The sequence below is a fragment of the Triplophysa rosa genome, linkage group LG8, assembly GCF_024868665.1.
Source record: "Triplophysa rosa linkage group LG8, Trosa_1v2, whole genome shotgun sequence".
NCBI classification, from domain to species: Eukaryota; Metazoa; Chordata; class Actinopteri; order Cypriniformes; family Nemacheilidae; genus Triplophysa; species Triplophysa rosa.
In genome coordinates, this window is record NC_079897.1 from 15499139 (window position 1) to 15569703 (window position 70565).

At 38.0% G+C, this 70565-nt stretch overlaps 8 protein-coding genes across 14 annotated transcripts in view; 7 read left to right on the forward strand and 1 right to left on the reverse strand.

The window, feature by feature from the left end:
- The first annotated feature begins 276 nt into the window (after positions 1–276).
- zyx (zyxin) lies at positions 277–24486 on the forward strand. Of its 5 annotated transcripts, XM_057340067.1 has the most exons (11): positions 766–1047; positions 5442–5545; positions 10865–11090; positions 12056–12300; positions 16288–16383; positions 17265–17888; positions 18352–18484; positions 21117–21286; positions 21452–21630; positions 22366–22486; positions 22589–24486. In XM_057340067.1, the coding sequence occupies exons 3-11, from the start codon at positions 10871–10873 to the stop codon at positions 22700–22702; spliced, it is 1902 nt and encodes a 633-aa protein (XP_057196050.1). In that variant the 5' UTR covers positions 766–1047; positions 5442–5545; positions 10865–10870; the 3' UTR covers positions 22703–24486. The 5 variants fall into 5 exon arrangements, with proteins under 5 accessions (XP_057196051.1, XP_057196050.1, XP_057196049.1 ...); XM_057340068.1 differs by lacking the exons at positions 766–1047; positions 5442–5545 and adding an exon at positions 277–417; XM_057340066.1 differs by lacking the exon at positions 5442–5545 and having other exon boundaries at positions 766–1086.
- A 1391-nt stretch (positions 24487–25877) lies between these two features.
- On the forward strand, positions 25878–37376 carry kel (Kell metallo-endopeptidase (Kell blood group)). The gene is made up of 18 exons (XM_057341114.1): positions 25878–26050; positions 27968–28151; positions 28231–28539; positions 28786–28910; positions 29029–29190; positions 30263–30334; positions 30637–30825; positions 31111–31271; positions 31381–31498; positions 31605–31700; positions 31819–31917; positions 31997–32074; positions 32207–32310; positions 33329–33418; positions 36126–36193; positions 36293–36453; positions 36550–36639; positions 36739–37376. The coding sequence occupies exons 1-18, from the start codon at positions 26015–26017 to the stop codon at positions 36901–36903; spliced, it is 2307 nt and encodes a 768-aa protein (XP_057197097.1). The 5' UTR covers positions 25878–26014; the 3' UTR covers positions 36904–37376.
- A 313-nt stretch (positions 37377–37689) lies between these two features.
- On the forward strand, positions 37690–41144 carry emg1 (EMG1 N1-specific pseudouridine methyltransferase). The gene is made up of 5 exons (XM_057340391.1): positions 37690–37849; positions 37974–38075; positions 40000–40141; positions 40462–40670; positions 40759–41144. The coding sequence occupies exons 1-5, from the start codon at positions 37700–37702 to the stop codon at positions 40870–40872; spliced, it is 717 nt and encodes a 238-aa protein (XP_057196374.1). The 5' UTR covers positions 37690–37699; the 3' UTR covers positions 40873–41144.
- Positions 41145–41664: 520 nt separating this feature from the next.
- gtf3c6 (general transcription factor IIIC, polypeptide 6, alpha) lies at positions 41665–43640 on the reverse strand. The gene has a single exon (XM_057340095.1). It carries the CDS (start codon positions 43541–43543, stop codon positions 42971–42973), a length of 573 nt encoding a protein of 190 aa, XP_057196078.1. The 5' UTR covers positions 43544–43640; the 3' UTR covers positions 41665–42970.
- Positions 43641–43704: 64 nt separating this feature from the next.
- nop2 (NOP2 nucleolar protein homolog (yeast)) lies at positions 43705–51368 on the forward strand. Of its 2 annotated transcripts, none has more exons than XM_057340093.1 (16): positions 43705–43827; positions 44316–44443; positions 44524–44563; positions 44646–44719; positions 44807–45036; positions 45732–45954; positions 46039–46238; positions 47672–47761; positions 48108–48195; positions 48284–48424; positions 48561–48700; positions 49266–49355; positions 49497–49619; positions 50169–50266; positions 50378–50514; positions 50589–51368. In XM_057340093.1, exons 2-16 carry the CDS (start codon positions 44338–44340, stop codon positions 51044–51046), a joined length of 2238 nt encoding a protein of 745 aa, XP_057196076.1. In that variant the 5' UTR covers positions 43705–43827; positions 44316–44337; the 3' UTR covers positions 51047–51368. The 2 variants fall into 2 exon arrangements, with proteins under 2 accessions (XP_057196076.1, XP_057196077.1); XM_057340094.1 differs by having other exon boundaries at positions 43706–43827; positions 44329–44443.
- A 6191-nt stretch (positions 51369–57559) lies between these two features.
- On the forward strand, positions 57560–60123 carry nppcl (natriuretic peptide C-like). Its single transcript, XM_057340096.1, has 3 exons — positions 57560–57919; positions 59134–59335; positions 59417–60123. The coding sequence occupies exons 2-3, from the start codon at positions 59237–59239 to the stop codon at positions 59714–59716; spliced, it is 399 nt and encodes a 132-aa protein (XP_057196079.1). The 5' UTR covers positions 57560–57919; positions 59134–59236; the 3' UTR covers positions 59717–60123.
- A 4232-nt stretch (positions 60124–64355) lies between these two features.
- Positions 64356–68908, forward strand: gapdh (glyceraldehyde-3-phosphate dehydrogenase). 2 transcript variants are annotated; one of them, XM_057340308.1, is made up of 12 exons: positions 64356–64436; positions 64725–64770; positions 66471–66570; positions 66690–66796; positions 66869–66959; positions 67041–67156; positions 67415–67496; positions 67656–67807; positions 68053–68131; positions 68259–68342; positions 68432–68529; positions 68606–68908. In XM_057340308.1, exons 2-12 carry the CDS (start codon positions 64748–64750, stop codon positions 68673–68675), a joined length of 1002 nt encoding a protein of 333 aa, XP_057196291.1. In that variant the 5' UTR covers positions 64356–64436; positions 64725–64747; the 3' UTR covers positions 68676–68908. The 2 variants fall into 2 exon arrangements, with proteins under 2 accessions (XP_057196291.1, XP_057196293.1); XM_057340310.1 differs by having other exon boundaries at positions 64365–64436; positions 64722–64770.
- Positions 68909–69814: 906 nt separating this feature from the next.
- Positions 69815–70565, forward strand: part of opn9 (opsin 9) — a 5220-nt gene continuing 4469 nt past the window's right edge. Inside the window, 1 exon segment of the mRNA XM_057340570.1 lies at positions 69815–70113. The gene's annotated coding sequence lies outside the window, so the exon portion shown is untranslated.

A 70565-nucleotide genomic window follows, 5' to 3' on the forward strand; every position in this document is an offset into this window, starting at 1 on the left:
CTCTTTTCTTCTGTGTACTGCCAACAATTCCTGTGTCTGTATCTAATCAACCCTAACCTTCTGTATCGCTCCTCATTTGTCTCCCTCTTGCTGGCTCCCTTACTCACCCACTCTGCCCTTACAAGGAAAGGCAGGCAGGGCTGATGTCATAGAATGAAGAATGTTTGAAGACTCCAAAGGGGGTGAGAGAGAGAGAGTTTGGTTTGTAATACACATGACCTGTGCAAAAGTCAAACGAGAGAGAACTTGTTTGGAGCGAGGGATGGTGTCATTCCTTTAAGAGACATGTAGGGGGAGGGCCCAACAGCTGTGCATCTGAGACAGGAGAGAGTTATCATCTAGAAAAAAATCGAACATTTGTATGGCCTGCAGAGAGCGTTAAGGGAAAGAGAGAGAGAGACACACACAACCTGAGAGGTAAATCTGTTTTTAATAAAACTACACACTGTAACTAAACCTTTTGTTTGAACGCTGTCCAATGGCAGTCATGCATAAATGTGTAATATATACTTAAGGTTGTGTGTCTATAAAAATGGGCTATTAATTTTGAAAACAAACTTACAGCGAGAAATATTCACTCGAGTAAAACGTGTGACGTCCAGTCACACATATTTTAAATAAATGTGTCTCTCGGGAATCGCTTCAGGTCTCCTGGCATAATTTTGAGTTGGCAGCACGCAGATTGTTATCAGCAGTGTAGTCATCATTGGCCGCAGGTTTGTCCCGCCTCCAGCGGTCAGAAGAATGCGGAAGCTGAAACCGGAAGTGTGTCTAGTGTCGGTACATTAGAAAAAGTTCATGCGGACAGCAGATCAGATTCACTGATGAGCTGCCTTGTGAAAGCAGTCTTCCTTTATCAGAATGGTGCGTAACGCCAAGACAACGACATAAAGCGATATAAAGAAACAACGAAAAAGCGACAGAAAGAAAGAAAAAGCGATAAAGAGGGATAATTATCCGTAAGGTTGCAGGCATTAAAAACAAACGTGTCTGCTGCATTTGAGAATCTGGTCTGGCATAACTGCACCTCTTCTGGAGTAACGACCAGTAAGTGCCTTTATTTCGGTTTGTCACACAGAAATAGAGGTAGGCTATCATATTTTTTTGATCAAACCCTAACGTTAACGTTACATGCATTTACATTTGTAGCAGTCGACAATATGGTTGTGTATTGTGATATATTGGCTGTGGCTTAATGCTTTTGGTTGTGGAAATGTCTCATGGTAGCTTTATACATTATTCTTAGTAAAGGTATTTTAACATACACATAACTGTGTATACACCTAACTGTATGTTAATGAAGGTACATTGAAAGGGGTGGGGCATGTGTTTACCGCAGGAACATGTCTAATGTAAACTAAATTAAAGTCTCAAATATGAAATCATATTTAGGTTCATGGGAGAGTTTGTGAAAATAATAAGATATGATTTTCTTTCTAACTTTTATTACGCTTGCTTGTCGGGAGATTTAGCCCTCGTGTCACTGGGTTTCCAGTCATATATCCATATATGGTGAAAGCAACATGTTTTAGCCTGCACTGGAACACCAGGAACAACTTGACAAATATAAAAACCTTTCAGTGGCAATTCAGTGTGTAAAAAGAGAGCGTTCTGAATGAACCGAGGATTTTTCTGGGTGGAGTCCCTAAAGATGACAATGGGGGTTCGCTGGCCTTTAGTCGACGCCAGTGGGCTCTGGGATTTTCCTGTTCAATAAGAGTATTATCTGACGGACGTTCAGTCGTCTTCCTGGAGTAAAACCTACAATCATCAGCATACGATTTGTCTTACTTAAGAATGCCTATATTCAGTGTAACGTTCTTGTTTGTAAGAAGATATTCGGCCATTATTCTGATCGGATGGGTTGCTAGAAGCGTTTGAAAAATGCAGCCTTGTGCCGAACGTTCTTTAAACGTTAATGATGTTAATGTTAAACTGCTACGTTGCTTAGCAACCACAAATGCGTGTTGATACAAATAGCTTTAAACAACAAAGCTTATTTCCATTAATGCTATATCCATTTCCTCGAATTACGTTAAATCATTGTAACGCACGTGCGTCTTCTTTTTTCGTCATTAATTTAAGAATAAGGTGAAAATATGCTTTGTAATGTGTTTGAATGGCCGAAGGCACGTAATTTACGCACTCTATGGCCCACATTATATGACCACGCGCACCCCATGACGCAATTATGGAAATGAGCTGTATTCACTCCATAGGTAACACTGACAAAGCGTGTGTGTGTGTGTCATACGTTTTTCAGTATGATAATGTTGACAAGAAGCCATTTGTAGCAAATACCAACAGAGCGGCTTTGTACTTTTTTGTTAAGTTGGAAAAGGAAATGACTGGCATATTAGTCATTGTAACGGTAATGTGATTGTAGATATTGTTCAACATCAGTGATGTCATGGGTGACAAAATCTTTTGGAACAGACCGCTATGGTTTGCTCATCGAACAGTCGATGACAGCTCACCTTTTATCATTGTCTCTGTACTAGGTGAACATTTTCTATTGCTTTTAAACCATTTTATTGACCTAAAACTACAACTGTTAAAAAGATCAACACTTTACACACACACAGAGCAGTCATCATGAATTCTTTTCTACATGCTTTGTTACTTGCTGTAACCCTGAGACACGTTGGAGCTGAGATGAGATCATCTGTAGAGGAAGCCAGAAAACTGCAACTTAAAAAAATATTTGCCGACTACAGCCATAGGAACCCACAGCGGAACGATGACCCATTTCTCTTGGTTTATGGCTGTGTGTGTTTGACTTGTGATAAAGAGCTGTCTGCCCATCGGCAATCTTCAGTGTCAACACAGTAGAAATTTTTCACTGCATTTTCAACATATCCCGTTATTTATTTCCTCCTTTTGCGTGCTTGTGAACAACAGAATGTCAGTGAGTTTGCATGTCTCATGCACTGACGCTCACCTAGTTACCAAGTTTGCCATTGACTGTAGCATTTAGAGGCCACAAGATCCATCAAGGCTGCACAAGGAGGCTCCATTGAGTCAGGATCTGATTTAGATCAGTCTTCAGTCCATCCATTGAGCTATTTCTTCTATCCACATGAAAAAATCAGTCAGACTCCTTATATCTTATAGTCATTGTGATCAAGTGATGAAATGCAGACGTATGACTAAGACCATTGGAATTTTTATATTGCAGCTGTTTCTCCTTCCACAACACACACACACACACACACACACACACACTCACACACACACGCACACACACACGCTTTGGTTGACTATCCCCGTGGGGACAGTCCATAGGCGTAATGTTTTTATACTGTACAAACTGTATATTCTATCCCCTAACCCTATCCCTAAACCTAAAGATCATAGAACACTTTTTACATTTTTAGATTTGTAAAAAATATTGTTCTGTACAATTTATTAGCTTTTTTGCCCCTGGGGACCTCAATTTTGGTCCCCACGGTGACACGAGTCCCCATGTGTTGGTGTGTATTCAGGTTTAGGTCCCCACCGGGATATACAAACATGAACACACACACACAGTCTGACAGTGTTAGTTTGATCAGACCAAATCCGTTGCTGGTGCTATTCTCCATAGAAGTTAATAGACGTCACATAGTGTTTCCATTGGATATGTTTTTGGACTGGATTGAGTAGTGTTACAGGTGTTTTTTGTATTGTCTATCTTCACGTTATCAGAAATGTACCCACATCATTTTATGTACCCAAACATGATTGCTGTCTGTGAAGACCAAACACACAAACTGGCAGATGGTGGCCTCCTTGAAGAGGGAAAACTGTGAATTGCTCTGTTATAACTAAAGAAAGTGACTGTATTCATCTTACTCGTAACACAACAAATCAATGGTCAAAGAAGGAAGAGTAGGTGTTTGTACGAAAACCAAAACTAATAGACGATGATGCTAAGCTCTTGTTCTCGATTTTGCTTCAAGTATACCAGGGCCTTGGGTACTCTTAAGCTTTTTTGGTATTGATTTGGAGATGAGGGATGCAAAACAAAAACTATTGGGCTTGTGGCTGTCTTATGTAAATATTTCATCAAGACATGTACCTCTGCATTATTAAACTCTACATCTGAACCAGAAGAGAGGTGAAGAGTTTGCACTTCACATGTGCCTCTCTCAGCACACGCAAAACCGGGCCTAGAAATAGTCTTTAACCCTCTCCGATGCTGTGTCCCAATTCGCCTACTTATACACTATGCCCTTAAAGTATGTACTGTTTTTGTCATGCAAAAGTACATACATTTTAGTGCGTAGCAAAACTGTATGCACGCACTGGGACATACTAACGCGAAACGGAAGTGGCCGTTGTTGCCTATAGATGACACAGTGACCCTTAACTGTCACGAACATCAAAATACAGCTCTTCCTTACATTTAAGTATTTATTAATTTATTATTTTGTATGTAATGTTTACTGTATACTTACAGTTATTAATTTAGTGATTAGCATCTTTTATTTAATTTTATTAATGCAGTGTAGCGTCACTAAACTCCGCCCTCTCGCGGTGAGTTGTGTTAAGTGTCGATGGATTCACACTTTGAATTTTAACCGGAAACTGTAGAGTAGACCTTCCGGGTACTTTGAGAATACTCATTTCAGCATAGGGCTGTCACGGTTATTAAATAATCGTCTCATCGCGATGATTTCGGATCATCGCAATTATCGCACATCTCTATAGAAGACACTAGGGGGAGCTGTAGTGCATCTGCATATTGCATATTTTAGTGTATATATTGTTACTAAAGCATGGTAATACTTGTAAAATGTACCACCACAACACAATCACTTAAAAAAAAAAAAAACATATACAAATTACCTGCAGTACAATTTAATATTATTTAAGCAAATCTCAGTGTGAAAACCAGTCTACCAAAATTTCATTAACACACAAGTAAAATTTTACTGTAGTCTTGCAAGTGAGAAAAAAAGAGACTAGAAGCTTTTCTATGACTGATAGTATTTTAATGGTGGCTTCAATTCACACCTGATCAATTTACTTCATTTACAAGTATTTGGTGGTTGTATTATTGACAGGTAAAAGCCTAAACCTTAAATATATGATGACCCAATTTTTTCCGATGTATTTCCAAGAAAAAAAACATAGTCTTGTATTCAGAACAATATGGTCATTTCAATCGCTGAATCAAAAATGAATGAGAATTAAATGTCAAAGCTCAAAAACAGACAATTAATCGTCATAATCGCCAAAGCCCTACAACAGACAATTAATCGCCACAATAGCAATGATTTATTAGACAATTAATCGTCAATCAAATTTCATAATCGTGACAGCCCTATTTCAGCATACTATGATTTGGGACATACTAATTCTATTTTCGGTTACTATTTAGGGCGGATAGTAGGCGAATTGGGATGCAGCACTAGTCTCTTTTAGGCCTAAAATTTTGTGCTTCCACTTCTCTTCAGATATGAAGATGGTTTGGTAGACCACATCAAAGCATCTGTAAACGCTAGAGAAGCATCCTAAATCAGCCATGAAAGGATCTGTGCCTCCTGTCACGTGATTTAAGGTATTTTAGCGATATTTGTGAGATCCAGACCTCTTTCGTTCTTGCCTCAACTTGCTCAGGCTTGTGGTTGTGGTTTTATGTGAGACTTAACTGCTAAACATCCCCTCAATAAAAATCATTCTGAACTTCCTGATGAATAAGGGTGGGTGAGAACATATACAGTCAGTGTGACCTGCGTTGTTTCTACGGAGAATAGTTCAATTTTTAGGTTTTTTTTTAATATGGTATATAGAATGTGATCTATGTATGTATGTGTACACTCACCTAAAGGATTATTAGGAACACCATACTAATACGGTGTTTGACCCCCTTTCGCCTTCAGAACTGCCTTAATTCTACGTGGCATTGATTCAACAAGGTGCTGAAAGCATTCTTTAGAAATGTTGGCCCATATTGATAGGATAGCATCTTGCAGTTGATGGAGATTTGTGGGATGCACATCCAGGGCACGAAGCTCCCGTTCCACCACATCCCAAAGATGTTCTATCGGGTTGAGATCTGGTGACTGTGGGGGCCATTCTAGTACAGTGAACTCATTGTCATGTTCAAGAAACCAATTTGAAATGATTCGAGCTTTGTGACATGGTGCATTATCCTGCTGGAAGTAGCCATTAGAGGATGGGTACATGGTGGTCATAAAGGGATGGACATGGTCAGAAACAATGCTCAGGTAGGCCGTGGCATTTAAACGATGCCCAATTGGCACTAAGGGGCCTAAAGTGTGCCAAGAAAACATCCCCCACACCATTACACCACCACCACCAGCCTGCACAGTGGTAACAAGGCATGATGGATCCATGTTCTCATTCTGTTTACGCCAAATTCTGACTCTACCATTTGAATGTCTCAACAGAAATCGAGACTCATCAGACCAGGCAACATTTTTCCAGTCTTCAACTGTCCAATTTTGGTGAGCTCGTGCAAATTGTAGCCTCTTTTTCCTATTTGTAGTGGAGATGAGTGGTACCCGGTGGGGTCTTCTGCTGTTGTAGCCCATCTGCCTCAAGGTTGTGCGTGTTGTGGCTTCACAAATGCTTTGCTGCATACCTCGGTTGTAACGAGTGGTTATTTCAGTCAAAGTTGCTCTTCTATCAGCTTGAATCAGTCGGCCCATTCTCCTCTGACCTCTAGCATCAACAAGGCATTTTCGCCCACAGGACTGCCGCATACTGGATGTTTTTCCCTTTTCACACCATTCTTTGTAAACCCTAGAAATGGTTGTGCGTGAAAATCCCAGTAACTGAGCAGATTGTGAAATACTCAGACCGGCCCGTCTGGCACCAACAACCATGCCACGCTCAAAATTGCTTAAATCACCTTTCTTTCCCATTCTGACATTCAGTTTGGAGTTCAGGAGATTGTCTTGACCAGGACCACACCCCTAAATGCATTGAAGCAACTGCCATGTGATTGGTTGATTAGATAATTGCATTAATGAGAAATTGAACAGGTGTTCCTAATAATCCTTTAGGTGAGTGTATATTGCACACCGTCATCTGTATAAGTCTGCAAGTATGTAAATAGTACTGTCTATATGTAAACTGTTTCTGCACTTTCTGGAACACACTCAAGAATTTCACTCACCAAGGCACTTGTGCTGTGGTCATGTGACGATAAAAGTGATTTGATTTGATGTATGTTCCCGTTCTGAGATGTATATTTAATTATTTTTACAATAGTTTATCCAGTCCCAGTTGTCTATTTTGTCATTTTAGTTGACATGTCTTGAGTTTTTGTGTTACTTGTAATGTCAGATGTATCACATGTATTATCCATTTATAACCTATTTTATTTAGCATTTTATAAAGCATTTTTAATAAAAAAAATTCAGCAGCAAGTTACCATTACCATGAAATAAAATTACTCATGGGTGATTCACAGAATCTTGGTTTCAAAAACGTAAACAAGATTATACAAAATCTTGCATCAACATGTTTCCTTTTTAGGCATTAAAAACAAGGTCTGACATGTTGTAAAGTTAAAAGGACTTTTACTGACAGTTAACCACATTTTTGAGCTATTTTCTCAAAGACCTAATGTTATTACCGTGACCTTCTGAAAATGTCAATACCACAGCTAAATACTACAATACTATAGCTAAGTTTAGCTAAAAAAAAAAAAAGTAGCTATGATGCCAAAGCAAGTTTGTATTCATCATAGGGCTGGGACAATATATATATCGAGATTCACACTAATCATACTTGTCTAGGGCGATTCTGAAATTGCAAAGGCTTCTATTCTGTGTTTTATGCACAGCTCTTCCGTGAATTACGGCTTTTTGATCAGTAGGAAGTACTGCTCGATCTAAAATCACTATAAGATTGAGTCGTTTATAACGTGCGTTTGAAAAAGCAACACTCGTCAAACATCATCGTCATTCTAAATATACACATAAAGGGAACACCAAGTCAGTTAACCTTCAGGAATATCAATCAACCCGGTAAGGAAGCATAAGTGATTGTGAACCATTTTCACTTGTTTTGGTGCAAATAAAACCGACAACAGGTACACTGGAGAGGCAACAGCAAGGGTGGTCTGGGGAGGACCATTCTCAGAGGGTCTTACAGACCTCCACGTGCTATGAAGTATCGGGATGAAATCCTCAGATCTATTGTCAGATCTTATGCTGGTGCAGTGCAGAGCCCTCCTGGTGCATGATAAATGCCCGACCTCAGTTTCTGGATGATAAAGGCATTGATGACATTGACTGGCCCTCACGTTCCCCAGACCTAAATCCAGTTGAGAACCTCTGGGATCTCATGTATCCGAAGCCGTCAGTAGCACCATAGACTGTCCAGAACCTTTTATGTGACCCTGGACAACAACACCAGTTTTATGGGTCAATTTTTCGAAATTGAGATTTTTACATAATCTGAAAAAGCAGTGATTTTACTGTAATTCCTGCTCTGAATGAGTTTATGACTTTGGCTTCCATTGACCATTGTCACATTATTTTGTTTTCACTACATAATGCAAAGTATATTAGTGAAGAGTTTTAACCTGGATATTTCATTCATTGAGATCTAATACAGTATGATTTAGGTGTTCCCTTAATTTTTTTGAGCAGTGTACTTTATTATCATGAAAATACCTGAAAAGGTTTGAAGAACAGTGATAGAATATGACCATTGGCATTTCCTGGAACTACAGCTGTGTCCCAATTCGGGGGTTGCGTGCTTCGAAGGCTACATTTCAAGACCGATTGTGTCACAGCAGCACGACTGAAGGCTGTCCCATATCAAAGGCTGCTTCAAAGGCAACCTCAAAACGCGACCTTGTTTCCGCGGGCTGACAACGAATGAATCATTAACAGCCTCGGCTATCCCAAGATTCATTGCGTGCCTGTAACGGCTGCATATTGTTAAATATAAATTTGAGTATATGATCTGCAGGAAACGGTCCCCTGTGTTTTTATATTATACATGATGTTGTTTGTTCATATTATTAATGCATTATTGTGTTTTACATATCTAAGGTTGGTTAGTTTTATATACTATTGGGCTGTTTTAATCTACAGTACATAAACGTGTCATATTCTCTAAAATAAAAGAAACATTTTTAGGTTCCGTGTCTGTTTGAAAAAAGTCAGAAATGTCTGTGTCCCGCTGCTGTCACCACGTGACAGGAGCAGCAGGTGACGTAACTTGGAAATCCTGCATAAGGCTAGACCGTCTCATTTCGGTTCGCTTCGGGGGCTGTGTGCTCAGCAGACCGAGACCTCGTTTTGATGTCCGCGACCTTAAAAATAATTCCAATGTTAAAACTATTTTTTGTGCAAAGCAGAGAACACTATTATCTGTATTATGATCATTTGTTTGTGTTGCTATATTCAATTTTATATTTAAAATCATTACTGCCATGATGTTTCAATGGCTTCTTGAGAACGAATAATATAATTATAGAAGAGGACTGTCGTGCAAAGCACGTGTTTTTTTTTTTATGTTACCTTTTGTTCTCCATTAGTTGTTGACATTAACAGACTTTGACATGATTTGACAGGTAATTAGGCTAGAGTAAAAAAAACATGTGCTCATTTGATGAAGACATTGTGTACAACATCTCCTTCAAAATGCAAGATTTGAAGGAGTGAGCTAATTGGCTGTGACAGAACATGCTGAGTATATGATATCTTGAAAGTGTTTGCCATAATCTGTAATTCATACTTTTGAAAGTATGAGTATTAGATAAGGTGTGCTAGCTGTATTTTGAGAAATACAGAAGAGAAACAGTTATGAGTCACAGGGTCAAATGAGACTTGGCTCAGCTACAGAAGCAGGACGTGAGGACGTCATCTTTAATGGCGAACATGCCTTAGGTAAATATTTGTGCATAACTCATGGCACTTGAACACTCCTGCGGTATATCACATCCACATGTCTCAAAGCACTTGAACTGTTTCTACTTCAGCTCAGTTCAATATATCCCAAAGCCTCATAAGGGGAAAACCACGGGTCGACTTCAGCCTTGTTGACCTTAGTTTGGAGAGCTCGCACGCGTGTGTAAAACAGAATTAATGTTCTGGAACAGGAGAACAGTGAAATGCTCGTCACCAACTGTGTACCATGCCTCTCCCATCCAATGCAATGGGTTTTAATAGTGAGATCTAGGGGTTTTTCATTGGGATAAAAAGAGAATTGGTGCTTGCTTGCATTGAGAATGAAAACAAAGTGTGGATATGAAACAAGTTATTTTAGACAACAAAACAGAACCTGAGATTATAGAAGAGGAAGTAAAATAGTGTCTTGGCATCTATTTAAAAGATTTCCTTGTTTTACCTGACCAAAGGAATGTGTATAGAGCACACAGAATGTTCTGTCTATGGTAGACAACGTTAAAGAAGTTTAAAAGCTGGAACTTAAGTTTTAAAAGAACAGGAAAAAAATGATTCACCATAATGTATTTACTTCCTTGTTGTTACAGTACAATTAGGTGGAACTGATCTCTCACCATCTGTTTTAACATCCCAAATGTTTTTGAACTTATTAACTTGTGTTCCTGCCAAATGTGACTTCACAAACATTGATTTCCTCTTCATGTTCAGGTTATTAAAAACCTGTGATATGTGTTTGAGGTTGTTGAAACGTTACCCAGATGTTTAACTAATTTACAGTATATACAGATGGATCTCTCTCTCTCGAACGTTAAGATTTGCCATATGCTGTTCTGCCAAACTCTGCAACCTAGATCAGTCCTGGCTGACTTGAATTACAGCGTCATATTTGAATTAAAAATATTGCGCCATGAATACACGCAGTCTGGTACTGTTGTGTGGTCTTTATTTGCTCATAAATGACATGTTTCCGCTTACATCACTTTCAGATTAAGATGGCTGACTCCAACGGCAACAAGCCCATTGTGGTAACCTCCTCGGTTTCCCTCAAAGTCACCGCTCCTTCTTTCTACAACCAACCTAAAAGGTTTGCATCTGTCGCTCCCCCACGACCCAAAGGACAGATGGCCCAATCGCAGCCCTTGCCGTTTGTAAGCACAGGGGTAATTGGACGAGTTGGAGAGATGCCCCCGCCCCCTTCATCTTTCTGTGAGGGTAAGAATATTTACTTGACTAGAGTCACCAAACGAAATGGCAAACAATTGTTTTCAACCAGGCTTCTTAAACGCTGTCCCCCCATCATTGGTCGGCAAACAGATCATCATTTACATTAGTGGTTGCACCAGTGATTTTGAACAACCAGTTTGCTTTTTTAAACAACCAGTGAACACTTAAAGGAACAGTTCACCGAAAATGATATACTCACCCTCAAATTGTTCCTAATCTGTATCAATTTCTTTGTTCTGTTGAAAACAAAAGAAGATATTTTGAAGAATGTAGGAAAGCAAACAGTTCTGTGGCACTTTTGACTACCATTGTCATTTTCCCTACTATGGTAGTCAATGGTGGCCAGGCCAAGAACTGTTTGGTTACAAGAATTCTTCCAAATATCTTTCTCCGTGTTCATCAGAACAAAGAAATGTATACAGATTTGGAACAACTCGAGGGTGAGTAAATGATGACAGAATTTTCATTTTTGGATGAACTGTCCCTCTAACGGTTTTCTTCAATTTATCTTCTCACAAGCTTCTCCCAGGATGTTGTTGTTATTATTATGAGCTGTCTGAAAAAGCGCATGCTACCTGTTTTTAGACTTGAGCTTTGTTTATCTTTGCACTTAATGTAACATTGCACAATTGTTCTGATTGTCTCCTTTTAGGGTAACATTGCAACACATGTACTTTGCAACAACTCAGCTGATAGAGCAACACAAGAAAACATAACCGTGATTCAGTCTATGTTGAAAGAGTTCTGTAGGGCGTATACTGCTGAATCTGGATCATCCTTTCATAGCATTGTTCTCTTTTCATTAATATGTGATGTATTCAATATCTGCATTGCATCCAATTAAGGAAGTATGGAGCCATTGTGCAGCCAACGAAATGCAGGGATGCAGGAACAGTGTTTTGTCATTGTTAATTAGTGCGCGTGTAATAAAGTTCACCGCCTCTGTTTATTAGATTTCCCGCCCCCACCTCCTCCTCCGCTGGATGATGCCGAGCTCCCAGCCCCTCCTCTGGAATGCCAGACCACACCCCCTGCACATGATGCCCCTCCTGCATTCCCAGCCCCACCCCCAGTCTCAGAAGACCTGCCCATTCCTGCACCTCCTGAGGAGTTCACCTCTGTACCTTCTACCCACTTCCCCCCTCCCCCTCCCCCACCTCCTCCTCTCCCTGAAACTGGTGCAGGTGTCAGCTCTCAGGTAAGTTGTAGATCGATTTTCGTCAGTGCACATCAGGCCTGGTTAACCCAAAACGCAATTCTGTCATCATGTATTCACATTCATATCATTACAGACTTTTTAGAGTGTTGCTTATCATCGTGGGCACTGGGGCTTCAAAAATGACCAAATAGGCAGCATAAATACATCTTGTGAAGCCATTTGATAACTTTGTGTATGGAGCAGACTGAAATTTCATTTAGCAAGTTTCTGAAATTGAATCTCATTTATTCTCCCGTTCAGTGGAAAATGTGTTGAAGTTCAGACTGTTTTTCACACAAATCTGTCAAATGGGTTTTAGAAGACTTGGAAAATGGCTGATCGGCCACGTGGACTACTTATGTGGTGCTTTTTGTCATTTTTGACAGCCCCAGTTCTTATTATGAAACAAAGCGTTCCAGACATTCTTTAATATAGCTTAACTAAAGAAAGTCATGTGGATTTTTCAACAAAAAACAACAACAGGTTAGTAAATGATGACAGACGTTTCATGGCTGAACTATTCTTTTAAAGGGATCGTTCACCCAAAAATAAAAATTCTGTCAACATTTACGCACCTTTGAGTTGTTCCAATTCTGTATAAATGTCTTTGTTCTGATGAACACAGAGAAAGATTTTTGGAAGAATGCTTATAACCAAACAGTTCTTGGACCCCATTGACTACCATAGTAGGAAAAATCCCTTTATAATTTTTTCTTAGTTCTGTCGAACACAAAAGAAGATATTTTGTAGAATGTGGGACAGCAATCGGTTCTGGGGCACTTTTGACTACCATTGTGATTTTTCCTACTATGGTAGTCAATCGTGGCCAAGAACTGCTTGGTTACAAACATTCATCCAAATATCTTCCTCTCTGTTCAACTAAGAAATGTATACAGGTTTGGAACAACTAGAGAGTGAGTAATTCATGACAGAATTTTCATTTTTGGATGAACTATCCCTTTAACTGCACAAACAGTAAAAATGTTTGTTTTTCCATACTGACCACTGTTTTGGCCCTGCATTTGACTTTTTTAATTCCATTATTACACTTTATGAAATATGGCATTCCAGCATTTTTGAGTAGTATGTTAATTGTGGGAATAGGACATATAAGGGATAATGAAAAATTGGAGCAGTTTGAAGCAGTAAACTCTGATCTCCTGTGAGACGAAGTCTTGTACGCTGACTGCTGACATGTCCATATAAGCACCGGCTCTATTTATGGATGTGTTATTGCGGTGCGGGCGATGTAATTGGGTTACATGATCACTCTCACAGGGCCTCGTTCAATCAAACAGACCCAAAGACGATACACTAAGCAGAAGAACTACAGCCGTTACAGACAGTGTTGTGAGATTACTCCTGCGATGCCGCTGTCTGGTGGCGGAGTTGATTGTAACAGATCTTAAAGGGACAGTTCACCCCCAAATACAAATTCTGTCATCATTTACTACCCTTGGAGTTGTTCAAAATCTGTATAAATGTCTTTGTTCTGATGAACACAGAGAAAGATATTAATTACATGATAATTTATTTTGTTCTGTTAAGAAGATATTTTGAAGAATGTAGGACAGCAAACTTTTGACCACCATTGTAATTTTTTCTTACTGTGGTAGTCAATGTGGTCCAAGAACTGTTTGGTTACAAGCATTCGTCCAAATATCTTCCTCTGTGTTCATCCAAACAAAGAAATTTATACAGGTTGGGAAACAACTAGAGGGTGAGTAATTCATGACAGAATTTTCATTGTTGGGTGAACTTTCCCTTTAATCTGATGTATTTTAGATATCAGCACTGGCAGAATTTCCTGTTTTCACTGACAGCTACTCTCAAGTTCTGTCTTTTGTCATCGTGCTAACCCTACCAAATCATAATTACCCCAAAAATGATTATGAAACTTTATATTTTCATATGCAAGTGGGGATTTATTAGCTTTTGCCTTATGAGAGCCAGTACAGTACACGTCATCACCTAAAAGCAGACTAAGGGGCCATTCAGACAGAACGCGTTTTTCCATTTCAATGCGCTACTTTCCCATTGTTTTTTTTTGTAAACACGCGTTTGAAAGACGTGCATGAGCATTACACTCGCGTCTTTTGAAGTGCCTCGCACACAAGCGCCGGGTTTATGAAGGCGCAGTGAACTAGGACCACAATTTTAGCCCGAGCTTTTGTTATATAAGAGGGAATCGTATTCAAGCGAACATCCTGTAAGTCAGACCTGAAAACGCCCTTGTTACTGAAATAGCAACTGTTATTGACACAAGGCTCAGCGAACGGCAGGTCCTGGAATGCACCTAGATAGGTTGAACACCGCCTCCACAGAATAATATCAACGCCTACTTCTCAAGCCCTGCCCACTGGTTCGCGCATGACAGTACTGAACACAAGCTGCACGGAACCAGATAGAGCGAGTGTAAGCATCATGCCGTTAAAGATCGCAAAATATTGTGCAGTGCCTGGTTGTGGAAGAACACCGTCTGTTATAGGCTGTCAAAAGTAGTCAACCATGGCATCTTATTGGTTGAAAGTGACTTGACGTATTCAACGATGCAAGATGGATCCACCATGTTCTCAGGTAACAATTTCAATATATTTGATGCAACATTACTAATCAAATGTATATTATTATAAATGAAGGGGGCGTTTGGATGCTTTGTAGGCATTTGATTAATAATGTTGCATCAAATATATTGAAATTGTTTCCTGAGAACGTGGTGGATCCATCTTGCGTCCTTGAATACGTCAAGTCACTTTCAATCAATAAGATGCCATGTAAGAGGTCGCGTTTTCATTGGCCCGCCGTGGAAGCCTATCCCTGATTGGTTGACTACTTTTGACAGCCTATAATGCCTGGAACACACAGGAGGACCTCTCGAGAGCAAGTGTACCAAAGGATTCGTGGACGCACGGCACGCATTTTGAGTGCGCACACACTCACTGAGCAAGAGGAGAGAAAATTCATAAGAGAGCAGCGTATAATTGAAAGCGCGCGTCCAGTTTTGTGCATGAGCAAAGGAAATCGGCGTGCGAGCGGAGAGATTCGCGCGCTCGTATTACAAGAATGCGCTCTCGCCTTGTAGTAATGCGCTTGCGACATTTGTCATTAAAATAACGCCATGCCCTGTCAGTTTCAAGCAACTGTAGGTTCCGTCACCACAACGGAAGGCCGCCTCTCCTTTCATTTGATTGGACAATTGGAAAAACGATGCATGACATCAACCGCTTTTCTGCTCCGAGTTGATTTTTTTTCAACTTCAGGCGCTCAGAGCGCTCCGCCAAAAATGCGAGGTGCAGCAGGTGGCAGAAATGGGAGGCGCCCGGCACGCATAAGCAGTGAGAAAAACACTCCCTGTCAACTGAAAACTATTCAAAAGAGGTGCATCTAACAACAAAAATCGAGTTCTGTCTGATCGGCCCCTTATTCATTATTGTAAATAGTTATTTGCAGTATTTACTATATCTTATCTGCACAATCTTGTCATTATTTTTTTCTAAAATAAATTTATCCGAGGATCCCCCATTTTACTTCTTATAGGGGGGCCCCTAAAGCTCCTCCTTAATTCGAGCACTGCCTGGAAGCAGTGGTGTGTGATGTCTGACTTAACAAGTGGATAGTAAACAAGTTTCTACTTTGATCAAGGGCTCAGTGCAGTTATACACTGCTGTGATTTGCTATGGGCAACAATGTGATTTGTATCTTTATCATCTCTATATTTCAGTTCTGTTCCTCTCATTGTATATCCAGTTGTATTTCTGTCCTTTTATTTCCTACTATACTTTGATTATATGACTTAGGTTGGTGTTAATTATAGTCCTTGGACGCTTCTCGAAAGGCACAACTTCCCTTGTCTTTATTTACAGTATATCTGTGTTTCAGCCCTGTTATTCTCTCTTTCACACATTATGTTTTAGCTTTTGTTTTAATGCCACCTGTTCATCATCTCTTGTCATTCTCCTCTTCTAAACTGTCGTTCTGTTTTTGTAGAGGCTGCTGGAGAAACAGACGAGTTTTGACAGGCAGCTGGGCTCTTTGACTAGTATGTTATCAGAGATGGAGACCAGCGGACCGTTTAACCCAAAGGTAAACACACATGTGCAGCCTTGAACCTCTGAATACTGTAGGTCAAGAATCAATTAATGTTTGGACTTTATGGGAAAAGTACACCTCAAACGTATTCACTGTTATGTTGTTCTAAACTGTATGACAGATTTTTCTTTAGTGGAAGAAAAAAGTTTGTTGCATCGTGATCAGTCACATGACTAGTAAGAACTAATAATGTGAGCCTGTTTATGTTTATGTTGGCATGATAAACATATGTAGACTTGAGGCTGGATCACACTACAAGACTTATCAAGACAAATCTGAACAGATAAAAAAAACTAGACATAACACACTTGCAGACTTTTTGAAAGTTTACTAGGCATCACAATACGTAATAAAATCTGCAGCTAAAGTCTGGTAGTGTGATCCAGCCTTTAGTTAATATGTTAGTGGTGCAACCATATTGCACAGAGCAGCTATAGGGAAGCTACAGTTTTTCTGAATAAAAAGCACTATGATAATAAAATTTCTTGACCAATTTCAACAGTTGGAACTTTAAAATTATTCATTGCCATGAGGAATTGTGAATAATCATGCTTGTCAAGAATGGATTTGGCCTGTTTTTTTTATGGGCATCCTTGCACAAGATGTATGAACTAGTAAATGTATTATCAGTGAGCTTGACAACCATTTGTCGCTTTAAGAGAGCAGTGTGTAAAATGTGCCTAACACATCCCATAAAATAAACTTGTTTTATTTCTGACACTCATAACTGGAGAATAGAGGAAGTTATATTATATAGACAGAGGAAAAGCATTTGTAATCTTGCAACAGAGATTTTGTAACCCTGTTTTTGTTTCCTTTTTATGCTTTTGTCAGTTGGATTATGTAGTGATGTGTCTTTATGTTTGTTTAATTAGTTACCCAGCCAGTTTTCATCAGCACCAGCGCCAAAGCCGTCTGCACCTCCACCGACTGCCCCTAAGCCTACACTTTCCTTTCTGCCACCTCCTGAGCTTCAGGATCGTCCACCCCTCGCCCCCTGGGCTGAGGAGCTACGTGCCCGTGTGCGACCGGCCAATCAGAGCCCAGCATCTGTCCCCGCTCCTGCACCGGCCAAAAACCCAGCCGTTGTGCCAAAAACCAACTTTCCTACCAGTCAGCCAAATTCAAATTTTGGTCCTAAAACAGGGAGTCCTGCACTTTCTGGAGGCACAAGAGTGTTTAATAACTCTGTTAAATCTCCTGCTCAGAGTTCTTTCCCACCACCTCCTGCAGCTCCTCCCGCAGCTCCTCCTGCCCGGGTTTCTCCTCCTTCCGCCGCTCCTGCCCGGGTTTCTCCTCCAGCTCCTCCTTCCGCCCCTCCTGCCCGGGTTTTTCCTCCAGCGAGTGTTCCCGCCCCTCCACATGCTTTTAATCACTCTGCAACATCTCCCATTGGTAGTCAACAAAGCGTTGCTCCACCTCCTCCTGCTGCACCTCAGCCTAAGATGTCACCTGTCGTCTTATTCAACAGACCTACAGGAAACACTGTTTCACCCAAGGTGGGTGTGCGTAGTGTCATGATGCATTAATAAAAATACACAGAATGAAATGTAAAAATGATGCATGCAGTGAACTATGATTTTCTGCTCAACCAGAATATCTGGTCGCCCCCCCCCAGTCGAACCTGCCTAGTACTGGGGCATGTCCTCATCTTTTTTTATATCCAAAAAACGGGAGTCTGTGCCCATCATACAGAATGCGAATTTTTGTAAAATCTTACAAATCCGACTGCACAAAATCTGCAGACTGGTGCTGACTTTCTGCAACAATTGTTGACTCGTGCAGTCTGCAGATCGGGCCAAAAATCTGAACATAGTTATGGAATGTATTCCAGCCTTATGAGTTTGACTTGAACATTATATTGTTTAGACAAAATAAAATAAGAAAATTCAGAGGGTTTTTTTGTAGTTCTAATGTACCTTTCAATATCCTTTCTGAAAAACGCTTTATGCTGTTTGATAGGTATCCGGATCAGGTTCAGGTCCTGGTGGAGCTCCTCTGACTATGAGGGAAGTGGAAGAGCTGGAAAAAATGACCAAAGAGTTCATTAAAGACATGGACACACATCCACCTGTGATCACCTCTCCTGCTACAGGTACACACACACACACACATACAAACTTTTGACTTATCATTGAATTCATTTGTTGCTAATGATATATAATTTATCTATAAGAAAATATCATTGACTGGTTCCCACAATATAGCTAATGTCAGGTTTTATTGGATTTCGCTAACCATAAGTACATTTTGTTTAGAAACAATAGTAAACAACATAAGCACACACACACACACTCTTATCAGCTCTCTTCCTATAGATACACACACACACGCTGAGCTTTGTCCTCTCCACCTTGGTAACACACCCACACCCTTACGACTTACCTTTTCATGTGCTTTCAGACTTTATTTTTTTATGTTCACATAAAAATGTCTTTGTTAAACACATTTTAGCCTCACAGACATCCACATGGTTCTCATTTAAACACCGTAGACAAGCTGTAATAAACATTGAGTGTGTGATGGTGCCAGACTTCTCCCACTCTGTGTCTGACCCCCTTCCTTCATCTGTCTGTGTGGAGGTGTTTGACTTGATATTCTCTCTATCTTGCAATAGTTTACGTAGCATTATCTTGCCACGTCACGAATGAAGTGTTATGCTTGTAAACGATGACTACCAAACCACAATAAATGTTTTATGGTCAAAAGTTGCTGATTCCTTAGTTCATGCATGTAGACTAATGTTATCGGTATCTATAGTTACTATGCTAGGCACTATTCCCATATTCCCATAGTGATTGCACCTATTATACAAAGCACAACGCCTGCGCCCGGTTGCATAAAGCACCTTAAGTGTAATTTTCCCTTAAGTATACCTTAAGTTATTCTCCTATTGTGTTTGGTAAAGGGAAATCACCCCTTAAGAGTCATACTTAAGGGAAAAACTTAAGGTGCTTTATGCAACCGGGCCCTGGTCGCGAGTGTGTTTCCAAAAATATACTAACAGAAAATTATTTGCGTTGGTTACTAAACACATTCACGTCCATGCGTTGTGTTTTGGGTGACTGCAAATGTGTTATGTAGCTAACGTTAGCTGCTATCGGCTAACGGCTAAAAACTAGCTGCTACCTCAGAATCTAGTTTGAGCTATTAGTATAGTATAGCCCAGTAGTATACCACGCGGGAGCCAAAAGAGTGCTTTAGTACATGCACAGTTTATGAAATGACATGATGTAACAGCGGTTTCTGGTTAAGCCTGGCTCAGATTACAGGATTCTCGGCCAGAATTTACCCCGATTTCCCCTCCCGAGAATCTTTGAAAAAATCGGGTCCAGAACCTCGATCGGGTCCGAGGTTCGGCCCAGATTATCACGTAATGTGAGGCGTTCACAGATCGAATCTTACACCTCCCGATCTGCTCCGAGAGAAATCGGGGCCGCCCCGATCATATCAAACATGTTAGATATTTAGGGCAACTATTTTTTTTCTTCCGTTATTTATTAACATTAAACTTAAGCGGCTCGCCCAAAGCACAGTCATAACTTCAGCCCTAGCAAAAAGCATTATAGCACCCCCTGCTCAAAATACGTTCCCGCGACTTTGGACAGACAGACAGAGAATCATTCCGAGAGCGACAAAGACGTTATACAACCGTTGCCAGGTGAGATCACGTGAAATTAACTTTGCGATGTCCCTTTGTTTACTTCTGTTTCCCGGTGAGATGACGTAAGAGGCGTCCTCTGGTATGATAATCTTAATATTATCCTGTAGTTTGGGTGTCTTAGAATGTCTTTTGATGTGCAATTATGAAATAAAAAAACTTCCAATCAAACTTTCTAAATTTTTATTTTTGCACTTGCTACCTTTAGGCTTATTTATAAACACAACTTTACGCCCCAACGTTTTCTTATCTGCACATTTCACATTCATAAATGCAAGTTTACAAAGGGCAAACCTATTTTTGTAGTGCTTGAAAAAGAGATTCAAATGTAGATGTGATGTCAACATCTAAAAATAGTAAACCCATTAAAACAGTTACTATTAGCTCCTTTTACAAAACTGCATATCCTATGGATATGTAAAATATGTGTAATTTAGTTGTACACTGATGAGTGTGAGCTTGTTTAAGATTTTAAATAAGAGAATCTGTCAAGATTCTCCTTATGTGTGTGCTGCAACCAGAATTTGAAATCTGTCAGGATTTTAAAACTCCTGTAGTCTGAGCCAGGCTTTAGTCAACAAATCCACGTGCCTACGTGGAAGCTTATACAGCGACAGTTAACTTTTTTGACTAACTATGATGATTTATTTACAGATAGGATTTAAATTCATTTCAGTGATATTGTTTTTCTTTTTATTATTGTTATTTATAATTATCATCATTAATATTATTATTATTTTATTTCTTATTTCTATTTTATTTATTCTCAATTTTTATATTTTATGTACGTAAATCTCGATTAATATATGATTTTCTGTTAATAATGTAATTATTTACAATTTGTAAAGTTATGAAGATGTTTCTCCCTGATTGTATTCGGTGTGTATGTTAATATATAAGTTCTGCATTAAAAAAATATATACTGTGTGTATTCAGAGACGGTATTTACGACATTGATAACAGACAATTGCGCATATCAACCACATGGGGGAACCATACGCCAAAGTTCTCTGTTGTTGCTTAAAGGCACAGCAGGGAAAAACAAATTTTTTCGTTTTTTTTCCAGAGGTGTGTGGTAAATGTGGAGAGACTTTGTCCAGATCTCAGCCTGCAGTGAGAGCGATGGATAAACTCTTCCACTCGCATTGTTTCTGCTGCATGACCTGTCAGCGTGCCCTGCAGGGCATGCAGTTCTATGACCGTGACAGCACACCTCAGTGCGAGGACTGCTACATGGTGAGCACAACACATAACATGTCACAATGATCTTCACTGATTTGACACTGAAATGAATAGCCTGTACACAAACACAAATATCGCCTTTTATAGACATTGGCCTTTGTTTTGGCTATTTTTCTTATCTTTTACTGATTCTCTATGGATGTGTATGTGCGTTTGCAGAACTCTTTGTCTGTTTGTTCGCGCTGTGGGGAGCGGATCACAGATCGGGTCCTGAAGGCAGTGGGCCAGTGTTTCCATGCCAACTGTTTCCGATGCACTACCTGCAGCTGCACACTGGAGGGCGCTCCATTCATCACCGACGATAACAATAACCCCTACTGTGTCAATGATTACCATCGGTGAGCCACATGCACCAGTAAAACATTATGTTATACTTATAACTGTAATGATTCACTAATATCAATATTACAATAATGAGGAATTATGTTATTAAAGTAATAGTTGTAATCTAAAAAATGAAAATTCTGTCATCATTTACTCATGCTCGTCATTTCAAATTTGTATGACTTTCTTGCTTCTGCAGAACACAAAAGAATTTTTTTTGAAGAAAGTTGGTAACCGAACAGCGCCAACACCCATTCACTTCTATTGTATAGACAAAAAAACAATGCAACTGAATGGGTGCCGGTAACCAACATTATTCAAAATATCTTCATTTGTGTTTTGCAGAAGATCGAAAGTCATAAAGGTTTGAAATGACAAGAGGGTGAGTAAATGATGACAGAATTTTCATTTTTGGATGAACTATCACTTTAATGCTACAGTAGATCTTTGATTATTTGCATTTTTTACATTAAATAATAGTAATGGTAGTAAATGGTGAGTTTTGGAAAAAATATGAATGCTAAAAATACACAAATAATATGTAAACAATAATTTGACTAATGCAAATGATCTATGATAAAAAATCATTTATTAGTCAAATTTAAAAGTAACTTTTTTCACAGATCACGTTTAAGAACATTCAAAATTTCAAATGATGAAAAATGTTTTTATAAATAAAAATGTTTTTAATAAAAAATGTTGAATCGAATCATTCAATTTACATTTTCTCCCCTCTTTCTCTCTCTTAGTCGTTTCTCTCCACTTTGTGTAAGCTGCAATGAGCCGATTGTTCCTGATGCTGGGAGTGAAGAGACGATCAGAGTTGTTGCCTTAGAAAAGAACTTCCACCTGAAGTGCTACCGATGTGAGGTGAGAAGATTTCTGCTTGTTATCTTCACTTATTTACTTGCTTTAGAAGTAGAAAAGTTGTTGAACAAATATGTAGGTAAAAATAAGACTTTTTCATTGCAGGATTGTACCCGCCCACTTTCCATAGAGGCAGATGAGAATGGCTGTTACCCATTGGACGGCAGAATTCTGTGCATGAAGTGCCACACCCTACGTGCCAGGCAGGCCAAACAGTGATTGGTGGACACACAAACCGAAACCAAATTGAGATACACAATTGGCTTAGCTGTGATTATGTATTTGCCACATGGCTTTGTGAGTGTTTTTATGCTCCTCTCATTTTCCAATTAATCATTTTCACACTTTTTTTACAGTATGTTTGTTCATCATAAATGTAACTTGTTTTCGACAATGATCTGCTGCTGTTTGCTGACTGGCCTTTATTCAAAATTCTAAATGGTAGTGCCTCCATCTTTCTTATTGGCTGTTTAGCATACAACACAATTTAACCCCTTTGCATGTTGTTTAATATGCAAAGTAAAGATTTTAGGATGAATTTAGTTGTTGTTGTTTTTGGAACGAATTCTGAATTTATATTGTAGTGGCTGACTAGGCGCAGAGGTGAGGTGATGTACTGCACGGCTGTTTTTTAGCCATGTGACTCTCAGCATGCCTTTTACAAATCTCAAACATCCATAAATTGTACCACAGCTGACTTCTGAGGGACGACAAAGTCTGTATATCAACGGCAATCCATGCACTTTTTTTCCCAAACCAATTTTTTAAGTGATGAAAAGTGCTTGATGTGAGGAGTCAGGACATAAATGTAAAACATTGGGAGGAAAAGGAGGGGGGAATACAATTTGTATTTGTTATGCATGATTCATTTATGGAACTGTTTGCCTGTAAATGAACAAATATTTTAAAAAGCACATTCTTTTGGACCTGAACAAAACGTGATGATACAGATAAGTATTGCCTTGATCATAGACAGTATCAGAGAGATGTTTGCCGTTTTGCTGTTTTAAAACAAGACATTTCGCCAGATGTATTTAGTAAAGCACAGTTAAAAATAGGTTAGACGATTATTTCCAAGGAAAAAGCATGTTAGTCACTAGGTCTGTTGTAATATCACATACAGTAGACCTTCTGTAATATGTCTATATCAAGACATTGTAGCTACAGCTTATTCAAAATATTTGGATTAGGGATAAAATAGTATTTTTTGCACAAAAGACTTCAGGTTGTCCTTAAACTAGAGCTCGCGGGCTATATACAACAGAATATATTCCACATATCAAAGCTGCAGAGTTCTTTTTTATAAATGAATGCAACAATGTTATTGCACATGTCTAACATGATTCGGAACATGATTTTTTCTTTTCATAAATGTTTTAAACATTACACACTTTCATCTTCTCACATTCTTTTCATTCACGGTTTGCTTCTTTAGTAGCTTTTGAATATGAGAAGGATCCGTACAGTCTTATTTCTGTCAAACTAATACTATTTTGGCTTTCGCTTTGATAATATGTTGAGAAATACAGTATGTAGCGCATTATTCATAGCATACAAACGTTCTTATCAGCTTTCACTGCACAGCTCTATGTGGCTCTTTTCTGGGAATTATCCCTGTCCTGTCAAAAAACATCTAGTATTTAATGCAATCGTCTAAACATCAATGGCTGCCATCATTATAAAACAATTACATGACCAAATCGAACACATTATGCATGATTTGTTATGTTATTACAGTATTTTAGGGATGACTCATTTTCAAGCTGGTATTGTCACAATAGTGCTAATTTCAGTAAAATGGGACCATCTGTGACCACTTCTGATTTAGCTTTCCATGTATGTATATTCTTTATATTAGTGCTGAACATATAAATTCCTCTGTAATATGTGAATGTGTGTATGTTTACGGTCAAATGTATGCCAACATGTTATTTTGGCTATTGTCTGTTTTCCTTCCACATTTGTACTGTATTCTGAACTAATAAAAGTAAAATCCTGGCGAATTTATAGTTTAGGTAATATATTTGATTCTGCAGTCGGTTAGGATTTTTTATGTATGTTGGGACTAGGGTGTCACACTCACAATAAATTGGCATCTATCGTCAATAACTGTGAAATAAAAAACATGATTATTGATATTATGTTCATTCTACACACATGATAATATTGTAAATAATTCAGCTCCCGTTTAAAGTTATGCTTTACAACTTATTACATACTCTCTTTCTCTCATGCATTTTAGATTTGTTGGCCAAAAAGGAGAAAATGCAAGATAAAAAAAGTGTAGATGAATTGATTTATAGCATTATTTGTTAATTTAAAAAACATTAAATAGATACTGTAATAATATACTCACTGTGATTTTGTTTGATTAAGAGAAACGTGAAATGAGATCTGATATGACAGTTCTTAAGTTGGGACATTATTATGCCTTCAAAAAGGTAAATGGGTTGACAATTCAATTTGACTTGATAGCTTTGAACAAGATATAATAAAATATGCATTTAATTTAATACAACTGTATTTTTAATAATACATTTAGTTTATTATGCATAATGCATGTTAGTTTGCAGAATTATGATAACATGATTGACATTTTAAAATGAAGGTTTCTAATTTCTGGAATAGTTTGCTTTAAATGGGAATAAACATGACAACATAAAATGAATACAGAATTTCAACATTGAGTGTTTTTGGAACTCTGTGTGTATGTGTTTACGTCTTGTGTCATGTGATAGCTCCACAACATGTTCGTTCCCACGCAATGTGTGACGTTCTGCTTTGTGGTTTTGGTCTTATCAGTCCAGACCAGCCTCACACACCACTGATAGTCAAGAGTGCCGACGTGTGTGTGTAAAAATGTCCTACAGAAAGTATATGTGTAAAAATGAACCATGGCACCACATATACGTATTTAAGTGTACATGCCGCTTGCAGAATCTACATAATGTTAATGATAAAAAAAGAGGTTTCATAAAAACGGCATTTTGTTTTTATTTAGTACTGCCATGAATAAGCTATTTCACATAGGCTAACAGACATTTAAATATATATCACCTTAAAACACAGAATAACCACTCAATTTACAAAAATATCCCGGTTCAAAGGTGTCATAGCCTACACTTGTTACTTATGTTTTGTGATAGGTATCTCTTCTTCGTCCCGAGCTATTAAACTGTCCATTGGTCTTCACAAAAATACTCAATTTTAAATCCGAGTGGCATACGCCAAATGCATGATTCTAGAGCAAAACATCTACCTGCACCCTATGAATGTAAATGAATGCAGGTGAGGAGAAAGCATCCAGAATGGCCCAGATTACATATGTGTTAAAGAAAGCCAAGTCATTTGAGTTTTATCAGTCAGTCAAAGAGTGCACAGAATGTGTGATGAGGTCAGATAGACGCTGCATGACTAGTGGCTGACGAAAGACGAGATAGAAAGAGAGACGCTCTGACGATAAACACAAGCTTCGCTAGAAGACCAATATGTGGGAAGCAGTCAAACCAAACGGTGATTAAAGAAATGTAGATGAACAAGATGATTGAAATCCGAATTTTTCAACAGGTGAGGCTTTTTTTAGACTTTTGGTGTTTTTATTGTTTGGAAAGCAAGATGCATGGGAGAATTGGGATTGGGATCAGAAAATGCTACTGGTCAGATTGGAACACCGGTCTCCTGAATAAGCACCATGTAGCTACTTGTGTAATTGAGATTGCTTTTCATGTTATTTGTGATTTATAGTTTTTGATGGGTGGGTGGTGTGATGGGCAGATTTCAGCAAAATTGGCCCAGTCTTTGTTTTATGGAGCTTGATGTGTTTTGTGTGAGAAAAGCAGAACTGCATAACTCAGATTAAATCATTGGCCTTTTACAGTCATCACATTATTTGTGCTATATTTGTTTCCCGCACATTTGTAATGTGTTCACACTGCTGCACTTTATATTATTTCTAGTTTATTTCAGGACATCCTGTCTTGCACATGTTAGGTGTGATGGGTGTGAATGTAGTGGTTAGAAAATGACCGACGTGTTCTTCATATTATGGAGCTCTGTGTGTTGTGCAATTTTACGATTGGATAAATCCTGCATAACTCACAGACTTTGTGACGGATTACATTGGCAGTCAAACATTCAACCACAATGTGGTCATCTGGACAACATTAATAAATTTGTTTTTTTTTCAAATGAAACTACAAGACTACCATCCAAGAAGCAAACTAGGCCCAGTGTCTACAGAATGATTCCCAAACAGTAGCTGACAGATGCAGAAGCTGGCCTCTGGTTACCATAGCAACCCATAGCAAATCTTAACGATGAGACTTTAGTACAACGCAATGGAATGTAGGGAGTTACTTCGGAATAGAAAATGAATCCTTTCTATCCGAATCTTTATTCACTTCGAAGGGGAACTGTATCCAATTTTGCCCAATAGTTTTGTGTTGTTTGGTGTTATGTTAATCCATACTTGAATGTTATAAAATGAGTAAAATTGCTCGGTTAAATCAGATCACATGTAGACCATGTTCGGTATCTATTTAGAGTTGCATTTTTAATTTCCTGAATGTTGATGTTCCAAGAGATGGAATGGAAGTCAATTGGAGCCAGTGTTGTTCGGTTACCAACATTCTTCAAAGTATCTTCTTTTGTGTTCTGCAGGAGAAAGAAAGTCAAGCTGCAATGACAAAAGGATGAGTAAATGAAGAAACAAATTTGGGGGGGGGGGTGAATTATCCCTATAAGCACTGTTAGGCCCGGTTTCACAGACACAGTTTAAAACTATGCCTTAGTTGAATTAAGATATTTATGTCGCTTTTTTATTTTTTACTTGTACATATTTACATACATACATAGCTTTACTCTCTATATCTTTATCTTATGTTTATTGTATTGTATTTCTTAATTGTTTATACCCATAGGCCCTTATTTAAATCATTGTGTACTGTATTCTATTGTGTTATGGTCTCTGTGTACTGTTGTTGCTGTTTCTGTGTTCTGGATGCTCTTGTCACCAAATCAAATTCCTTGTATGTGCAAACATACTTGGCAATAAAGCTCTTTCTCATTCTGATTCTGATTTATGAAAATGCCTTAGAAGAATACATTACTGGTGAGCATCTTGAGACAAAACAATGGCACTGATATATTTTAAGATATTTCTGGGCAAGTTATATTGAGTTAAGACAGGTCACACATTCCTTTTAGTCTGAGCCTTAAACCCTGTCTGTGAAACCGGTCCTAAATCCCTTTTCTTTCAAGTGTGTTAGAACTGCTCATTTTCAAATATCGCAATGAATCAATTCTTCATTCTTTCTCGTATCTTTCTCTGCTATTGCAATATTGGAATGTTTGGTAGATGTTGTATTAAAATGAACAATTCACAAATGAACAAGTGTTTACGTAGGGTGTAGGACATTGGCGTGTTTTAAACATTGTTTGTGACTCTTTACCCAACCCTGAACCTTAATCTCTATATATCCTCAGGAAATGGTCACGATGCCAGAAGAACGGCCTCAATCCGATGAATCAAATCCAGTGGTCTGCAACAAGAACCGCAAGCTTATATTGGCTCTCTTTGCCTTTTCTCTCTTCGCAATTACGTTAGGGTTGGCATTCTATGCTCACCAACAGAAGATGGGAGATCCCTGGATTTTACTTTTGAAATCAGGTACAAATGATGAAAACATTCCTGTATAGTGCCGATGTGATAGACACTGTTTGTAATTTGAATGCATGTTTTATCACAGCTGCTCCACCTTGTCTTTCTCCTGCCTGTCTGAAAGCATCTGAACGTTTTTCTGTTACCATGGATCCCTTTTCTCGCCCCTGTGATTACTTTCTGTCGGCCTGCGGATCTTCATCCCACAGAGGGAGGCAGAGAGGTAAGGGGATTGTCATTGAGGGCAATGGAGGACAAGACAAGAAAAGAGATGTGGGGAGTGAAGACCGGGTGAAGATGAGAGGAAAGACAGATGTCCAAGAAAAACATGATGGACTGCTGGACAAGTTTCCAGACAGACAGACAGCTTTGCTCAAAGCCATCAAAGAAATGCTAGGTTAGTGAAATTACAATATATTTTCTTCATTCATAACCAGTATTAACAGACTCATAAACATCTTTCTTTCTTTTTCCCACTCTCTCTCTCTGTTCTTTGAACCTAATACTTGCCAAGTCAACATTAAAAAAAAAAAGTACTTATAAAACACAACAATTTTTGTGTTAGTTATGGTATATTCTAAAATATTACGTCATTCACCTCATAATTTTTGACATTGGTTCTTCATGATCCCCATGTGGACAGACAGACCTGATGAGGGTGCCATGAGTACAGCGGAACAGAAGGCAAAGAAATTCTTCAAGGCCTGCATGGAGTCAGAATCTCCAGAGAAAGCGGGTTCAGAGCCGTTCCTCACTCTACTCAAGCAGGTACATTTGAAAAAGTCTACATTTCACTGTGATTTATTGTTCTTCTAATGTCGTCTGGCCTGTGCTCTCTCTCTCTCTCTCTCTCTCTCTCTCTCTCTCTCTCTCTCTGTCTATGTAGATGGGTGGCTGGGCAGTATCAGGTGAATGGATAAAGACTTTAGATTTTAACAGCACTCTGGCCCTGCTCATGAGCCAGTACTCCACATTTCCTTTCTTCAGCGTGTATGTGGGGCCAAACGCTGATGATGGTCAAACTAATTCCAATCAACCTTACATACAGGTGAGCACTGCATAATAATAGAATGTTATCAGTTAGTAGCACTTAGGGATCGTGTGAAAAGGACTTGATGGACACAAAAAACAACTTAAACTTTTCAACTTAAAAACGTTTTATTACTCCCCTGTACACAAGATAAGTCATCAGTATTTTGGTCCATGTTGCAGAAAGAGTATCAACTTAGTCTCAGATGTTTCCCTTAAAAGTGCTAAGGAGAAATAAAAATAGAAACAAGTGAGACATTTGTTCAAATAAATGAAGAGTACGGAGGTGTAAAATGAATGTAAATTGTATAAAATAATCTGGATTTGGGTACATTTGATGAGAAACATTTGAGTTCATATTGAGAGCTTCAATAACTTTGACTTTTAATTGCGGCAAATATGAGTTCGGTTAATGACATGTGTTGAGATTCTTCGGTGAGACTTCTGTCCTTTTTCTCAGGAGAAACATCTGAGACACAGATGACACTTACGCAAAAGTTTCCAATTGCTCTCTGTTTAACCTCATTGATGTTAGAGAAACAATTGAGATATTAAAGGACCAGTTTGTGTTTTTTGGAGGATCTTTTGACAGAAATGCAATATAATATACATAACTATGTCTTCAGAGGTATACAGTATATAAAGACCTTACAAATAAGGAAGCGTCATGTTTTTGTTACCTTAGAATGAGCTATTTCTATACCGCGGGTACCCTTACATGGAATTCACCATGTTGTTTCTACAGTAGCCCTAAACGGACAAACTGCTCTACAGAGCGCATTTCATAAATACGTTATCTTCTTCGGCAAAGAAGCGAAAATGTGATGACATCTTAGTGCAATTCGCAAACTTACCGCTAGATGCCGCTAAAATCTCCACATTGCTCTTTTAAGAGATCTCGTCTGTGATTTTCCTTTTAACTATTTTTTTACAACTCATGTGAATAACCTCAAAATTAATGCATATGGACTAAAAGACCCAAAATCTCCATTTTGATTTCCTTGAGTCTTTAAAGGACAGCTTTGCTTATTTTTGAAATTGTTTGTTTATTGTCTGTGTGGTGGTTAAGAAATATGTTCATGTTTTCATAGATTGATGAGCCACATTTTCAATTCCCTATTGACTGGAATAGCAAGACACAGAAATCCAAAGCCAGTTCTCAGGTAGGTGTGTTTATGTTTGGTTCTGCAAACCTCTCTCTTTAGCATTATAGCACCAGATCATTATATGAGTGTCAGGCTACACTTTTAAAATAAAAGTGCAAAAAGGGCTCTTTGCAGCAATGCAGAACCTTGGTTCCCTTAAGAATCTTTCATTTGTGATGCATTTCTTTTTTCTTTTGATAGTCTATAGATTTTTTTTTTTGCAACCGAAATAAAGTATAGTGTCTAATTTTGTGATTCCTTTATTAAAATAAAGGGTTCTTTGGCAACATGTCTTTTATTGTTTCTGTTTTTTGCCTCAGTATTTGCGGCCATTCTTTTCATCCTGCAGTCAGTATTTGGTTCTTTTGGGCGTTCCTTCCAGCAGAACCACACAGCATTGTGGTCTTTTCATGTCTCTATCTACAACTCTTGCTTTGGCCACGTCTCCTCTTCCTTACCGCCTCAGTCAGCGGTTACTCTATCACACAATTACTATTCAAGAACTACAGGTCTGTGCTTCCGTGTATAAAGCAGATTTTGTACTATACAGTATGCTCTTTATTAAATAATGCACTGAATTAAAACAGTTCACGCAAACTTTAAATTCTGACATTATTTTCTCAAACCAGTAAGATGTTCAGCAGACGAAAAGAACGTTGTAGGGGTTTGGCACAACATGTGTACATTAAAAAATTGAATGAATTCTTAAAAAAGTAAATTTATGGAGTGTTTTTATATAATCATTTATAATTGCTAGTACTGTCTGCTCATTGGTTGCTCTCTGTCCCTCACAGATCCTGGCTCCAGCCATTGATTGGCTAGCTTGCCTAAAAGCCTCATTTCAGCCTCTTCCTATCAGCCAATCAGATGTTGTTTTAGTACACAATCTCCCGTACCTTATCCACATGTCACAGACAATAAGCCAATGGAAAATTCAGCATGATATTATGGGAACGTAAGTCATAACAGACACATTTCGTAACATATGAAGACTGGAAGAACAGCTTGGCAGTGTGCTTATGTGTTTGTTTTTTCCATGTGTGCATCTGTGTAAAAATGTGCAGTGATCCTCTTCATACATACATGATGTTTAGCCTATTGCAAACACTCATACCTGCGCTGGACTCAAGATTTACGAAAACAATGAAAAACTTTTCCATTGCAACTGGAGATGCACAGGAGGTGCGTCAGCAAGGAATGAATTACCCACAATGCCTATTGGTATAAATAAAATGTAAATGTTGACTACATTTTAGATTTTATTCAGTTTTACTGTCTGCAATTGTAGGATGTACCACGCTGGTGGAAGTGTGTCCAGCAGACAGAGCAAGGGTTTGAAACACTACTGAGTCATCTGATCAGAGAAAGACATGCACAGAAAGAGGTACATTCATTGATAAAGCAAAAAATAGATTTATGATGAATACACATAAAGGTAATCAAGTATTGGCATATGAAACATGAAGTTCAATGAACTATTGAATAGTTTTTCTCTCTGCCAGGCTGAAGAATTGATACATGATATTTACTCATCCCTCAAGATGAAACTGGCAGATCTTGCCTGGAGGGACGAGAAATCCCCTGGTTTCATTTTTGACAAGGTGAAATGTGAATCAAATACCAAATGTGTAAATGAATCTGTGTATGGATTGTGTTTGCATAATCTTGTATCTTTTTCAGATTAAATCTTTTACTCCAAGACTCTCCACAGAAACAAATGCCCCCAATCATGCAGATCTTAACCAACTCTATGCAGAGGTACATTCTGATTTGTTTATGAAAGAATGAATCAATGAACACTTAATGGGGTGAATTGAGTACATTTATGAACCTTTTCCTGATGCTCAGTGGGTTAGGGTTCAACTGTTTTCTCTGCTTGTCTGTACTCAGGTGCTTGTGAGTGAGGAGGATTATTTCTCCAACTACCTTCAGGTGCTGTTGCTGGAACAGAAGCGCAGAAGCAGGCTACTCTCACATGCCACACAAGCTGAAGGGTTTGTGCTCTCATATTGCAAGCAATGAAATGTATGTTCTTTTACAAAATGTTGGGTTGAGGCACTAAAATGATTAATAAAAATGACTAAAAACTAAACTAAACTAAAAATGAAATAAGCATAAATGAAACCTACTGAATATAACAATATTAAAAAATAATAGATAAATTAATTAATAACATGAAAAAAAGCACATAATAAAAAAATAACCAATTTAAATACTACACACTAAAATAAAACTAAAATAAATATTTTGTCACAATGTAAAACATTTGTTAGATTTTTTAAAGTATTTTATATTTACATTTAATACAAAAATATGTTTATACATTTATACATACATACTGTAGTTTGTTTGTATATAAGTCATTTGCAGAACATATTATTTTACTATTATTATTTTATATTTATTTTAGTAATTCGTTTTTATTGTTTAATCAAAAATATATATTTAAAATAATTTCACAATATACTTCACATTCATAAAGAGCAATTACTGGGACTTGTGGGCTCATATCTTTATATTTTTCATATACTTTTATTGTGTTATCACTGATCTCTGACCTCTGTCTTAGTTTGTCTATCACTTCATTCCTCTCTGGCAATTAACTTTAAATTGAAAACTAAAAATAAAAAAATAAAAGCTAATTCAAAATATAAATAACACTAAAATAAAACTAAAATAACTATTTTGTCACAATGTAAAACATTTGTTAGATTTTTCAAGTATTTTATATTTACATTTAATACGAAAATATGATTATACATTTATACATACATACTGTAGTTTTTTTATAAATAAGTCATTTGCAGAACATATTGTTTTACTATTATTATTTTATATTTATTTTAGTAATTAGTTTTTATTTTTTAATCTTATTTTTTTAAATAATTTCACAATATACTTCATAATCATAAAGAGCAATTACTGGGACTCATGGGCTCATATCTTTATATTTTTCATACAGTATACTTTTATTGTGTTATCACTGATCTCTGACCTCTGTCTTTCCTCCAGTTTGTCCATCACGCCATTCCTCTCTGGCAATGACATCATCGTCCCTGTTGGAATGTTTGTGTTACCTTTCTTCCATTTCTCACATCCCAGGTACCTTATATCTACATAACATAGGTATAGGCGCCAGTTTAAACATTTTGATGTACAGGCATTTTTGCACAATGTGTATAATAGTGATTTACGAGCAGTTCCATTTACCTGATGTGGTTGTAGCCTGTGATTATTTTAAATCTACCTTTTTGGAAATTTGTGATAAACATGCTCCTTTCCGTAGATTTTGGGTGAGTGGAAAAAATTATCCGTGGTTCAATGAATCAATCTCAAACCTCATTAGGCAAAGAAATAAGGCCTGGTCCACAGCAAAGAAATGCTGTGGATGATTGGTTTTATTATAGATTATTACGGAATAAATGTTCAAAATTAATAAAAAGCTATTATAAAGCTAGTATTATTTTATAGATTATTACGGAATAAATGTACAAAATTAATAAAAAGCTATTATAAAGCTAGTATTATTTTAATCAGATTAATGATAATAGGAACGACCCATCAAAATTTGGGAAATTATCAAAATCGATTAGGCTCGATTAAACCCTCTGGTTTTCCAATTTTTTAAAAAGTGAATAAGAGACTTATTACTGACAAGGCCGATTTTGCTATAGACATCTTACTTCTGTCAACTCGACTCCAGTAATTTTTTAGGTACTGATGGTCAGGGAATGGATGAATTGATACATTTGAATAAATCTGATTTATTTTCCTTCACCCCTATATTACCCACTCAAATTCATAAATTATTATCAGCGTTAGAATGTAAGAAATCTTCTGAGTCAGATCAAATTGACCCTGTCTTTTAAAAAAATTATGCAGATTTTATTGCTGAACCTATTGCGTCGATTTTTAATTTGAGGTTATCAATGAATATTATTCCGTTATCCCGGAAATTGGCTATGGTCATGCCTTTATTAAAATGAGGTGATTCCTCCGATTTGAATAACTATTGTCCTAACTCCAGACTATCAGTTTTAGCAAAAGTATTTGAATCTTTAGTTAATGATCAAAGGAAAGATTACTACGGGTTTTAGACCTGGCCACAGTACCCTAACAGCTGTTACATTAGTTACCACACTGCAAAAAATGACTTTCTTACGAAGTCTTTTTTTCTTGTTTTCCAGTAAAAATGTCTAAACATTCTTGAATCAAGAAGCATTTTTCTTGATGAGCAAACTGAGAAAGAAAATAAGTTTTGCTTGTTTTAAGCACAAATTCACTGAAATTTCTTTTTTTTTTTTTCTTTTTTTTTTTTTTACCAAAAATAAGACTTATTTTCTTAGGTCATTTTGCTCATCAAGAAAATGCTTCTTGATTCAAGAATTTGTAGACATTTTTACTGGAAAACAAGAAAAAAAGACTAAGTAAGAAAGTCATTTTTTGCAGTGCAATGATTTAATTTCTGCTCTGGATAAGAGACAGCATTGTGCCGCTTTATTCGTTGACCTGACTAAAGCGTTTGACTTGGTGGATCATTCCCTATTGTTACAAAGGCTTCGTGATATAGGACTTAGTAATATGGCCTTGAGTTGGTTTAAAAATGATTTGTTGGATAGAACCCAATGCGTTTCTGTAGATAGCTACACATCATAATGTTAAGAAGGGTGTTCCACAAGGATCTTTATTGGCTCCACTTCTTTTCTCAATTTTTATAAATGATTTAAGCAAGGGAATAGCTTCGGCAAAGTTGCATTGCTACGCTGACGACACAATTATTTATTCAGCAGCTTTCTCGTTAGCTCAAACTATTGAAATCCTTCAGGATTCTTTTAATATTTTACAGCATAATTTATCAAAATTGAAATTGGTTTTAAATGTAAACAAAACTAAGTATATCATTTTCACTCCTACTATTTCTACATCTGATGGTTTGCATATCGAAAGAGTACCAGCCTATAAATATCTAGGATTATGGTTTGACGAAAAGATGACTTTTGATGCTCATATACAGTAGATTAGCAAATTATACAGAGTTACCCATTCTAGATTATGGTGATATTATCTGCATACATCCTTATATTTATTTAAAAAGTTGGATGGTATTGATCGTGCTATGTTGCGATTTATTTCAAATACCAGCTCACGTGCTCACCATTGTTTGCTATACAACAGTGTAGGATGGTCGTCTTTATATAGAAGAAGGAAAGATCACATGTTGTTGTAAAAGCGTTAACTGGCATACTCACAAATTATATTACTAATCTTTTATGTTTGCGTCGACGTAACTATTCAACCAGATCATCTGGAATACAATTAGTAATACCAGCGATACATTCAGTGCACAGGAAATCAGCTTTCTCTCATAAGCTCCTTGGTTGTGGAATGAATTTCAAACAACTGTTCAATTAGATACTATTCCTTCATTGAATATTTAAAAAAATATGCTGCAGTGTACTATGAGTGAACCTTGCTGTTGTTTTAATTCATCTGATATGCATTTAATTTTGTTCTGTGTATGGTATGTATTATTTTTGTGATTTTGTTGTGAAATCTTTTAAAGGTCATCTTGGCCAGGACTCCCTGGAAGAATAGATTTCTTTTGATATCGATGGGACTTTCCTGGGAAAATAAAGGATAAATAAAAAAATAAATGCAGATTCATTTACACTCAATCCACTCTGAATCAGAACTGAAAATATTAAACCCTATGTAAATAGGAAAATGTTAATAATATTAAAAATATTATGCACTTTTGTGTACAAAAGTTTAACTTGCTAATTTAATTTTCCACCCTTATATTTTTCAGGGCATTGAATTATGGGACATTGGGATTTCTGGTGGCTAAAGATTTTCTCCACCTTCTGTTACCTGATAGTAAGTCAGTGTGGCTCTAATGGCGGCATACAAGTTTTAATGTGTGTATTTTTGTAAACAAGTGTTTTTATACCTAACCTTGGAATTTCTCACCACAAGTTCACAAACAGGCTAAGAATCCTGAGTTGGAGAGCGCTTGTGTGTGGTCTCATTATCTGCGTGTGACAGAGGGTCTGGGTCGGGTTGATGCTTTCTCTCTTTCCCCCTCTAAACAACAGGAGGTGTGGGTACAATACTCCGCTCTGGAAGTGGCACTAAATGTAAGTTAACTTGCTGCTGAACAACAATCTTTTTTTATATTCAAGAATGATCTGTTCATGACTATATATTTATACTGTTATTTGTTCCTCTTTTAGGCTTATAAGATGAGTTTCACAAGGTGTCCAGCAGATTCATCTCTGTCTGGCCTCTCATACATTCACCTGTTCCTCTCATCCTTTACAAAGGTACCAAGAACATGTCAGCGAGAAACACATAAATATTCAAGCATGAGCGATAAACAATGAGCATGTGTACTAAGCAGCTGTTTTATTCAAATGTCACAGGTAAGCTGTGATGCAGACTCCTACCGTGAGTTCATGCCCTTTGAACCTTCTTTCCTGGTGTCAGTCCTGTGTTCAAACTCACGATTCTGCCCAAAACCGCTGACCTGCCTGAATAAATATCAGAGTTATCCTCCTGAGGTGTGTCTGAGTCAAACAACACACTGAATCTGGCAGGAACACATTCCTCGTGAGTCCTGTAGAATCGACAAGCTGGACTATTGAACCATTGGAGCTGCTCACTGTTTCCTGAATGAAGTTGAAGAGACTAAAAATGGATAAAGTCATTCCAGATTCATAAGCTTTTGCCAGGAATGTTTAAACCACTTTTTTATTGTAATAAGTTGTGTATGTGATAAAACTGTTAAAAGCTGCTTGGTGGATATGATCTCATTTTTATATTTAACATTTTTGTATATTATAAACCTGTGTATAGGTAAATCCATTTTTGTAAATGGATTTACCTGTGCTTACTGTGGTTAAACTATGATTACGTTTGAAGAACTATGGTATGTTTGATTTACCATAAGGTAGGAGAACAGTCCACCTGAATATAGGATTGTATTTGTTATTTATTGACGATGAAAGTAAATACAGTTTGAAGTTGATATGACTCTGAATGTATCAAATAAATAAATGAACACACGAAAGAAGCATTTTCTTTTTATTATAACAATTTACAAATATTTTTTGTTTTAATAGCATTTAGCAAGAAAGGAACAGGAAATCAAACCTTAACATTTAAAAATGTATTAAAATAGTTAAAGGTGCGTGTAGTAGTAGGTAATGTACAGTAACTACTGTAGTTTTAGAAAAAAAAAACATACATCATTACAGAATATAGCTATAAAAGTGATAAAGCGTATTATCAAATATATTATACTTACGGGGGACTCTTAATTTCAATGTAAAGCGAGGACGTCATCAGTGACGCACAATTGATGCGTTGCAGTTCTGTGTCAACATGGCTGCACGCGCTGGAGATAAGCGTGGTCTGGAGCATTTAGACGAATATGAACCAAAACCAGTAAAACAGCAACGAAGTTTGCACGATAAAATGACTGAAAAGCGGCTTGTTGTTGTTTTAGAAGGAGCGACGCTTGAAACAGTCAAGGTAAAAGTCTAGGAAGAGTAAACACACAAACTTTGCATATAAACCAAACAGTCCATAGAATACGAATAAATTAATTTGTCATATAAAACCGTTTTGTTTTCAACTTGAGCGTATTTCTATGCAGGTTGGAAAAACATTCGAGTTGCTGAATTGTGATCAGCATAAGAGTATGATAATAAAGAATGGCAGAGACCCCGGAAAGATTCGCCCTGATATCACACATCAGGTAAAGCTTTTACCAATCATCTGTGATAGACTTGTGCATATGTGTAGATTGTTATGACTTTGTGGTTTTAGTTTATAATTACATATGTCAAATACAGTCGTGGACAAAAGTTTTGAGAATGACACAAATATTAATTTTCACCAAGTCTACTGCTTCAGTTATTTTTATATGTTTTTGTCAGATGTTACTATGGTATACTGAAGTATAATTACAAGCATTTCATAAGTGTCAAAGGCTTTTATTGACATTTACATTAAGTTTACGCAAAGACTCAATATTTGCAGTGTTGACCCTTTTTTTCCCAAGACCTCTGCAATTCGCCAGGGCATGCTGTAGGTTTTTGTTTGTCCACCCGCCTCTTGAGGATTCACCACAAGTTCTCAATGGGGTCAAGGTCTGGGGAGTTTCCTGGCCTTGGACCCAAAATGTTGATGTTTCGGTCCCAGTGCCACTTAGTCATTACTTTTGCCTTATGGCAAGGTGCTCCATCATTCTGGAAAAGGCATTGTTCGTCACCAAACTGTTCTTGGAGATGGTTGGGAGAACAGTGTTTCCCCTAGGTTTACGGCTTGGGGGGGCTGCGGTCTCTATATTTTTTTGCAGCGGAGGTCCGGACAATACTTTTTTAATAAATAATGTTAAATCAATCAATCTAATGTTTTATCAGGCCATTTACTTTATATTCTGATAACCACAGTCTGTATGAAACATAGAAGGTCTGGTAACTGAGAGAATGTGTTGTAGGCTCTGGTGCTGAAGCGAAGTCCCAGTGGTCTATTTTAATATTTAAAAAAACTACTGACAACAAACTGTAACGACTGAAATGAATATATCATGAGCAGGAGTACTTACAAAGTTACTAACAGCCTTTCCATGCCATTCATACTAGAACTGATTCTAAATATTCTTTCCAATTAAAACATGATTCACAATGAAATGCTCTTAACATGCTGATTATTTATGCTATTAATGCTATATGTAGATACAAGACGTTATGGTTTATAAACCTATATAGCAAACAGTAAACTGACTGACGGCTAAAAATACTTTATTACTGATGCATTTTCGTTTACTTAAGCGTTACAGAAAAAGTGTCCATTTATTTACCTGCTTTTGGTGTCTGCAGGTCTTTATGTTTGGCGGGAGAAGCAGCGCTCACGGAGCGGAAAGGGTTCAAATGAAGCGCGTTTGGCGCTAAATAAAGATATTAGAGGATATAGCAGCAAAATATAATCAATATAAATGTCCCTGAGTGCGCGTGATGTGTACATCTCAGTTATGTACACGCGCTGCTCAATTTAAACCACAGAAATAGTCTGATTTTTTTTAATGGTTCATTATGGCTTGCGGTCTGGATGGAACGAAGGATTAGCAGGGTGAAAACCTGTCATCCGGTGGTAACTGGACTGTTGCTTGTCAGGGGCAGGGCATGCGTATTTTCCCTTTTGTGCGCAGCAATGATGACTGCACGACACGTGTTTCCATGCAGGTATGGTTAACGGAGGAAGAATAATGATTTCCAGCACCACCCTCCTTTTAAAGCTTCCAGTCTTGTTATTCTAATTCAATCAGCAGTGATCTCCAGCCTTGTCCTCGTCAACACTCTCACCTGTGTTAACCAGAGAATCACTGACCTGATGTCAGCTGGTCTTTTTGTGGCAGGGTTGAAATGGAATGTACATGTTTTTTTTGGACTAAGTTCATTTTCATGTCAAAGAGGTACTTCACAATAAAATTCAATTTATCTGATCACTCTCGCAATTCGCCATCATAAAAACTTAGGCAGCAGACTTTGTGAAAATGAATATTTGTGTAATTCTCTAAACTTTTGGCCACGGCTGTACATGCACACACACAAATTGGTGCCCTGTGTCTTGAATGGTTTTATATCTCTGGCTGCTTGTGTATGCTTGCTTTCTTACAGTGCTTGTTGATGCTTCTGGACAGTCCTTTGAATAGAGCAGGACTGCTACAGGTGTACATTCACACAGAGAAGAATGTTTTGATCGAAATCAACCCACAGACAAGAATTCCTCGCACGTTTCCACGGTTCTGTGGACTCATGGGTAAATTATTTTGTCCATTTTATGGGGCGCCTCTACTTTTTAATGTTGTAATGTCGTAATTTCTCCAATAGGTGTCACTGCAGTTCTGTCCCCTGTTCTTTCTTCTTCTGTGTAATAAATAAAACGCGTTCAGTCGCAACATTTAAAAGAATTCTATGTAGGAAATTCTTACAGTGCAGAGTCTTGAGAGTCTGTAAGAATTGTTATGTACGGAAGTAACATCTTTGTACCCTTATTATATGCATTCTCTTTTGTAAGTCGCTTTGGATAAAAGTGTCTGCTAAATGTATACATATACATGTATTATTTCACTCTTGCAGTCCAGCTCCTGCACAAGCTGAGTGTGAGAGCAGCAGATGGTCCACAGCGTTTGTTAAGACTGATTAAAAATCCAGTATCGGACCACCTGCCACCTGGATGTCCCAGATATGCTTCATCATTCAAAGCAGGAGATGCTGTGTGTCCCAGAACTATTGTCCCTAACGACGGACCAGCTGCTGTTGTCATTGGAGCATTTGCACATGGAACAGTGAGTGTCCTATCTTCTGGAGTATCAGACCCGATTATACTACTACAAGTCCAACCACAGAATTTTAAACATAATTTTCTTTTCACAGGTGAATGTTGACTACACAGAAAAGACAGTGTCCATAAGTAACTATCCATTGTCTGCGGCACTAACATGTGCCAAAATGTGTTCTGCGTTTGAGGAGGTCTGGGGAGTGTTATGATGAAACGAAACTGTTAGGAACAGTCATTTTTCTGTCAGGCCTTTGGACTGAAGGTGTGCTTGCATATGCATTTTGATCCATCTGTACAAAAAATATTTTCAGATTTCACAACAGAATAACATGTCTTATGTGTTACCATTTTCATTTGTACTGAACCAAACAACAGAATGTTATATTTACTTTTGTATTTTTTACAAATTAATACATTTAAGGTTATAAGGTTTTCTGTTTGGTGTGTACAAACTCTTTCTTGTGCCAATAAACTTATATCATCTACAAAATTGCAAGCAAGACTATTATTTTTCCAGGTCATTTAAGAAGCTAAAAACAAAAGAAATCTGTAATGCTTGACCATTCTGTAATATAAAATTTGACAAACTGGCCATCTTTAATAATTTATTACAAAAATATCCTTATTTCTTTTTCACTGTGAGCACAGATTCGTTCTTTGAAAGACATGTCTGTCTGCCTTTTTCTATTGCCAAATGGTGATCCTTCACATTCTAAAGGGCTGAAGACATACAGTATAACAAGCCTGCTCAAATGAGAAGCTCCCAGTGTGTTCAGAATTTGAGGGAACTTTTTGGAGTTGGCAGTATCCGTATTTTGGCCTAGCATGAGTTTGTAGGTTTTTTCTCTGGACTCCTAAAATTCAGAATTGGGTTGGGTATCGTTTGCCTTTTATTAATTCCGCTTATTGTTTCCCAGCTTCTATTCCAAAGTTTCAACTTGTATGGTGTAGCCTGCTTATGGTCTGTTTTGCAAAAAAATATATTTATGAACACCATTTTGTAAAGTGTGTAAAAAATATGGTACATTTTCACAAAGGCTCTTTATTGAGATGTCAGCAGGTCACACATTTTCTGAAAATGTGCACACAGGAATTGACATTTTAATTTAATATACAACAATAACCTTTCGGATTCCAATTCCAGAATTGGAATTGATTTTCGATTCCCAAACCAGGCCCAGGCTGCTGCAGGATAAAATGAAAAACACAGATTACAGGATACCAGGGGTGTATTCCAGAAAGCTGGTTATGTGTATATCTGAGGGTGCAATGCCCCCTTTTGCCCCCTCGTGGCGCATGGGCCTGTCCCAAACCCTACTTGCAGCTATACCAGGGGTGTATTCCAGAAAGCAGGGTTAATTTACCGTCAGCTAAACAATATGAACAATATGCCATGGTAATCCCATTGGGGGGGTCACCTAATAAAGCCTTGGAAACCTGCCAGCCTGGCAATCGAACTTGCAACCTTTGACGTTTTAAATCTGTCTCTCTGACCATTAGGCCACAAATATCTTTGACCCAATGCATCAAATATTGCCTAATAAGTGAACAAGAGTAATGATATGCAATCCTCGGGAGTTAAAATACCTCACTATTAACATCCTTTAACTGTTGGAAATTGTAAAATGTGTATATTTATCCAGTGATATTTGGAGATGTTTAAATAAACCTAATTCAAAGTATATACAATATTTAATATAAATAGCCTACATAAAGTTTAACAATAACATATTACATTATTTTATTTAAAGATTATTTAATTTTAAAAGGTTAAATAATAAAGTTAATAAAAAATTAGTTGTGAATGCTAAATTGCGATGGGTGAGACTGGAACTGTAATTGTAATATTGCTGTAAAATTATAATATATTATACGTAATCTGTGCTTCCACGCCCACTTGCCGCTCATCAAAAACGCACACATGCGCAGACAACCCCTAAAGCTTAGTAACATTTCCTTCAAATGAAGTAACCCTGGAACATAACCTGCTCCGGAGCAGGTTATCTTCAGAGAGTAAGTTGCTATGGTTACTTACAAACCCTGAAAGTTATCTCCGTTTTTATAACCGAAAGTTGGGTTATCCGCTAACCCTTAAATTTACCCGAGTATGTCACATAACCAGCTTTCTGGAATACACCCCTGGTATCCTGTAATCTGTGTTTTTCATATTTTAACAAAAATAAAAAGTGATATATGACAAATATATTGTATTTATTGGGTCTTAGATGCTTCTGTGTGAACAACATTATTGTATTTACACAATGCCGAATGTACATGATCAAAAGTCGAACAGTGTTTGACTTCTCGTTAAGAGCCGCCGTACTCTTCTTCTTCTGCTGATGCCAGTGCAGCGCTAACATTGGCTGTTGTGTCAATCGTCTCCTCCGCCTCACTCTCGTCCATCTCAGCCGGAGATTCATCGCCACTCATCTCTGGATCCTCGCAGTCTTTAGTCTCGTCAAGCAGTGATTTCTCCGTCTCCGTCCGATCCAGGTAGTGACACATTGCGCTCTGTCGTCCGTACGACTGTTCATCATTGAGAGCAAGCACCTCTATGTGGTTAGACGCCGGCTCGTCCTCTTTCCTCTCTGACAGAAACGTCCTCTGCAGCACCAGTTTCTTCATCGTGTGACATTTGTATTTCAGTACCGGATTCGAGCCCGCACCGCCCCCATTCTCTTCTTCAAAAACCACGCATGTTCCCATGGCGTCCTCGTATTCTCCGGCGAACAGATAGCGTCCCACCTGCAACATGGGCTGCTCGCTGTCGATGTCCACGATCTTACACGTGCCCTGACGACTGGACAGAAGATCAGAGCTGATCATTCCTGACAGCTCCGCCACGACTAACTGCTCCTCTTCCTCCCATTCGTCCTCCATGACAACACTCGACGAAGAAGCGTTTGTTTATCTTTTCAAGTGAAGTCTCATGCGACAACTTCAAAAGTATCGAATGGCTGCGTAAAATTATGTGCGACGGAAGTCGCGTCAAACGCAGCTTCCGGAAAACCAACGTGCGTAAAAAAGTCACATGTGCGCTCGTGTAGGCAGCACGAGAGGTACGTGTGTGTTGTAATAAATTTCGCAAATAAGTTAGGTGTTGAATTTCTAGCGGTGTTCTAGAAAGCATCAGGATAAACGGGCGGAAGGTTTTTTGCTAGAAAGTAAGTGTATTTAGGATTTACAGTTTTGGTTTTACGTCGTAACGTTAACCGGTTACAGTGAAATATTTTGGTAGCTTACATAGTAAATGGTGTGTGTAAAATGTACACAGAAATGTTTTTTTCTTTAAATGTATCCCATAAACACGTGCAGTTGAAATAAGACCGTTTTTATTTCAGTCTTTTTAATATTAAGGCTATGCTTAATACCATGTTAGGCACAAGCCGATCTGACGATTAACTAAATTAGCTATTTATGTCAGTAAACGTTCTCACAAGTTATAAAAGACGTATTTTAATGACCAATATGCAATATGTTTTAATGCAAGAAAAGCGCTGGTTGAATTCCATAGGTTAGTATGTTGTGTGGTGGTAAGGTATGAGAACCACATGGCGCATGCCAGTCCTCACACACTGTACATGTTTCTGAGTTTTTCACTTTATAACCGTGACTGAAATGTACATGAAGTGATTACTTGATGTTGTGATAGAATACCTTTGTAGGTGTCAAGTATGGGCAGGAAGTTGGATCCCACCAATAAGGTGAAAAGAGGACCTGGACGCAAATCCAGGAAACAGAAAGGAGCAGAGACCGAGCTGGCCAATTTCTTGGTTGAGGGTAAATACATCATATTGTGCTTTATTTCCTCCTATTTCATATGGTAGTATAATGGGTGTAACAAATGTCTTTTTTTTTAGAAAATGAACCAAAAAAATTATCAAGCAGAGGAAAAAAACGGTAAGTAGACAAAACAACAGGGTTGATGTATTTTCTCATGTCTTTGTTGAGTACTTGAAAATAAATAAAACTGTTTTTACAGAGCTATAAAGAGAGCTCAAGTGAAGGAAAACAAAAAAGAGGAAAAGACCAAAAAAGCCCAAAAGCCCAAAAAAGGTATTTAAAAGTCCAAAAATGAGACCACAACAGGATCACAGTGTTTATGCATCCTTGAATATGGATATCGATCTGTGTTTATTTCAGGATTCTCAGATGAGAATAGTCAGTGGCTGAAACCTGCGCAGAGAAAACGAAAGATTGAACAATCTGCTGAAGATGAGGAGAGTGACAGCCAGTGGGAAGATGACGACAGCGAGGAGGAGGGGGTCCCTTTCAAAAAGCAAATAAAGGGGGAGGATGATGATGATGATGATGATATGGTTGATGATTATGGTGCAGATGAGGAGGATAAACAAGACAGTGACGGAGAAGAGGTGCCTTTTACACTTTTAATTAAACAAACAGGCAAACTCCTTGGTTTAAAATTCCAAAAAGCTTACTGCCATACTAGTTTTACTATTCTAGTCTAGTCTTGCTAGTCTGCCATTATATTGCAAATTTTCTGCACAGTATGAAGATAGAATATGCGTGGGGCGCCTGGATTACTACAGTTGCCAAAATGAATAGTACACGACAAAGCATGCTGCATGAACCATTGTATTCTGCAAAACTTCAAGTTTTACTTTCAGAATCATAATTTTTAAATGTTTGCATTTGGCAAACAAACTGACTAGTGCATATAGTTTTGTGTGTGTGTTACATGGGGATTGAACCAATTAACTTTTTTTTAATCTGCTGTCAACTGACCTGCATGAACATATTTTTAAAATCTTGTTGATGTTTTATTAGATCAGACTGCCAACGTTTTATTCTGCAAAGTTGTATTAAATTGCTAAAATACCACATTTACTTCATATATGATCATTTAATAGCAATTTTCAAATGTAGCCTACCAAAATCATGTGGTGATGAAATGCTGTAATGATAAATAATATAATTAATAATAATCATATTATTTTCATTAATTATTACAATATTGAGCAGGATAAAAAAATTATACTGTGTGCAGTACACAACGTAGCCACAGATTGACCATGCATTGTTATTCCATCATTGCTTGTTTCATCAGCTTCTGCCAATTGAGAAAGCGGCAAGAAAACAGAAAAAACGTCAACTCAATCAACAAGAGAGTATTGAAGATGACGACGATGATGATGATGAGGATATGAGTGATGAAGAAGCTGAAGAGATAAAGCAGCAGCAGGAGGACGAAGATGGTACTACGCAGGCAAACTTTGATGAGAATGATGAAAAATTCATACTTCCATCTGCTGCAGATAGACAGAAAGAGGGTGAGTCCAACTTTATCACATTACAATGGTAAACTACTGATTTCTAAAACTTTAGTTTTAATATCAGCATTGTATTTTTTGTAGGTCTTTTACCTATGGACCTGAAGGCCATCTATCAGAGGATCAAAGATAATGTGGATGTGTTGACTCACTTCACTGAGAAGCGAGAGGAGGGCAAGGAGAGATCAGAGTATCTCTCGCTCCTGCGGTCTGACCTCTGCACCTATTACAGCTACAATCAGTTCCTTATTAGCAAACTCATGGACCTGTTCCCACTTTCTGAGGTGTGTATCTGTTCATACATCTGTGTAGATGTATGTAGAGCTAAACACATTTTATTGCAATGCTTAAACATACTATACACAAGTAGGTTGCTGAGCTATTGCTTCCTGTTTTGGTACCGCCCATCTGTTTCCTCGAGGTGTGTGGCTATACTAACAGGATAAATGAACTGTCTGTCAATGCTGAAGGGCTGGATGGCCACACCTCCTTCACCTCTATGAATTGGCAGTATATGCTTATCAGAAGGCAGTTGTGTGATTGGCAAAACCTTAAAGGTGTCCTGAACTGGGCTTGTTTAATGTTTTATACTGTTGTATGAGGTCTACTTATGACGTTTGCGTGGTTTTTACATTCGAAAACATCAAAATCAACAAGTATATAGGCTATTTTCTACCCGAGGCTGTCTCGTCAAACGCTCTGTTTTAATGAGCGTGCCACATTAAAGACTTGGAAGTAAACGCCCACTGCTATGATTGGATAGCAGTTTGCGTAGTGAACTTAATTGGAGCCTTCTGTGAATTTGGTTAGACACGTAACGTTAGGTTACACATTATCAGGACATATCAAGCGATCTCTAACAAAGCAATAGTGACACATAGTACAAATATGTTTTACTCACATAAGATTACTGCGCCATTCCTGTCAGATCCAATATTGACTGCACAGCACTGCTTTTTAATTTTAGTCTCTCCGCAAATCCAGCGCCTTGTTCACAAAGGAATCCATGGTGAAATGACGCGAACAAATGCTTCCTCACTTTTGCACATATGACACGGGGCTAGCCCCCCTCGAGAGCCCTTCGCTAAAGTGACAGGGTTGCCAGATCTTCACAGAAAAAATAAGCAAATAAAGACGAGACAAAAACAAACCTTAAAATGCAAATTGTTTATATATTTTATAAGACCAAAAATTCTTCAAATCTGCAACAGACCATTTGTTAAGACCTAAGTGCCGAGGCTTTTGGAAACTTAGACCAAACGACAAGCATAAAAGAGCTTATTAATAACAAACATGGCAACACAGGAAAAGAGCGCTGCGTGATGAAGCCTTCCGAGCATAAACGCAACACAGTGATGATCATCAAATATGTCGCTATGGTTACCAGTTTGTCGATCATCACAAATGCGGGAGTGTGTACTATGTGTGGCTAAAGTCATCCGCGAACCAGTGGGCGGGGCTAGAGAAGTAGTCATTGATATTTTTCTGTGGAGGCGGTGTTCAACCTGTCATAGATAGGTGCATTCCAGGACCTGGCGTTCGCTGAGCCTGGTGTCAGTAGCAGAACTGAAAATGCCTTGTTACTGAAATTTCAACTGACTCTTACCGGATGTTCGTTTGAATACGATTCCCTCTTATACAACAAAATCTCGGGTTAAAATTGTGGTTTTAATTCTTGGCTCCTTTAAAGAATTGTTTAATTGGTGATTTTTTTCAGCTGATTGATTTTCTAGAAGCCAATGAAATACAGAGGCCTGTCACCATCAGAACCAACACGTTAAAGACCAGGCGGAGAGACTTGGCTCAGGTTAGAATAAACTTTTTTTTTTTCCCCAAATATTGTGACATTTTGAACCAGACAGAGGTCTCATTTACATACTGGTTGGCTTGACATCAGCATTCGTATGAAATAAACACACAGTTGCACAAAAGTGTTTTATTAAAATGCAGTAACATTGATGTGTTGAGTATGATTTTTAGTGAAAATGCATGCGAGTCACGTTAAAACCAAGTGTAAACTGTGATGCAAATGTGAATGGATCACCTAAACTGTTGTAAACTGGGCCAACGTGATATTCATGCAGATGTTAAACAAGACTGGTCTACAGTAGGACTGTCTTTTCGGTAATCTAATGGCTTGTTTTCTGACACAGGCTCTGATTAACAGAGGTGTAAACTTGGATCCGATAGGGAAATGGTCTAAAGTGGGACTGGTCATCTATGACTCCACTGTTCCCATAGGTCAGTGCCAAAATGACCTCATCATTTTCAATATAAGAACGTTTTTTATACATTGATATCTGATTATGTAAAACTTTCTGTAATGCAGGAGCGACTCCAGAATATTTGTCAGGCCAGTACATGCTGCAGGGAGCGTCTTCATTTCTGCCTGTTATGGCGCTGTCTCCCCAGGAGGGGGAGCTAGTGTTAGACATGAGCTCTGCTCCAGGAGGCAAAACCACATATATGGGTGAGCATATGCTTCTCTGTAGCCATCATACCAACTGCTGTGCTTCTGTAATGGGGTTAATTACACTAAAAATATGATGGTGGCTTTTCTTTTCATGGATAATTTTCAGGTTAAATTAGTGATTTGTGCATTTCAGCTCAGTTAATGAAGAACACTGGCACGATCGTGGCTAATGATGCGAGCGCGGACCGATTGAAGAGTGTTGTGGGAAACATTCATCGCCTTGGTGTCACTAATGCTATCATCTGCAACTATGACGGCAGACAGTTTCCTAAGGTGTGTGTCCTTATCACTGCACGACAGCCTTGCGTTTATATGCAGAACACTCGTGTGACAGTTCTGATGTCTTCCTCAAGGGGGTCGCACACCGAATGAGAAACGAAGCGTGATGCAATGTCTTATACAAATATGTTGTTTTCTATGAGTGTATGGATGATTTCAGTCTGTGGCGTTCAGATGCGACTTTAAATGTTTGCTGTGGCACAGCGAGATCTACAAAGTTTCACATTAATTTATATTATAGTTTGGCCAGATTGATGTTAATGTACACACCAACTTCACCATAGACCTCAGGATACATTGATCTGTTGGGGAAGGACAGGAAAAAATCATTCAGAAAAAGCCTTCATACAGGAAACGATAACCAATTTACAAAAAAAAGCCTAAGGCCATGTTTTTGTAATGTCTATTCAGTACATCTGCCACAGTGATAAATAGTCTTCATTGGTGGACATGAGATAATTAATTAACTAACTTGTCGTGTAGATAATTTGGTGAAAGACTGATCTGTCGACTGTTTTTATTATATAAGTGATATGAAGTGTCTTTTTTTATATGGCAGGTGATGGGAGGTTTTGACAGAGTGCTGCTGGATGCTCCTTGCTCAGGTACAGGAGTCATCTCCAAAGATCCAGCTGTGAAGACCAGCAAGGTAATTCTGTTCTAAAAGTATCCCAGTTTTTTTCTTGATGTGGTCGTGACTGCATCTGCCTCATTATTCTGCAGGTTTTTGCATTAGATGGACCTTCCCCAGTGCTGAATTTTAAAATCTCTCTCTTTCACTGTCTCTCAGGATGAGTCTGATATTCACCGCTTGGCTCACCTGCAGAAGGAGCTCCTCCTGTCAGCCATCGACTCCGTCAACGCTGACTCGCCTACTGGTGGATACCTCATCTACTGCACTTGCTCTATTACGGTAATAAAAACTGCACTTAAGTTCTCTTGGTATATAAATGTGTACGAGCCTAAAGAGACGGGCCATTCACATTTCGCATCTTTTGCGCACGCATACTCGTTAAATGTGGAAAATAGGGAGCGACGCAGTGCGGTGCGACGCGATGCTCCTGTTTTTCTAGGTGCGTCGGCACCGCATCGAGATGAAAATATTTGAACTTTTCAGAATGCCGCAGAAAGCAGTCCGGCTCGTGTTTTCCGCACAATTTTAGGCGCAAAATGTGAATCGCCCCTTAGAGGTTCATAAAGTAGGATGCAAAGTAAATACAACTTGTGCAAGTCTTTTGAAGTCAAAACGCATGAATTATTATTCAAGGATTTATTAGATGCTTAATTGTAAACAATGGAATGATGCGTCGGTCTATTTGTTAAAAAAATTGTGAGGGGGATAATTGTTTATATTTGTGTCAGAGAAGTTATTCTGCTGAAATGCCTGGAAGATCCTCAATTGTCACAAAAGTATGTTATCCTGGTGTAGTGCGTGTATTACGGAAATTTGATTTCTCCACAGGTGGAGGAGAACGAGTGGGTGGTGGATTATGCACTGAAGAAGAGAAATGTAAAGCTGGTACCCACAGGACTGGACTTTGGCAATGAGGGATTCACCAGGTAATGAAGCCTTATTTGAGATGTGGCTATGATCATTAAGGCGGAAATTCCAGAACAATACTGAGAAATTGTGTAGTGTAAGAGGAAAATAAGCAATTCTTCTCTCCACAGATTCAAAGAGAAACGGTTTCATCCCTCCCTCAAACTATCATGCCGATTCTACCCTCACTCCCACAACATGGATGGATTTTTTGTAGCCAAGTTCAAAAAGTTCTCAAACCTCATCCCCACTGCGCCAAAAGAAACCGGTGTGTTCCATATTCTTTCACTAGATGTAAAGTTGGTTTGGGAGGTTACATATTTCATTACTTTTTTCTTTCAGAGAATGAAGAAAAATCTGCAACAATGGAGACTGGAGCCCCATCAGAGAAGATTCAGAAAACCGAAAAGATTGAATCTAAAGAGCAGGCGCCAACTTCAACTCCTTTGAAGAGCACCACGGGCATGAAGAAGAAATTAAAACAGAATAAAGCTGAGACACCCATCATTGAGAGAAAGCCAGGGGGAAAGCCTGACAGTAAAAAGACAGAGGGCCCTAAAAAGGCCAAAATTGCCAAGTTGGATGGAGAAGCTTCAAAGAAGAGTCCGAAGTTCAACAAAAAGCAGAAGACCAATGGTGAGGCTAAGAAAGAGGTAGCTGGGGAGAAGAAAGTGGGAAGTCCGTTTGAGAAGAAGAAAAACAGAAGAAACAAAAAGAACTTGGTGAATAAGAACAGATTGGGGAAAAACAAATTTAAGAATTTAAAAAAGATGCTTGGGCAGAAGAAAAGTGGACGGTGAAATTCACTCAGGTTTCATAAAGAAATGTGTCAGCTGTCAATCATTTGACATCACGTATCAAGATCTGACTGGACAGCTGCTGTTGATGACTCAAACATCATAATTTCCAAACCTATACAGAAGTTCATGATCTTGTGTATAGACTTTTATCTACTTTACGTCTTGGATATTAACCTTATCCTTGTGGTTATACATTTTATAAAACTAAAGTTCATTGTATGTACTTTGTTTTGAAAAAAGTAACTAAGAGTGTGGGCGTGTGTCAAAAATCTGTTCCTCTGTTCGTTTTTTTCTCTTGCACAGATTAAAAAGTTTAATAAGAGGCATGGTGCCATTCTGATAAAGTGAATCTGTCTGAGACCTTTAAACGCGTAGCCTTCCCTGAGCAGAGCGTGACTAACCCGACCTGACTTTTTCTCTCAGGCTTTTAGCACGTCACCTCAGAAAGCAGATCAAAAACTGTTGAGGCAGAAGTGAAAGGTTTCTTGAGTTTGAGTGCATCATGACTGCTAGTCCAAAACACCTTTTGACTTAACGTCGCTTAAACTTTTATCCGGGTTGAAACGGCTAAAACGCTCACTGTGTGAACTTCAGCTACGTGCCATCACCTCTTCCTTCCCACCCTTTTGGCCCCGTGCCGTGTAACCATGGTAACGTACTTCTCGTATTGTGTGTTGCAAAGCCCTGTGCCCGTACACTCCGAACCGCTCCGTGCTTGCGAAAAATACTTATGTCTCCACAAAAGATGGCCCAAAACGCCATAATTATCGCAGCTTTGTTCCTTTCCAAAGCTGTGGAAACGTGGCGCGCGTGTAGGCAAGCATTTATTTTAATCACGTTGCGGTGATTGCTTGCAAGGAGATAATTTAAGGTTGTGACTGAAGGGAAAACGAAACCATTCATTGGGCCTGTGGGTGGAGCGGTTTAGACCGGCCAGTTTGACATCCTTCTGATTAAATGCTATTGTAGACGAGTAATTATGATGATCACCTGTACGTTTATGATTGTCCAGTCCATCTTTAATGTGAACCGCATCCCACATTCTGTGCTAATGAGTTTTGCTGTATTACAGCACTGCTTTTCGCAGATACAGCATGTCACTCATTTGTCATTGCAAATTTTGTAAACTAGATTAAATCGTGAGGCGTTCTAAAACAAGCATATTGAACCGACGATTAGGATTTGAACACACCTACAAATTTTACTCTAACGTTTCATAGACCTAAATGTTTGTTCTAAATGGAAATGGAAATTCCATGCAAAAGTCATCCTCAAGATGGTAAAAGTTTTTACCAAATGTTTTACCATACTGACAGGTCAAATGTCAATACTTGGTTGTTTAAATAGTCATGTTAAGTTTTTTAAGCTTTTAAGCACAGTTTTCCATAGTTAATTGTCACATCCATAACCGTCCATATTCCTCACAAAGCACATAAAAATAAAATACAGTGGCAATTTTATTTTCTATAAATAGCCATCCATTCTACATTTGTTGATTGTTGCTTCTGGTTTGCACATTTTAATTCACAGAAATCATACAAAGTCATCTCTCTAAAACGTGCATTCTTTTTTGTCACATCAATAATGCATGAGTTTTCCCTCCGAAAATACTTGCATATGATGTCTGCTCTGCAGGTTTAGTCAAATATAGACAGATGATTCAATACATTGTTAATATACTGTACATTCCATGAGAATTTATATTTCAAGTTTTGTCTGAAAATGTCACATCCATACTGCTGGAATTGCCTATATGCACATAACTCATTCAGCACTGTTTGTGATGCAGGCATGCCGCATGAGTGATTGATGCATCAAATCCTGCAGGAGTGAGTTTCTAAACAATTAGACTTTTGCTCATCGACTTACAAGCAATAAAATGCACCGAGAACCCTAACTGACCTGAAAGAAGGTCTTAAATCTAATCTAGGGACCAGTGCGACAGGGACTTTGTGTAATAAGCAACCACATAGCAACACCGATATATGTGTATACATGCCACATTCAATCACTCGAGACATGTCGAAACATGCTGTTTTGGAATGGTCCACATTTCCATTACTGTCTTCTCATATAGTGAAAATCAATGAGTTTTCCAAGATGCTGCAACATTGCGTAGCCTCCGGACATTAAAATTGCAGAGATCTAAATTTATGCAAAAACCTGATTTGATACCTCACAGATGACTATATCAGTGGTCACATTCTTTGCTAACTTTAATTTCTTGTTGGCAAACGCCTTCATCTTGTGTTTTGTTACGTAGCAGTATTAATGTTTGCGTTTACACAAAAGCATGTAACGTGATATACATGCATACACTTGCAAATCAACTTTCTCTTGAGTGTACATTGTAGAGGCCAATAGAAAACAGCTTCTGATCAGGCATCTATGTATACATCTCTATGGCAACACCCTTGTCAGCATCGCAGCATGTTGATTTTTTATGACTTTCTAGTTTCTAGTAGCACAGTTTTTTTTCAGAAGTTGAAGACCAGTTGATGCAAGGGTGCGATGCATGTAAATGTGCCATCTGATCTGCCCCTTTAATTCACACTTATATTGTTTTCTCATTGCCTCAGTTTCTCCATAGTGCATGTTTATGTTGGTATTTTGTCGTGACTGCGCAGTTAATCCTCTCGGAGCCGGGAAATGTGCCAGTCTTCATTGTGTCCTCCAGCTACCTTTATCAGAACTGACGGCAGAAACATGTAGGCCTTCACTGAATGTATCTAATAGACGTCAGCTTCCAGGCTCAATTGAGTCCTAGTGCTCAGCTTTATCCATTAAAGAGACAGTTAAACATGGAAAGTCAGCCCTCATTTACTTCTGTCATGTCTTTTGAAACCCATATGACGTCTGTTATTTGTGACCCTGGACAACAAAACCAGTCTTATGGGTCAGTTTTTCGAAATTGAGATTTTTACATAATCTGAAAGATGAATAAATAAACTTTCTATAGATATATGAGTTGTTAGAATAGGACAATATCTGGCTGAGATACAACCGTTTAAAACTCTGGAATCTGAGAGCGCAAAAAAATCAAAATATTGAGAAAATTGCCTTTGAAGTTGTTAATCAGGGGCACTGTGGCAGACCATCCACTCACAAAAATAAAGTTTTTATATATTTAAGGTAGGAAATTTACAAACTATCTTCATGGAACATGATCTTTACTTAATATCCTAATGATTTTTGGCATAAAAGAAAAATCAATAATTTTGACCCACACAATGTATTTTTGTCTTTTACTAAAAATGTTCCCGTGCTACTTAAGACTGGTTTTGTGATCCAGGGTCACATTTGTTATTTGGGAATATCCAAGCTGCTCTTTTACATACAATGACAGTCAAATGCTATTGAGTTTCAGTAAATATCGATTCAGTTTGTCCTGCTGACAGTCAAGTGAGTTTGATGATCTCAAATAACCAGTGACCATAGACCTTAGACCGGAGTCGAATAGTTCTGGGCATGTTTTTGCTTAATTTCTCAAAGGTGACGCCTCAAGGTCTGTCACAGGTGCGTTTGATGGAATCACTACACCTCTCTTGTCTTTCTGCATCTTTCTACACAAACTTTCTGAACTCTGAAACCTTTATGTTCAGTTCATCGCTGTTCTGGGGGCCTGCTGTCCTCTCACCCACACACGCACGCCTACACTGGTGATTCTGCCCACTCGCATTTCTCACCATACATACATTACAGTCCCTGCCTGCAGAACTACAGAAAACACACGCAGATACCACCTTCTCTTTGTATCGCTCCGACGGGACACGCCAGCCGAATTCTATCGTACCCTTCTTTTTCATTTCTGTCTCATCCCTCTCTTTTCGTCCACCCGTCCTCCTACACACCCTCTCTGTCTCTTTCCCTCTCCTTCTAGTGCTTTCTCTCGTTCTTGCCGTCTTTTGAGTGACACAGAGAGCTGTAGAGGCCAATTACTCTTCTGCTGTTTCGGTGAGTGGGTTATATAAAATACGAGCACCATGCGGAAGGCAAGCATCTCAAAGTCTGTTTGCATTTATATTCCGTGTCACACTTTTCAGTATGAATTGTTTTGTGAATTTATCATAATGAAATGTGGCTGTGTCGAGGGATGATGAAGCACAAACTACATCAGCTGTGAAAGTCAACAGTTTTGAGTCGGTGCCACAAAGCACTTTTGCTCATGTCACATGCAAACATAATGCAGTAGAAGCATCGTGTATATACAGTAAAAGTATAAATTATAATTTTAGGTAATTTTATAGGGGTCAGTAATATAGTAGCATATCACAAAAACTAAATTTACTTTTGATGCAACAATCTTGACTAAGTACCTTTAGCTAAGAAAAATAAATGATATAAAAACTACATATAAACTAATCTGATAATTGTGTATTGTATGAATGTATTAATACTCTGAATTGTCATTTGACCGATATCTGTAATCGAAGCGAATAAATATTGTAATGTAAATAAAGTAATTAGATCTTGTAAATGGCTCTGTCGCTAGGTTTCTGCTGAATTGGTTGCTAGCGGCAGCAGCTGGCGGGATAAACCTACGATCCTGCACTGTGTGAGAAACTCAGACAGGGTACACAACCATAAAAACACTGCCTTCATCTTGATCAAACACAAGAGCCTCGCTCTGCACTATAATGCTTTTATAAAGCCAGGGATACCTCAGGGCTGTGTGTGCGGGGTTAACATGTTCACTGCATTTTATTATTGCGTTACATCACTGTGATATGCCTATACTTGTATCATGTGAATAGAGTAGTTGCTCTCAAACTGTAGTTTTCCAGATTACAAGCTGAATTTCTTCAACTACATTTAAACTACTCTTTTGAAAAAAAAAATAGTTTTATACATACAAGCTACTAACAAACCAGCTTATTATAGTTTACTAAAAACTTTGATAACATTTCTGTTTAATGAAATCAAATAAAATCAAATAAAATATTGGTCCAAAAATTAGTGAAAAATTTAAATAAAGAAATAAACTGAAATAAATTAAAGACACTAAAATTATAATAATGAATAAAAACTGAAATAAAACAGAATTAAAAATAAATTAATTTTATATAGCGACATAAATAATAAACAAATAAATTGACAAAAGCATAACAAAATTGCTTAAAACATAACTAAAATTAACATAAAAACTAAAAATCTAAAAATAAAAGCTAATTTAAAATATTAATAAAACTAAAAGCAAAACTTTAATAACTCTGCTAACAAAACGTATCTAATTAGTTTGAAGTTCTTAAAAGGACAATATATTTCACTGCCATCCTTATGAAACCTCATATCTCCATATTTTATGATTTTTATTTTTTGCCATAAATCATTATTACTACACAGTCACTCTTTATGTTTGTCATTGGGTTTTGCAAATATTTAATCAATAAAAAGTATTAAAAGGTGCCAACACAGTATTTAATCATTTTAAAAGTACAGTGACTTTTCCATTTCCTGAAAAACAGCAAATTCGGACATCCAAGGTTTCAGAAGGACAGCAACAATATTTTGCAAGAAAATATGCTTTAAAGCAAGCATGCACAGACATTTGAATAAGCGAATAATTTACATACACTGTTTAAAAAAATTCCCTAAACTCAATCAGACTTCGCTTGCAAAAGACAGTTTACAATAGCACGTCTGTTAAACTGCTCAAATCTATCAGCTCCAAAGCCATGTGGGCAATACATTGTGACTTTAAAGAGAACAAATAGCATTACAAATCAAGAATGAAGCATGTAGATTGCTACTTGTTAAAAAGGCTTGTGATACATGTTATCACTGGATGCTACAGTGTTTCAGTGAAAACCTGTACTTAAGTCTATGTGTATATGTGTGTGCCTGCTCTCATATCATGTTCTTAAGGCCAGGGGGGCCGTAAGCAGATGGCACTGGCAGTCTGTGATGGTACTCACAGAGAAAAAGAAAAAAAAGGAAAGGAATGGCATTTCCCACAGTGACCAACAGAAGGTTTCATTCTCAATGTGTGCAATTTTATTCTTTCAATGTAAAATTAAGTGGCTTGAAAAATGAGCTTTATACTCCTGTGATTTGAATGATGGACATTGACAATGACTCTGAGACAACAGCACTCATGTCCATTTGCTGTAAATGCAGGAAAAGCGAGAAATGTCTCTTTCTCTATTCAAACAGATATTGAAAGCTCTATATATCTACTTGAGTTAAGTCCACTAAAGAAGGGCTGGCATCCTCTCAACAGACACAATATTCCCCCAGCCTGTGGTGCTTTTGGCAGCCAAGGTCACAGCTTGCAAACAAAAGGATGTGAGGATGGACGGATGAAAAGAAAAAAAAGGATGAGATCATTTTAAGAGGGTGGATGGAGACACCTGGTTGTGGTGCCCTGATTTTGTGTCACGATTTTTTGCTATGTGCGTCCATATGATGTCACATTACAGGCAAAAGGTGGCATCCCTCTGCCTGATCCCCTCGACAACGTCAAGCACCCCCTCGATACCTCTGACATCATCCGAGAGACATCAAGATAATTATGTGCATTTGTATGTGCGTGAGAGAGAGAGACATAGAGAGAGAAAGAGAAAAATGGGAGGGAAATAGATTTGTATGTGTGTGGCATGAGTTGAGGAAGGTGGGGGGATAAAGCATATATAGACACTCATACTTACACATGAGATACTATTAACATACTCACCCAGCTCATGCAAACACACATTGACATACAAACAGCACCCACATTACATCAAATTCCTGCACTCACAGAGAGAGAGGAAAGAGGAGGCTAGAGATGCCCATAGCAGGTGCCAAAAACTGAGACGAGACAGAAAGAGTCAAAGGGATGGAACAGGAATAAAACACTTAGTCAGGCTTTAGAAGATCTACAATCTATCTTTGGTGAGTAAAACTATTTATTAATGACTTTTTATATATATTTTTCTGTTTGTATATTCTAGGTTAAATAGTGTAATGCAAAATGAGGTAATGCATCCAATTCATTAATTGATCATTGATCATTAATTACTGATTATATTTTACAAGTTATCTCAACATTTAAAACAACATTACGTTATATATACAAAACTGTTTTTTTTCAGCAAAATATATACATTTTAAAATGTTATTTTACCTAGAAATTAAGTAAAACTACCTGCCAAGAATATGCCCAGATAATAATCTAAAAAAAATATAAGGAAATAAATACTGCCGGAAATCATTTTAACTTATGTTTTTAATTATTTAAAAGATTTTGAAGATATTTGAGATTTTGAAGATTTTATTTTACTGAGAATTTGCATTTTTGCATCAGAATTAAGCATACTCTCAAACACAATTTTCTGTTATAAATTGCCACAATGCAAAAAGAAAACAGTTGTATTTATTTATTTTCTTATTATCTTCTTATGTTACTGTAATATGAAGAAGTGCTATAATGAAAATGTAAATATTTTTGTGTAATAATATGCAAATTAATCTATTTTCCTAATGAGAATAAGAGTCAAAACTTGAAAATAATGACAAGAAACTTAAAGGTTAAACCTTCAAACGTGGGAAAAAGCCAATTTCATGGAAATAATGTCACCCTGCAAAAAATAGGTCATATATCCTTCATGCAAAATATAATTGCTTATTTTATTTGGTGCACTGTCAGAAAAAAGTACAAAACTGTACCTTTTATCATTGGTGGGGTGCTACCCTTAAAAGTTCCTATTTTGTATCATGACAGTTACAGTATACAAAACATAAAATGTTGTTCCTTTTTGGTACATTGTTGTACCCTAGGGACCTATTGTATACCTTGAAATGTTTTTTTTCCCTAAAATTTAACTGTACATTTGAAAGCAGGATGTTATGGGACCCCCTACAAGGGTTCCAGCCCAGTGACGGTAAAAGAGACAGTTTTGCACTTTTTTCTGACAGTGTAAAGTGACACCTGAATATGGTTTAAATGGAGTCAACCATACACGGTTGATGTACTGTAAGACAATAAGGATGTTTTCAACCTGATTCTGGGTTTAATCAATACTATAACAGTTTCATTGTGCAACTAACTTCTTTTTCTGTTTTGTGCCTTTCTTTGTGTTCACTGTTTGTGTCTATATTTTCTACAGTCTTGTGTCCATTTGTGTCTGTGTTTGGGTGTGTTCGTCTAAACCTGTTCTAACTATCCATTCCAGCATTAGTGGTGTATCTGGGACAAATATCACTTGCACCATGTTGTGCTCTTCTGTATTTGTGGTACTTGTAGCCCTGCTCATCCACCCAGTGCCTGGTCACACTCGAGCTCTGCACACCCCAGACAAAGCCATGCAGGTGAGCTTCCTCGTGTTAGTACATTGTAGATTGTAGATTGTTAATACAACATTTTCTGACATCAGAATGCTCATTTTAAAGGTCATCAATCAGTTCCTTGAGCACTACAATGACCTTTTGACCCTTGATGATCTTGAGAATCTCACAAGTGACCAGTCAGAAGAGCCCATGCAGACCTTCAATTCTGGGGTAAAAGTTGCAGAATACCCTAAATGGATTGACATACCCGTGCAGACAGAGAATGCCTGGATCCGCCTTTTAAAGGGGGCTTTGACCAATCAGAAGCGAGCTCCACCAGATCGGTTACGGAGGGGTTGGAACCGAGGCTGTTTTGGCCTGAAATTGGACCGGATTGGCTCGATGAGTGGTCTCGGGTGCTAAAAATGAACTGAGGGATGAACCAAGATGATGTGATAATGGTTGTCCTACTGAAGGTAGAGATCATGACCAAACTCTGGTCTAGTCTGGGAGGCCGAGAAAAGAAGAGAACTAGGTGGACAAATTCATTAATGTATTTAAATATACTATTTCTTACATCGGATTTGAAGTGATATGTTGTTTCGCTGTATTTGCATATTTATTTCTCAATGAGGGTAGCAAGAATTGAGTGTTTTACTTGTTCCTTAAATGTAGATGAGTTATAGTGATCTGGCTTTTGAGTTTACTAGTGACCACAGATATCAAGGTAATAGAAATGTCTGTGGTGAAAAGCTTAAAGATCATGCATGGTACATAAACATAGTAATGCTTACATTATTTCTGTACATTTTGCATGAATAAATTAATAAATTATAAAAAAGTCTTCTGTTTCTTTTTGCATTCTGCATGTCGTTTGTATTTTATATCATGTATTTGGTGCGTTGAACATGAATGTTTATATTACGCTTTCTAAATGCAGGTATCCTTCATTTCTTATCCCACACATCTTCAAATCCTATTTTTTCTGCTGTTCTGCGTTTGCCCATTTCACTAATCTCAAACCCAGAATATGTAAACCATAGAATATAATGTGATTTTCACAGCCAAAATTAGCTCTCATTAAACAAACAAAGAGACTGACACACATCCCTCTGTGATAAAGAGTAAGCAATGTGTGAGGTGATGTGGTGGTTAGGGGGGGAGACGCCCCTCATATGATTGTAAAGCGCATTGGGTGTACAGCAATACAAAATAAAGCGCTGTATGCCTCATTCATTCACACACTGAAGATAAAAAAGTAAGAATGATTTGTAAGGAATCTAATATTTGCAAAATTTTAAGTATGTTTTTTACTTAATTATGTTCTACCAAATATCAAATAACAGGATATTTTCACTACAGAATACAAATCGCTCTTATTTTTATCGTCTGACGCTGAGAAGGTATTTGTAGTCTTACACACACCAACAGTTACTGAATGTGTCGAATCGCTTTACAATTTTTTTCTTCCATTTCTTGTCACTAAATTGTATCACTAAAATATTTGTGTAGGAGCATTTTAGCTTGAAATATTACATTCATTCAATCTTTTCTATTTACTGGGACACAATCTAGTAGCTTGACAAAACCTTTTATTAGCAAAAATTATCTCATTCGTAGCCTACACTTTTGAACGCTAGGTTTAGGGGCGGGGTTAGGGGTGGGGCTTCAATGTTGCTTTTTTCAGTAATCCTTCATTTTGTACGTTTCACAGCATATCAATTCATACGAATTTGCCACCTCGTAAAACAGTTACAAATTCCCATGCATAAACGGTCCAAAATAGTTTTATACAAATATTGGTATAGTCATTGAAAGAATTTATATTTTCTATACATTTTCATATACTATAAATTAGAGATGCACCGATACTAAGCTCATGTATTCGCACTCATACTCGTAAAAATGCACCCATACCAAAGACCGATACCTCATGTGGCATAACTGACTGAACTGATTGAAATTTGTTGTGAAATTTGCTTTGAAAGTTTGTGACAAGCACATAAAAGTATTTCTTTTTTCATAAAGAGTTTAGTTGTTTGTAATTATAAAGCTATTCTATTTTTATTAGTCTCACTGTTTTGTGAAAAGGTACAGGCATAGGTAAAGGCATCGGTATCGGTAAGTACCAGAAAAAAATATCGGTACTTTAAAAAGTGGTATTGGTGCATCCCTACTATATATGCAATTATTATATTTGCTCATCTTATGAGGATTCTATGCTAAATGTACTATTAGTTTTTAAAATAGCCTATACTCAGATAAACTTTAAAAGTTAATTGTTTTACTTGTGAAATCCTAATGTCCTAATTTTTACAGATTTTTTGGAACTGTTTTATCATGTCCCTCTCGCACATATATTTGCTAAAATTGACTTTTGTTCCATGCACCCACTTTTAAAAAATCTGTAAAAGTATGGAACTATATATTGTATAAATATGAAGGAATTTTCCATATTAAGTTTTTTACAGTTGTTTTACCTGTATTTTAAATTTTGCACTGCATTTCTGTCACGGGATGTAGCGTATTGAGGCGCACAACAAGGAGTATATTCCATCTTGTGATCCACAAGTATTTAATGAATCCACAAGAGGTGTGTAAGGAATCCACAAGAGGTGTGTAAGGCAAACCGGACAATAAACACAGGGCTTAAATACAATGGAGAACATAATTAGGGAGAACAGAAACAGGTGTGGGGCAATTAACGACCAGGGAAACTAATGAGGTGTTTTAACATTAACGGAAATGTCAGTCAAATGAACGGATAAAGCACAGGCAGAAAATTACCAGTACATTTTCCGGGTTTTTTTACAGTGTAGAGTGTTGTTTGAAATGCAAACTATAACCCTACACACCTTCTTTTAACAGCAGATGCATTTCTTTAATTTGACCACAAGATGGCACTTGTATAGTTTAACCTTTAGCCATTAGGAGGACTCTGAACTCTACAGCTTGTAATACAACTAGACAGCTTTAATAATAAGTTAATGTATAACACACCCACATCCATACACATGAGAAAACAGAGTTAGATCAAATACGAATGGCTGCGAATCCTCCAGCTCAAGAATCTGAATCTGTAGTGAATTTGTTCATGTGACATGACAGTTGTATGTGTCTACGTGTGCTTTATTTTAAAGCTTGTCTGATTCTGGCTGAATCATGTGAGTCAGTTGTCACAGTGAGAAGTGGCTTTGTGCAGGTCACTCCAAAGAGGCACAAGATAGCTCCAGTGGAAAGGGTGCGGGGTCAGTCGCAGAGTGTTTGCGTATTTTTAGCCCGACCCTGCACACCATCCAGCACATTCTCTCTGCCGGTGGGGGAGAAGAAGATAGCAGAGATATACATACACTGCAGAGGTGGTTGCTGAGCGCTTTTAGTTTGTTTCTATGAGCAGAATAATTGAAAAGAGATTGTTATGGCATGAAAGTAAACACACATTATGATTAGCTTGGACATTTATTTGATTAAATCGTGAAGCTATGCCGGTTCATTTCAATATCCTGTGACGAATGTAGTTTGACCTTCTCTTCATCTCTGTGACCTCAGAACTATCAAAGGAAGCCAAGAGAGTTTACAGGAGCGGTCGTGACAGTCCACACGGTACCCTCAGATGGTATACTCAAATGTGATATGTGTCATATTTGTGACATTAAAATACTTATATACTCCTAAAATTCTTCTAAACCAACCTAATATGCAGGGACGAGACAAAAGTTGTAGCATTATTACATTACAGTAGTAATATTGCTTTGTCAGGATCTAATATTGGTGCTGATGTGACAGGTTTTTGTCAAATTCCATCAAAATGATTTAAGTAAATCCTTCAGCTTTAACATCAGTTTGGAGACAAGATGACAGCTTTTCACATTAATCAAAGTTGCAGATCATATCTTGAAACAAACATACGACTGTACTAAAGGAACATCACTCTCGCACATCTAATTGCTTTAAACATTAATCTATTCTCACATTGTGCCTGTGCAATGATGAAGCATCTACTTTCCCGGATCATGTCGGTGTTAATTGCTACTGTACCCCTATGATTAATTGCAACAAAGAGACATGTACATTTACAAAAATGTATATGACGCTACATCTAACAGATAACAGAAAGATCACTACATGAGTAATGAAATGTACCTTGTAATTATATAATTTATGAACTATAATCAATCTCTATCCAGTCATTCCTAAAAGGTTTGTAATTGTTCTAAACCGAAAAGCACTTGTCAATGGATTTAAATTATTTTTTGTGTATTGTGAAGGTAACAACGTGCACTATAAATTTAAAATGAGCACACTTTCTTTCTAATGCGCATGTGCTGGTAAGAGATGCTACGTACATGCAATTGTAGGAATAAAGCAATGGAGAGATGAAGGGAGTCACAGGGAAGGGTCATGGTCTTTCCTGTAAATGTCACACACTCATGATGAGGGTGATTTGATCCCTTGCTCCATCTCTCTCACTCAGGACCAGTCACTATAGAAGGTCAGGGTGGGCAAACACGCTCACACTAATTTCTCTCTTTTTGGAGCGTCTTAGTCTGTGATTTACATTAGCAAATATATTTTCCCCATATTGGCTCACTTAGCATTAATTACAGGTTTGGCATACCCATCACAACCTGCAGTGATGCACAGGGTTGCAAACTCAAGAACTTACTGGTCTTTGTCAGGATAGAACCTGCAACCTTTGTCTTGGCGCTTAGATCATTAACCATGATGCAAACCCCACAGGCATGACTTCACCAGGTCAACTTGTCTATGGCATGCCAACAGGTGTATTTTTTAAAAAGCCTATAAATATGCACAAGATATTTCTGATAAGCTCAGACGCAAGACATAAGGCAGGCCAATTCCTGATGAAACTGATCCTAAACAAAATTAACTTTGCATGTAAATTATTAAATATAACGTGCTAAGGATTTTGTTCATATCTATTGGCTTCATTAAATGATGATTATTTAAAGAATGCAACATTTAACTATGACCTTGACATTCGGAGGGGGCGTGGCTACCCGGTTCTAAAGTCCAAGGGGGCGTGGCCAACACTATCACACCAGATATAAATTAACCTAGTTGCCCTGGTTTACCTACTCACACACGAGGTGTCAGGAGGAACAGAGGCTTCTCACAAACGGTAAATAAAACTTAAGGCGTATTATACACTTCGGATACAGATTTCAATGCCCGGACTATCATTTCTTTGACTATAAAAATAAAATATTTACTAACGTGTCTTCGACACGAACTTTATAAAACTTGCACGACGTCTTAAATTTATATCTGTTAAAGCTTATGTAATCTCGACGTGAATTAAGTTTACACGCACTCCGCAGCTCTTGATATCTACTACATTGCACGTAGGCAACCTGTTGCACTTTGTGATCCAAGTTCACATTCAAATAATGATCTTTTTTTTCAGCAGAGGACAAGACCAAATCGGGCATCATGGTTAAAGTTGGCATCAACGGGTAAGTTTAAATTTAACTTCGTTGTTGGATGGAATCGTATCATGGGACACAAATGTGTTTGTATATCTAAAAGCTAAATGGATCAAATGTGGCCTTAGTATTATAGGGTGCTGATTAGCAGAAGAACTTGATCGGTCATAGGTGGCGTTTTCATTGAATGATTGGAGGGGGCGTCGCACTGTTGGTCTTGTGCCAATGCGGTGTGTGCGTTGTGACGTAATCGCGGCGTCAAGGCACGTTTTATCTTGATTTACTTCACCACTCTCTCCCGACTTTTACTCTAGGGTCAGAGTTTACTCTATATGGAAAGTTCATCCAAAAATGTTACTTGGCCTCGAACTTGTATTTTTGTTTGTACATCACGAGAATTTTAAGACATTGAAAGTCACTTGGGGTACAAAACAAGCCTTCCATCACAAATGAACATGCGAATGACTAGGTGATCTGTATCTGTCCCTACCATGCGAGACCCCAAAATCAACTTTAACCTTTTTTGAAAGCTTTTGCTGTCATGCAGTGGGAAATGTGGTCCTTGGGTAGCCTACAGGGCACATTCATGTAACCTACTACTGAATTCACATGTAGGCCCACATATTTCACAACACATCTGTGATTATTCAAGGTGGGTCATGCAAACTTTTAGATCAGCTGAGGGAAGGATTTGGGTTGTAAAAGAAAATTGGGATTGATGGAGCACAGTTGGAACTGTGCTGCTATTTGTTTTCATGGCTTTTAAATTATAAATTAATAAAAAGACCAAGTTGTTGGGTTTTTTTTTGTTGTTGACTGAGTTGTGTAGGAATGCTTGTATCATTTGTCACTGGGGTTGTCAGGACTCTATTTCACTAAGTTTTCTTTAACGTTCTTTTAGCTTCCTTGCTTTTTAATGAATCTGCAGATTTAAAGGCTTACTTCTGGCCAAACAGTCAACCCCATTTACCAAGAGCTATATACCTACTGGACTTTATGCCTTTACCCTGTTTCTCAGCTTGTACTGATGTCATGCAAATGTTTTGAAGTGGTTGTTCAACCTTATCGGTGCAAAGCAGTATGTACTGTGATCCCTGTTTGTCTGCGGTATATAGGGGACATATAGGGGAGGATTTTGTCAGGGAACTAAATAGAGTCAATCCCTTGTAACAGCACTGCTGTTATATGCACCAGAATAGCTCACAATGACAGCTGGAGTCCCCACAAATTCTTTCTGAGCATTTTAATGGCAAAGGGCATGCCTTTTTTAAAGCTCTGACAAAGTCGTTCATTTGCCATTTCTCTAATGCATTTGGGAACACTGCAAGACTGTATGACTTGAATTTGTTGCCAGTTGTATGTATGAAAACATTTAGATTACTTGAGATTAAAAATCTATTTGGAAAGGGTCCAAATGCTGGTCATCTTTGACTGGTCTGGTTGCATGAAGGGGCCAATCACAGGGTATCATAAGAACTAGAAGTCGTTTCGTACTTGTTTAGAAATGGGGCACATGTGCCATCTAGTGGATGAAGCAGAAAATTACGGGTGAACCTACTTGCAGGCAGCTTGTAAGAGCTCATTTATATAAATTCCAGCAATGTAAAGAATAATTGGAAGGTTTTACTGAAGTTTTGTTTTTTTTCTATTGAGTTTAAGAACTTTAGCTGCCTTGAAGTACTGTGAACCAGCAAAAGTTTGAAATGATTAAAACACTTCTGTATTTCAAGATTCGGCCGCATTGGGCGTCTGGTGACCCGTGCTGCTTTCCAGTCCAAGAAAGTAGAGATTGTGGCCATCAATGACCCTTTCATTGACCTAGATTACATGGTGAGTTTTGGTTCCTATTTTTAAGTTTCCTTCTGAGTGATAGGAAAGTTTATTTCTTGAACTTGTGTAAGTTTTAATGCCATTTAAAAAGAGATTGATTCTCTTTTCTCTTTAAACAGGTCTACATGTTCAAGTATGACTCCACCCATGGACCGTACAAGGGTGAAGTTAAGGCTGAAGGTGGCAAGCTGGTCATTGACGGTCATGCCATCATGGTCTTTAGCGAGTGAGTGTTACAAGCTGGAAAATACTTTTACTTGTGAAACAAACTTCTGATTAATATCTGTCGTCCATGCAGGAGGGACCCAACCAACATCAAATGGGGTGATGCAGGTGCTCAATACGTGGTGGAGTCCACTGGAGTATTCACCACCATTGAGAAGGCTTCTGTACGTCACTTATCACATCAGCTGTCAGCTAATTGGTCTTGCTTGTATTTCTAAACCTTTGTCTTGTGCTCTTTCTGTTAGGCTCACCTTAAGGGTGGTGCCAAGAGAGTCATCATCTCTGCCCCCAGCGCTGATGCCCCCATGTTTGTCATGGGTGTCAATCATGAGAAATATGACAGTTCTCTTAAAGTTGTCAGGTATGGCCATACACCTGTATAAATGCAAACATGAACTTGGTTATTACCTAGAATCAATATTGAGTCTTTTAAATGCTGTTTGGCACAACAACCACACGATTGTGTGCGTGTCCTGTAATGAGGGTTAGTCTCCAGTAGGGGGCATGCTGAAGCAAACGGAGTCATAAAAAAGGTTCAAACAAACTGTTTCTCATGGACATGAATACTTGCAAATGAGTAACAAAACTTTCTCGAACCATTCTCTCATTTATTCTCTAGCAATGCCTCATGCACTACCAACTGTCTGGCTCCCTTGGCCAAGGTCATTAATGACAACTTTGTCATCGTCGAAGGTCTTATGGTAAGATTAAGCTGCCAGTTCAATCCCACCAAAAGCCTTTTGACCCAAAAGTCGCTTTGTGACCTGCCGTAACGCTAAAATGTATCCTCACTCGGGTCACAACGAATGCAAATGAGATGTGACTTAAGCTTTGGTTTCATAACCCTTCCTCTCTTTCAGAGCACTGTGCATGCTATTACAGCCACCCAGAAGACTGTTGATGGACCCTCAGGGAAACTCTGGAGGGACGGCCGTGGTGCCAGTCAGAACATCATCCCAGCCTCCACTGGAGCTGCTAAAGCTGTGGGCAAAGTCATTCCTGAGCTCAATGGGTCAGTAGCGTTACCCACCTGCCTCATTGGTTAGATTTTGGTCATTTCCCACAAATGAGTTTGAGATTCAGATTCAGTGTTATGCATGGTTGCGTGAAAGGTCAGGGTTTACTTGCTGATATTTGGTCGTCATTCGGGATGCACTGTGATCTTTACTTTGGGGAACTGCAATTGTTTCCTGTCATTCTTGCTTCCTATTTTTTGCAATCCAAACAAGCCCTTATGTCTGTTCCTGCTTATTTCAGCAAGCTAACTGGTATGGCCTTCCGTGTCCCCACCCCCAATGTGTCTGTGGTGGATCTGACCGTCCGCCTTGAGAAACCAGTAAGTATTGCTTCCACGTCTGTACAGTGGATTTGTTTAAAATTAACTTTGCATATAACAAATTTGAATCAAATCTCTCAATGTGCGTCTGACGAAATGTTTAAAATGTGCTTCATTGTAACTACAGGCCAAGTATGATGAGATCAAGAAGGTGGTTAAGGCTGCAGCTGATGGCCCCATGAAAGGCATTCTGGGATACACCGAGGATCAGGTATGTATCATTTCAGGATATGTACTGATGTAATAGAGCAAGTTTCAAGTCCTGTTTTTGTGGAATTAAAAACTAAGTGTGGTCTGTAGGTGGTGTCCACTGACTTCAATGGGGATTGTCGCTCATCCATCTTTGATGCTGGTGCTGGTATTGCCCTCAATGATCACTTTGTCAAACTGGTCACATGGTAAGAAAAAATGTCCTGAAACTCTTTGCTTTTGTAGTTTGAACCGATTTGAAACTGAATTTGTAATTCCTCATAGGTATGACAATGAGTTCGGTTACAGCAACCGTGTCTGTGACCTGATGGCACACATGGCCTCCAAGGAGTAGATGTGACCCTCTTGCCGTTTTGATGTGACATGCCGTTCTCCCATCTGATTGGATTCTTGCTCCGCATGCCTAAAGGGGAAAATGCTTAATTTGAAGACCAATGTTATTTTTATATGGAAACGCTCTGTTCTGTTACTGTGTGAGGTTTAAAATAGATGTTGACTTCAAAGGCATTTCTGTCTGCTTGCGACCTGTGACTGAATAAAGTCCTCTGTTTGTGAGACATGAAGAAATTGTATGGGTGTTTACTTGCACTACAAGCTTTTAGCGCCAACCAAGAGCACGTGGAAAAATCAAGTTTTCACCATACTAATATTCCGAAGAGGTCTGTAAATTAAAGCTTTTTTTTAAAGCACAGCTTTCCGTATTGTGAGAGTTGTCACAACCATAACTGTCCATATTCCTCAAATGGGCACATACGGAAAGGACATAACTGATTTACATATTTTGGACATGTTAAGTTAATCGTGCCAGAACCTATCCATTTTATAATGGCCGTAAGTTATTTTAATGTTTTCTAACATCCAACGGTTTGTTTTGGGACTCGCTGGTCTCTGGTATGCGTTCTCTCTCACTTTTCAATACGCTGTCCATTAGTTAATCTGGGTGAGTACTTTTCCATCAACAAAACACTCTTGGCTTTGTAAGCCTTTATGAAATGTCTATCAATTTTATTGATGTGGTGGACATGCAACCCATTTCAACATCACAATAATGCATTGCATTAGCAGGATTCAGCTTTGACAACGATTATGATGCTTTGGGGCATAAAAATATATGGGTTACATTTGCATTGCTTCATGCTTATTTACACAGTTGCACCAGACATGAAAAGGATTCTGAGGGTCTAGAATATTGATTATAGATTGCCCTTGTATATCCTTGCACGTATGTGTTTGAATTTATTTTTGCTGTTTTAAGCTCTCCCATTCTCTTGATAAGAATGAGGATAGTGGATTAAGAGACTATAGCTGCAATATTTCACATGGTTGTTGGATTTATGCACATTTACAATATGCATTTCAGGCTTTCCTCGACAAACGCATATAGTGATTGTCACATTGGCCTATTAGTCTTGTACCTGTAGCAACACATGCTGTCCTTCAACTTAAACATCATCGTTCAGGTCATCTGTGGAAGTTAGGGGTGTAAACAGACAGAGATGAAGAGCGAGAGAGAGAGTAATGGCAGTGGATGTAGAGGAGGTCAAAGGGTAGGACTCGTGGGAGGGCTCCAATCGTTCGGTGCGTTTCTGAATACTGATGGTCCATTGCCGGACTGACCAAAGAAAAATTGATTCACTCCTCCAGTATATACAAAGAGTAAAGGGAACAAAAGCGGCTTATAATTGAAAGCAAGCGCTTTACTTTGAGATTAACCGACAGACTGACAAAGGGAGATAGAAAAACACAGAAGAGGTGCACTGACAGAGAGAAAGGTGAGTAAAAACTTTTATCTAATGCTTTCATCAGCTGCTTCACCTGAAACCTGAGAAAAAAAGAGGTGACACAGAACACAGCAAGTGAAACTACAGCTCTCACAGTTCAACACCATTTGTGTTAGAAAATAAAACGTTTGTTATCTATTACTTTATCTTCTCTCTTTTTTCTGTTGTTGTTTTTATTTCTTTATTCATTTCTTGATTTTTGTCATATTATATATAGAAGCAGAATGTTTGTTAAGACATTCTTGAATATGAGCAAAAGACGTGAAAATACATTTCCATTGTTTACCTTTTTGATGTTTTAGATTTTTTTTCACTCCCACAAATTCTTGAGTAAAATATCTGAGAAGTATATTCTCATTCATATTCACATGTTTTCGCAAAGCAGAGTGACTAACAACATGAAAACCAAAGAATGTATTTCTGATGTGTACCAAAAGATTGTC

Excerpts from the sequence above, each read along its gene's own strand:
- zyx (XM_057340064.1), top strand. Across the intron at positions 16,384-17,264 it reads GCGGACCGTTTAACCCAAAG|TTACCCAGCCAGTTTTCATC; the intron begins GTAAACACACAT and ends TTGTTTAATTAG. Across the intron at positions 21,631-22,365 it reads TGTGTCAATGATTACCATCG|TCGTTTCTCTCCACTTTGTG; the intron begins GTGAGCCACATG and ends TCTCTCTCTTAG.
- kel (XM_057341114.1), top strand. The coding sequence starts at position 26,015 with ATGAACAAGATGATTGAAATCCGAATTTTTCAACAG. Across the intron at positions 31,918-31,996 it reads CTGGTTTCATTTTTGACAAG|ATTAAATCTTTTACTCCAAG; the intron begins GTGAAATGTGAA and ends TATCTTTTTCAG. Across the intron at positions 32,311-33,328 it reads CATGCCACACAAGCTGAAGG|TTTGTCCATCACGCCATTCC; the intron begins GTTTGTGCTCTC and ends TCTTTCCTCCAG.
- emg1 (XM_057340391.1), top strand. The coding sequence starts at position 37,700 with ATGGCTGCACGCGCTGGAGATAAGCGTGGTCTGGAGCATTTAGACGAA. Across the intron at positions 37,850-37,973 it reads CGACGCTTGAAACAGTCAAG|GTTGGAAAAACATTCGAGTT; the intron begins GTAAAAGTCTAG and ends ATTTCTATGCAG. Across the intron at positions 40,671-40,758 it reads GAGCATTTGCACATGGAACA|GTGAATGTTGACTACACAGA; the intron begins GTGAGTGTCCTA and ends TTCTTTTCACAG.
- gtf3c6 (XM_057340095.1), bottom strand. The coding sequence starts at position 43,543 with ATGGAGGACGAATGGGAGGAAGAGGAGCAGTTAGTCGTGGCGGAGCTG.
- nop2 (XM_057340093.1), top strand. The coding sequence starts at position 44,338 with ATGGGCAGGAAGTTGGATCCCACCAATAAGGTGAAAAGAGGACCTGGA. Across the intron at positions 48,425-48,560 it reads AGGCAAAACCACATATATGG|CTCAGTTAATGAAGAACACT; the intron begins GTGAGCATATGC and ends TGTGCATTTCAG. Across the intron at positions 50,515-50,588 it reads CACTGCGCCAAAAGAAACCG|AGAATGAAGAAAAATCTGCA; the intron begins GTGTGTTCCATA and ends TTTTTCTTTCAG.
- nppcl (XM_057340096.1), top strand. The coding sequence starts at position 59,237 with ATGTTGTGCTCTTCTGTATTTGTGGTACTTGTAGCCCTGCTCATCCAC. Across the intron at positions 59,336-59,416 it reads CCCCAGACAAAGCCATGCAG|GTCATCAATCAGTTCCTTGA; the intron begins GTGAGCTTCCTC and ends CTCATTTTAAAG.
- gapdh (XM_057340308.1), top strand. The coding sequence starts at position 64,748 with ATGGTTAAAGTTGGCATCAACGG. Across the intron at positions 66,571-66,689 it reads TCATTGACCTAGATTACATG|GTCTACATGTTCAAGTATGA; the intron begins GTGAGTTTTGGT and ends CTCTTTAAACAG. Across the intron at positions 67,157-67,414 it reads AGTTCTCTTAAAGTTGTCAG|CAATGCCTCATGCACTACCA; the intron begins GTATGGCCATAC and ends TTTATTCTCTAG.